At 40.3% G+C, this 56,398-nt stretch overlaps 1 protein-coding gene across 1 annotated transcript; it reads right to left on the bottom strand.

Moving 5' to 3' along the window:
• Nucleotides 1–6,063: 6,063 nt before the first annotated feature.
• TRPC6 (transient receptor potential cation channel, subfamily C, member 6) lies at nucleotides 6,064–34,689 on the bottom strand (the record flags this gene model as incomplete). The annotated part of the gene is made up of 8 exons (XM_010142699.1): nucleotides 33,922–34,689; nucleotides 26,014–26,199; nucleotides 23,742–23,906; nucleotides 17,788–18,001; nucleotides 15,750–15,977; nucleotides 12,221–12,485; nucleotides 9,267–9,462; nucleotides 6,064–6,267 (listed from the first exon to the last, which is right to left on the bottom strand). Coding segments are annotated over exons 1-8 (2,145 nt in total), but the record flags the coding sequence as incomplete, so codon positions are not given.
• Between the last annotated feature and the right edge of the window lie 21,709 nt (nucleotides 34,690–56,398).

The following is a 56,398-nucleotide window of genomic DNA, read 5'->3' on the forward strand; positions in this document are numbered from 1 at the left end:
TTATAATGATAGAAGATATATATAAACATATAAATAGATGTATTAATAATTAATATTTAACATAGTAACCTGAATTTGGATGGAAATTTAATTAAAGATGTATAAAAAGTGCAAGTTACAATTGCTTTTTATTAGGTGAATAAACCTACCAGAAAACATAAATTTATCTAAACTTTTAAACTTAAAATATATATCAGATTTATAACAAAAAATAGCTGCTAGCAAGCTTACGCAACTGCGTAATCACTGTGTCTTTCAGGATTTTGGAACTAATAATACTTCTTGGGTCTCACCTTTACTAGTAAACTGAAACAGAAAAAAAATCCTCCTTTCCTGTTTTCCTAATGCACACTTTTTGGAAAAAATGTGCTGGAATAAGAGGAAGAGCGAGCTTCCCCTGCAGAGGCAGAGGAAAGCTGCTCTAGGGCATGAGCTTGGGCTCCAGCTGGGTGGCTGCTGCCCCAGCCCTGCTGGATCTCTGTGATACCATTCATGATCCTGCTGTTCACCGGTTTATATATAATCTACACATGCATTTAATTTCATTATGTATTTTTTAGTACTTATTACGTATTTTAAATGTAATCTCTCATGCCAGTTACTAGTTTCACATTTATGCTCCATTGATTCACTTCAAAAGTTAATCCAATGCTTAACTGAAAGTTGATTTTGACTGGAAATAGCCAAATTGGTAATAGGAGGTGAAATGGCCTAATTGAGGCTGCAAATCTTAACTCTGACCCTTCATCAATCCGCATATTTTTTTTTTTGACAGAATAATGTACTTTCAAGTAGCTACAGACCGCACCTTGAATGCTGGCGGGTAAATCAGAAGTGTGCAATTTCATTAAACCTGCTTATGTCTAACGGGACAGGACACCTACTGCATGCTGCTGAACGACCACTTGGTGGCAGAGATTGCCAAGATTTCATTATAACTTCATTTTTACACATAATTCTTAAACTCCCTTTAAGCTTCATGCCTATGGCTTTTTCCTCTCCCCAAAATCACTACTAGAATAAACTCAACCTGTCGCTTTAATGACTGAACTAGAATTCATCTTTTTAAGTTAGTATCTATTGACCATTTGCACACGAGTAACCGGAGGGGAAAAAACATAATTTAAACAAAACAATTATATAAAACCCAACAAAAAGAACCCTCCTTCAGAACTGTTGTGTATAAGAAGAAATGCAGCCTATATGGCATAAGACTCTTAGAAAACACCTTCTTTGAACTTGCTACTTATTTCACTGTTCTCTAGAATTACTGAAAATTCGATGCAATCAGAATAGCAATATAATTACTGTGGCTGTTTTGTGGAGCACTTTGTTAACGCCTTAAATCCCAGTTTTCAGAAGCAGCTGACAACTTGGAACGCTAGTCAATTGTATATGCTTGGACCAGAAGGGAGGGTTCCCAGAAAAATTACTCCATTTGTGCTCCCATAACCAGAGGTCACTTGTGAACATCTCAGAAACACTTTTTAACACCAGGAAGATCAAAGATAACATTTGATTATTGTTTGAGTGAGGTTTTAAAGCTATTTCAATAACTTGTTGCTCCTTATTTCTGTTCTGAAGGGGCATGTTTGAAGAAAAAGGCTTAAATACATCATGTTGTTTTTTAGCTTAGGAAGATAATTTCAGTGACTCCTAAACCATAAACTTTCTCATATACAAGGCAGTTTTTCAATTTAGAATAGAAGTCAAAGTAGGTTTCTTTAAAACTCTCCCTTTTCTTCACCTATTTCTCTCCATTTTTGGTCTGAACTCCTTGGCCACTTGATGTTTTAAACACCAGTTGTAGCCTGAAACAGCAGAAATCCACGGGTTTTAACCAACAGCCTGAAAGAAAACATTTTCACGGCCTTTATTGTTACATGTAGATATGCCTCGAGAAATTAGTACCTGGTGTGCTACACTTCGAACACAGCTATGTAAACCACCTGCCGTTCAGCACTGATGGCATCTGGCTTCAGTAATGAAGGCAGAGCCGGCTCTAGGGACAGAATTTCCCCCCTTCCCATCCTAATCCCTGTCTTTACACTCCCTCTGGTGCTGCTGCAGCTTTTGCACCATGAAGATGCAGGCTCTGCAGGAGGAGGACCCCCAGGCTGGGTCTGAAGCAGTAAACTCAAACATGTGTTAGCATTTCTGTGCACTGCAATGCAACGTCTTCCTTCAGGAAACTTCTAGTGCCCAGGTGGGACTTGCACCAGAGCGACTGTCTCTCCACCTAGGCACAGATTGGCAGCTGAAATGGCCTGGGGACAATAGCTTACAGCAACTTACTCTGGGAGGAAAACTACTCTAATGGGGTAAGCCGTTCCTGAGCTGGCCTCAGTGCCCAGATAAGCTCCCTGCCACATTTGGTTTACTAACTCTTGGGTCTGGTCTTGACAAATCTTATCTTTGCACGGGTTATTGTGTTTACAGCAGCTCCTTGTTCAGCAGTCACAGCAGCACCAACCTACTCAGCACAGGATGAGTCCAAAGTCAAAACCCCAAAAGCCTGGGGATGCCTTTGAGATGTCATAAAACAGCCTCAATAACGAATCATCAACAGTAGGTCAAAATGTGACACAAAAACATTTTAGTTACTTTTTAGAAGTGCGAAGAACAGCAGCAACTGATAGATTCAGCTAAAGTCATCTCCATGGTATGTGATAGTTCAGAAGGTGAGTAAAAATGTAATCATCTGGAGGTGTCAGTCACCCTCCTGGAAGCGATCGATGCGACTGAGCAGCTGTAGGTTTTCCAAAATTTTTTGGTTTTGGGGTTTTTTTTAATTGAGTTTGCAGTTTTATAGCTTCTTTGGCTGGGGAGTAAGCACATTTCATTTAGCACTAGTTATAGCACAACCTGCAGTGAGTGGAAAGCATTAATATTTGAAGACTAAAAATTAATTAAGGGTTAGCAAAAAAAATCTGATCCAACAATGGTTGCATCTTCACAGCTCTGTTTCAGAGGGACTGCTGTAAAAGCAGACACTACTGTTACTCTTCCATCTAGGATGGGTAAATATTACATTCTGCACCCTTCTAGCCATCCGAATTGCTAGGTTTGAATATAATTTTGGAAAGGAATGATGAAAATCCAGCCTCTTTCCTTAGGGTGTAAGAGTGGGATTTTTAAGAGTATCTGCTTTATGAGAACATAAATTTAATTTTAAAAAGTCGTTTAAAATAAGCTTCTAGCTTAGTGATGTGCTTTTCAAAGTTGCAAATTAAGTAAATTAGAAAATAAAATCCTTTGGTTTGTTGTTTCTCAGCGCCACTGAATTTGAAGTTTATATACATCTCCTTAAAGTCATGAGTTATAGTGATGACTTTATCACTCATGGAAGTTGTGAAACCCATTTGCATCAAGCAGCTTGATGAAAAGTTTTGCAAATGTCAGAGTCATTATTAACTTGAGCAAATGCAGTAACACCTCTATTGGGTCTTAAATACATTCGGATTAGATTTCCCAAATAACATCAAGTGAGATCTGTGAAATGCTAGAAAAAATACTGGTAGCACAGATGAGACACCCTAAGTTAATAACAATCTTGACTTTGTAGTATCTCTATGTTTTTATAGACTACTATGACCTTAACCAGAGGCAGAGGCTTGTCAGAACCACAGATTTTCCCCTACAGCTCCTTTTTCTCCTTCCAGGATTGCAAACATTTTCTTTTCTCACCAACTGATAACTGTGATGGGAAAAATGCTTGTCATGTTGACGACAGATAGCTGACAGATGCATGTACATTCTTTACTGGGCGCCAGCCTAATGACTAATGACTCTTGACTACAGACAAGAACTCCTAAGCTTGAACAGACTACTGCCTACCAAAGATCCTTCCACAAAAAAATTTTCCATAAATGACACACTTGTTTCTGCCACCACAACAAACCTGTGATCTCTCTGTGTGTGAATGTTAGTTGCCATACGCTCACCTTTCTACTCACTATGTCTGATCAGTTGTCTTGCAAAGCTCTTCTTCCCTTCGATAGTGCTAGTCTTTACACTTCCAATACCACCTAACACCATGTGCTATGCCCCATGGTCTCCTAAAGCAAATAATTTGATTTATACCAAAACACTGACTGACTACAAACTCTTTAAATAAGCCCATGAGATACAGCAGTGAGTCAACTCAAGTGTTTTTTACTGTGCCTGTGTAAACAGAACAGATAACAGAATACTTTACAGAAAAAGCAAGCTGCATTCTCCGTGGAAGCAGAGACAGGCTGCAAAGGGGGAATTCGGAAACTGCCCAGGAATGAGAGGGTGGCAGTAGGAAAGACAAAGCTCACCTTAGCTGACAGTTGCAAGGGCAGTAAGAAAAGCAACAGCAGTAGGAGGCTGAACAAGGAAAATGTGGGCCTGTTGCTCAGTGGGGCAGGCGATTTAGTGACAGCTGACTCAAGTAATGCTGAGGGACTTGATGACTTCTTTGCCTCAGGCTTCACCATCAGTCTCTCAGGCCTCTGTGCTTAGTGAATAGATTTGAAGAGAAGAACAACTAGCTATGAAAGAGCATCCATTTAGGCGTTACTTGAGAGAACTTGACTCATGCAAGTCCACTGGACCAGTGGCTGCATCTACAGGTGCTGAGAGAGCAGACAGTCCTTGAAAATATGCCATCATCTTTGAAAGATGATGGAGACTGAGATAGGTCCCTAAAGGCCTATGACAAACCCATCTTTAAAAAAGGTAAAAAAAATGATCTGGACAACCACAGGCCTTCAACCTCCCTTCAGTAATTGGCAAGATAATGTGTTGAGTCCTCCTGGCACACATTTCTGGGCAAGTGGAAGAGCAGATGGTGACTGGGAAAAGTAAGTGTAGATTTATGAAAAATAAAACCTGTCTGACTATCTGCACAGCCTTCTGAGATAAAATGACTGGATTTGCAGATGAGGGGAGAGCTGGAGATGTCATCTACCTTGACTTTATCAAGGGTTTTAACTGTTTCTTAGAATATTCTTGTACCCACGTTGGGATATTTCTGTCTGGATAGGTGAACAGCTAGATGGGAAAAATCCTGGATGGATGGTTGGGCTTAGAAGGTAGTACAGGGGTCTTGTCCTGGAACTTGCCCTTTTAAACATTTATCAAAGACCAGGCATCAGAGGAGGTCATTGAGCACCCTCTTGTCAAGTTTGCAGGCAAAGCCAAAATTGGGGGGTGGGGGTGCAGCAGAAAGGCTTGAGGACAGGATGCCATCCAGGTGGACAGGGCTGAAGGGAAACCTGTGAATTTCAGCAAGGACAAACAGGAAGTAAATACTTTTTCAACGACACAAGCTGGGGACTGGCTGTCTGGTGAGTAGCTCTGCATAAAGGACCTGGGGCATTTGGGGGACAGTGAGAAAGATGTTAAAAAACTGCAGCAAGTTTAGCAGAGGGTTACCAAGATGTTTAAGGTTGGAGCATTTGCCCTGTGAAGAGTCGCTATGGAATATGGGCTTGTTCAGCCTGAAGCAAAGGTGGCTTCAGGCGCATCTAACAGCAGCCCCCACTGCACGTGGGGACATCGTTGAGGACATGGAGCTGAGCTCTTCACAGTGCTGCAGGACCGAAGATGAGAGGCAATGGATAAATTCAAACGAGGGGCAGAAGAAGCAACTTTTTCCCCATAAGGGACAGTCAGGTGGTGGCACATGCTGCACAGAGAGGTTGTACACTCTCCATCCTTGGAGGTTTTCAAGACCTGAATGGATGAAGTCCTGAGCAACCTGGCCGGACCTCTACAGCTGATATTGCTGTAAGCAGGAGGTTGGACCAGAGACCTCCTGAAGTCCCTCCCAGCCTGAATTATTCTCTGATTCTGTGACAAGAGGCAGGAACAACTGTAAATTTACAATGCTATTTTTTGTCTTAACTGATTACAGCTGTAGACAAATATTTTATATTAAAAAACAAAGAACTTCAGCCTGTATGTAGTGACTAGCTTCAGTATGAAGTAAGTAGATTGGGAAATTAATGAGAAAAACAGCTCAACCACAAAAATGAAGTTGAAATTGGTTTTATCTTTTAAAATCAGCAGTCGGTACACACATTATAAAATTACCTTGTTCATCTCTGCATCCTCCTGAAAGCTTTTATTTTGGCACAGAAATGGTTTAGAAATACACTTTTTGATTCTGAGTAGGAGATAAAGCAAAGATTTGGGGCTTGGCACTAAGTTGAAGGGTACTGGAAGAGTTCTCCCTTCTTCAAAGTAAGAAAACCAAAGTTTAGCCCTTGCAAATTTCCATTCCACATCAGCATCATCCTGTAAAACAGAAACACAGCTGTTAATATGTGGTTAATACCACCTCGACTATTGAAGACGCTGTAGCTAAACTTTATATGTGTTTTGAATGTAATTGGCTGAAGTGAATCTAAAACAGATTAAGAACTTGTTTATAACCTGTGAAAACCAAATTACAATGAATGGAACTGTTCTTGTTAATCAATTTAAAGTAATGCAATTACAGAAGAACAAAGAGGATTGGATTTAAATACTGGTTACTCCAGCGTGAGGGCTAATAGTCTGCAGTGCAGGATCACAAAGACAGACCTCGGTGTAAACACATAATGAAAGCTCTGACTTAAAAGCACACAATACCAGGTCCAAGTTTACAGCTTCATGGCAACACTCAAATTCATCCACCAGGTCTTGACTGAGTAGCCGCTTGCTTGGAACATTATCATGCTCAGTAAATAAAATGGAAATATCTTATTAATATAACAAAAATGTAAATCTCTCCGTGAGACTGCCAGCTCTGAGTTCTTATCTTACTGATCACTTCTGTAGCAATTAGTCTATTACCTTTTTTTGTGAAGAAGACATAGGATCGGAATTTTAAATTAAAATTTTATTCTATTACTTTAAACATTAAGTTAAATAAGATCAGGTGATTCTTACCTAACTCCCTCCACTTGCTGGCATATGAGATTAAATGAGGTACGTTATCATCAGCATGGTTTATGTGTATCATAGAATCACAGAATCACAGAATGCTTTGGGTTGGAAGGGATCTTTAAAGGTCATCTAGTCCAACCGTTCTTGCAGTGAGCAGGGACATCTTCAACTAGCTCAGGTTGCCCAGAGCCCCATCCAACCCAGCCCCGAATGTTTCCAGGGACGGGGCATCTACCACCTATCTGGGCAACGTGTGTCAGTGTTTCACCACCCGCATTGTAAAAAATTTCTTCCCTAGATCTAGTCTAAATCTCCCCTCCTTTAATTTGAAACCATTATTCCTTGTCCCGTCATAATAGGCCTTGCTAAAAAGACTTTCTCCATCCTTCTTATAAGCTCCCCTTAAGTACTGGAAGGACATAGTAAGGTCTTCCCAGAGCCTTCTCTTTCCACACTGGACAACCTCAACTCTCTCAGCCTGTTCTCATAGCACGGGTGCTCCATCTCTTCGATCATTTTTGTGGCCCTCCTCTGGAGCCTCTCCAACAGGTTCATTTGCTGAGGACTCCAGAGCTGGGTGCAGTACTGCTGGTGAGGTCTCATCAGAGAGGATTAAAGTGGCAGGATCATCTCTCTCAATCTGCTGGCCGCAATTCTTACAATACAGCCAAGGATATGGTTGGCTTTGTGGTCTGGGAGCACATATTGCCAGCTCACATCCAGCCTTTCATCCACCACTACCCCAAGTCCTACTCCGCAGGGCTGCTCTCAATCACATCATCCCCCAGCCGGTATTGGTACCAAGGACTGCCCCAACCACGGTGCAGGACCTTTTACTGGGCCTTGTTGAACCTCGTGAGGTTCACACAGGCCCACTTCTCCAGCTTGTCCAGGTCCCGCTGGTTGGCATCACGTTCCTCAGTCGTGCACCACTCAGCTTGGTGTCATCTGCAGACTTGCTGAGGGTGCACCCCATCCCACTGTCTGTGTCATTGATGAAGATATTAGACAGCACTGGTCCCAGTACGGACCCCTGAAGGACACCACCTGTCACCAATCTCCATTTGGACCACTACAATGAGACCATCCAACAATCCCTTATGTAACAAATAGTCCACCCATATCTCTCCAATTTAGAGAGAAGCATGTTGTAGGGGACCATGTCAAAGGCTTTACAGAAGTCCAGATAGAACCCCTGGTGAAGCCATGCTAGCTCTTTCCAATCACCTTCCTGTCCCCCATGTGCCTGAGCATCCTTAGGAGGATATGTTCCATGATCTTGTGAGGCACAGAGGGGAGGCTGACAGGTCAGTAGTTCCCAAGGTCCTCCTTTCTACCTTTTTTAAAAAAGGGAGGAATGTTGCTGTTTTTACACTCACCAGGCACTTCACCTGACTGCCAGGACTCTTCAAATATCATGTCTATTTTGGCTATTATTTATGATACCCAAAACTCTCACTTTATTCCTCCCTATAAAAGAGGGGTTACTGCAGAAAGAACTGACATCATGTTCAGGAACATGATTCAATATCACTGTAGGTGTTTCCAGAAGCTGTTCATACCTAGTCACCACATTTTTTTATAATAGCCTGGGTTTTATTTCTCTGAATAGTAGTTTGTTCTGTGGCCTCCTGAGTCTGAAGAATCTGAACCTCCCTAGAGAATATTCGTTGCTCTTGATAAAGCTGGACAATGCTACAGCCCCGAACCAGAGTTCAGAACCTGGGACCAGAGCTGTGTCAAACCTGAGTCTGCTGCTCTTTGGCCAGTGTCTCACCTAGAAAGGGCTGGCATGGCCTAGCTCCTAGAGATCTGCTTCCATTTTTCTAAACAATGACAACGTCTTAGCCCTTTGTTTTCCATGACACGCAAAAGTTCATGGTGATTTTCAGTAGCTCTGCTGAGTACTTTGTCAAGTAAAGTTTTTCACTGCAGAGGACTAGAGCAACTAGTTTATTTGAATAAAAGAAGAAAAGAGCAAGTCATTGATTTGCTTGCAAGGTCAAAGCATAGGAATGAGAACATCCTTGCAGCAAGAGGGACACTACTCAAATAATAAATGAGGCAAATGAGAGATTCACAAAGTAACATGCTGTGGCTCATCCTCATCAGGAACATAACGCAGTTCAACAGCAGTTGCTTAGTCCAGTCTAGTTCTTACTACTGAAAGCACATGCAGCTGGGTAATTTCCAGGTATTTTATAATAAAAATGTACAGAGAAATTAGCATTTTCTCCTAATATATTCCAAAAGCCTATGTGTCATTTTTCTTAAATAAGATGTCAACAAGAAAATTTTAAAGGAGGTTTAGACAATTATTTGTAGCATTAAGTGCGGTGATATTTCATCATAAATGGAATTCTTACCTCGATTTCCTGGAATGAACTGTTGATCATTGCGATAAGCATGTTCAGTAAGACAATGACCATGGTAACATTATAGACTCCATAAAGGACATAACCAATATTTTCAATAAATTTGTGTTTATAATTGATGACAACTGATTTAACTTCTGAGAGTCCAAATATAGCCCAGAACAATGTCTTGAAACTTTCTTCAACACTAAAAGGAGAAATTGAACACATGCATATGTTACTAAAGTATGTTCTAATAGTATAAATTGCCAGTTACCATCATGATAAAGTGCCCAAATTTTTCCAATATCATAATGTAGAACCATTGTGATATGCAGAACAAGCAGACCATCTAATTTCAGAGGTACAGGCTGTTTCTCAATATAAGGTTCCTGATATTTAGGACTGACAATAGAACCGTATGAACCAGAATTCTATATGCATCATCGTAAGAATATTACAATGATTCACTTGTTGATCTACATGCCACACGCTTGCCGGTAACGTGAATGTAAATAACAAAAATACTTAACCTGCTTCATTAATTCACTTAGCATGAATTATTTCACCATTTATATGACTAACACTGCGAAACTGTAAAGACAGGATGCCTGACTGCAAATCAGCATTTTTCAAAAAATGAGTCTCACAGATCATAATCATCCAGCTGGGCTTTCGCTATTCCACAAACCAGGTTAAGGTAATGGTGTGGGGATACCATTTGGGGTTTTTTTTCAGGTTAGTTTATGTTGGTTAAATATTTCCTCTTAATCAGTTTCTGTATATTTATATGTACATAAACACAAGTCCAAATCTCTGAGGTATCTTCTCCTATCCATCCCCACCTGTTTGAAGACATACTTTATCTTGCTTTGATGAAGAGATCTCAGTCCCTACGTCCAAAAATGCAGTAGCATTGCAAAGCACATTTTGGATTTTATTGCATTGAGAAAAAAAAATTACAAGAAACTTGCAATTTTTAGTTGTGAATTTACTTCTCTGCTTATAATATTTTATCAGTGTTCAATCTGTGAGTTGTAGTTTTAGCTACTTTATCTACTGTGTGAACTAACAGTACTAAAAAGGCAGGAATAACTCTTTTCCTCTTGGCCAAGCCCGCTTCCTGGTTGAGTACACTTCCTAACAGCCATAGCTTGAATATCATGACAGCCAGAAATTAAGTGGGCGAGGGCTGCAGAGCATGGAAAAGAATTAATTTCCACTCAAGTGATTTATCTTAAAATCATAGCTAGAAATGACAAATGTATACCAAGTAACTCCTGGCAGAGTAAATTCAGAATTTCTATTCTTACAGTGAGAGAAGAAAAAACGAACAGCAAAGGAAATGAAGAAAAAAGCGAAAGGAATGTATTTTCTTCTCTTGAGATGGAATAGGTTATTGCACTAGAAGCTATGGAGAGCCAGAGCTTAAAAGAGGGATTCAATTTTTTTTTTTTATTTCAGACTACTAAGAATTTACAGTTGTCTGAATTAAATTATGAATATTTTGTAACATGTATCACATGGTAGTGATGAGCCTGCTTCGACTACACATGACAGCGGCACTGATGGAGGAACCAGCCTTGCTCCCACGTGCTGCAGGGAGCTGCTCCGCTCTGAAGTGCCGGTGCTGGCTGCCCTCACAGGCAGAGTGCTGTCCTGCAGGCCCAGGATCTGACCCAGCCTCTGTCCCAAAATCCCTGAACAGCCCCGGGAACACGGACCGCTGTTACGGAGGGCACTGCCAAGCCATGCTGTGCAAGGGGTCTGAGGTACTTCTGGTGTTTTATAAGCCTCCCCAGCCCAATGCAGCCCAGGAGGCTGTTCACCTGCCTTGCCACAAGAGCACACTGCTGGCTCATGGTCAGCTAGGTGTCCATCAGCACCCTCAAGTCTCTTTTTGCCAAGCTGCTTTCCAGCTGGTCAGCACCAGCCTGTCCTGGTGCCTGGGTTTATTCCTACTCAGGGGCAGGATGTGGCATTTCCCTGTGTTGAACTTCACAAGGTTCCTGCCAGCCCATTTCTCCAGCCTGTCAAGATCCTTCTGAGTGGCATCACAACTAGCTGGCCTATCATTCACAGCCATACAGGCCTCCTGACACCTTTTCTTAATCTTCTGCCCATTGATATGGACCAATCTTGAACACTGACAAGGCAATTCTTCAAAATCAGTCAGCTTCCCTGGACTGCTCTTCGCTTCGGGGTGTTGACTCATGAGATTCTTCTCTGAACACCCCAAAGTCTGCTCTCCTGAAGCCTGAGGTTGTGGTCCTGCTGTTTGCCTTGTTCTCTCTTCTCAGAAACCTTAACTCCACCATCTCATGGTCAGCCAAGGCAGCTCCCAACCCTCAAATACCAAACCAGTCCTTTCTTGTTTGTAAAAGTCAGGTGTCACAAAGCTCCTCTCCACATCAGCCCCTTGATGACCTGGGTCAGGAAGTTACTATCAAAGCTTTCCAGAAACCTCCTGGATTGCTTGTCGCCTGCTGTACTGTCCCTCCAGCAGATACCAGGGTGGTTAAAAATCCCCACGAGGACCAGGACCCGCAAGCGTGAGGATTCTTCCAGCTGTCTGAAAAAGGCCACATCTACTTCACTGTCCTGATCAGGCATTCCATAGCAGACATCCACTACAGTACCACCTCTGCTGGTCTGCTCTCTAATCCTGACCTATAAGCTCTGGCTGCCTCATCATCTACCCCTAGGTAGAGGTACAGGGCAATATCTCACCTTCCCAGCCTGTCTCTCCTCATTTATCATAGTATTCTCATAGCTCATCCTCTGATTTCAAATACATCCTTTAAGGACCAGAAGAAGAGAGAAAAATCCTACTTTAGCCAAGACAAAGAAATTCTTAAGAGATGCAAACCCTATAAAACAATTAGCAAACTTAACACATACAATGCAAGCAACGACTGCCCATAAAAACAGCCCCCAATTGTTACAGTTTAATCATTTGTACTTACGTTGTGAACGCTTCATTTTGTTTTGCCCCCAGATAGTAGGAATAGAGATTAAACATGCCTATCATGAAAGCCACAAACACCATGATAAATATCACCATGAACTTGAAGATGTCTTTCACAGTTCTGCCAAGCGATATCTGCAGTGGTCCGAAGCTCTCGTTAGCCGGTAAGATGTAGGCTATTCTGGAGAAACTTAATACCACCGCAATTGCATACAGGCCTTCGGATATGATCTGAGGATCGGACGGATCCCAGTTTATTCTGGCTAGAAACAGAAGATGAGAATTCTTGTCAGTATTTCAAGATATCTGAACAGATCTATGGGAGGACTTTTTGGAACAGCAGCTGGAGGTGAGGGAAGAAACCTTGGACAACTCAAAGAGCACTTGTCACATTTAACCAATTGAATTGAGCCAGGTGGCACGGAAACCATTTCACAGCTCGACTGACTGTATCGATTAGATCTGCATTGACTATAAAGGTGGGCTATAAGATCACTGAGGTAACTTTTGAGGAGTTGAATCCCAGCCTATTAAAGAATTTAAGTAAAATCCAGCTTACAGTGTCAGGTGATGAAAATCAAATAAATTAAATAAATTAGTGATTTGTTTGATCTACATAAAAAGAACAATGAGGGGATCTGGAATCATTAAATGCTATCCACAATTCCAAACCTGTTTCTCTACTTTTTCTATTTACTCCATCTTTTCACTCATAGTGAAGTGGTAATAGTCCTTTCCTCGCACACACCAAACACCCATTTCCATCACCTCTTCTATCCTCATTTCTATCAATCTCTTCTCTTGAAGCTAATCCACTTGTGTGAATTACTTGAACGTCCTTTTGATCAGCGAGTGAATGTGACACTGCTGTTCGGTAGGAAACACATTCAGCTGCGGAGGAGAACAGTCAGGTTCAAACCTGTACTTCAAGAAATATTTACAGAAAAGTGAGAGAAGAAGAAATCCAAAGCAATACTCTTCAATAATACTTCCTTGCTGGAGATTAAAGCATTCTCTGATGATGTGAGAGTGAGAGAGTTCAAGTCAATTCACTATTGTGCTTCAGGCAAAGAGAAGAGATTAATCTGGAATGGGTTATTACCTACGTCCCAAGAGTGTTGTTATCCGTGTTTACTCTACTGTAAAGCCAGAAAATTAAACATATATATATATAATTTATACAGCAATGAAGGCAATCACTGACATTTAGAAAAACACTAAATTGAGCTGTTAACTAATATGAACCATTTAATAAAATGTCAGTTATTTATACAGCTTTATACTACATCCATATGTAGTGATGTTGAGCATTATTCAGGCCATCCTGTCATACACTGAAAAATTGTATTCTTCAAGGAACTTTCTGCCACGCCAGTATCCATGTGCCGTGACAAAGTAATGAATGACTCTGGTTTTAGGCATAATGAGGCTCAGTTAGCACATACTCATTGACTTGTCAGCTGTCCTGTGTTTCTTGCAGGTATGTGCATATTCTTTTGTTTATTGAGCTTCTCACTGTAAAGCCTCCTACACGCTAAAATTCAAGTAAGAAAATGTCTGTATGGCAAAAGACTGCACATTTTCACCTAAGCAGACATACCTATGTTAGCTTTACCTCGCATTTCACGGATGACTAAAATCAAAGATGGTAGATGTTTCAGCATGGGCTAGTAGCCAAACAACTTGCAGGTTTCCAGATGAGCTGCATCATCACAAATGAGTTGAGGCTGGAAGGGACCTCTGGAAGTCATCTGGTGCAATACCCCTGTTCAAGCAGGGCCACCTAGAGCTGGTTGTGCAGGACCCTGTCTGGACGGCTTTTAAATATCTCCAAGGATGGAGACTCCACAACCTCGTGGGCAACTAGTGCTGGTGCTTTGTCACCCTCACAGTAAAAAAAAGAGTGCTTCCTGATGTTCAGAGGGAAACTCCTGTGCTTCAGTTTGTGCCCTCTGCCTCTGGTCCTGTCACGGGGCATTGCTAAAGAGAGCCTGGCTCCATCCTCTCTGTGCCCTCCCTTCAGGTACTTGTACACATTAATGAAATCACCTGAGCCTTCCCTCCTCCAGGCTGCATGGTCCCAGCTCTCTCAGCCTTTCCTTACAGAAGAGATGCTCCAGTCCATTAATAAATTTTGTGGCCCTTCATAGGCCCTTCTCTCCAATACGTCAATGTCTCTCCTATTGGGGAGCCCAGAACTGGACATGGCAGTCCAGACTTGGCCTCACCAGGGCTGAGCAGAGGGGAAGGATCACCTCCCTTGACCTGCTGGCAATGCTTTTCTTAGCGCAGCCCAAGATCCCATTGGCCTTCTTTGTCACAAGAGCCCATTGCTGGCTCATGTTCCACCTGGTGTCCACCAAGTTATGTTTTCTAGCTTATGATGAAACTTGTGGCATTAAATATTTGCTATTAAATTATCCGTGTTAGCACTACCATACACAGATGTTCTCCAAGCAAACTTCAGGGTACATGCAGACAGTAAAAAACGGTTCAACTCCGCTTAAGTGCGTACCAAAGTCACAAATGACTGATGTCAGTGGAAAGAAACTGCCTTGCTGGATGATATAGTACTATACAGGATAAATAAGTTACAAAACTTGTGCTTCTCACAGCCAGAAACTGTGAACATAAACAACAGTCCCTGTCTGCAAATTCTTCAGGTGGGTGTTACTGAAAACTGAATTAATATTTAACTGGCTGCTTTTATGACTTCTGTGAAATTTGCAAATTTCCAGTAAAAATTGTAAGACTACAATTTAATGGGCTTCAGAATACATATATTAATTACTCTGCTTTTTCTACACCCTGGATAATGAAGAAATGCAGCCTTATCAGAAATAGTATTTGAGGCACGGAATAGAGATACAAAACTGACATAATTCAGTACTTAGAGGAAAATATTTAATAAAGAGAAGAAAGATGTAGTGATGTTGCGAGTGAACACAAGTAAACAGAGTTTAATTTTTTCTTATTTGGGCAAAATAGCTTCTAGTCACTTCTCACATATGCCAAACAAGTTTATTAACATTTTTATCTCTTACTGGTACCGAGAATGGATTGAGAAATATTAAGATAATATAACACAAGCAAAGAATATATAAAAGATATGCTGGTTATGTTGGCAAAGCAGCTTTAAGAAGCTCCTACATCTCGTTGCTTAGCTCCTCCCCTGCATTACAGTACATGATGTTCGCAGTTGTGCCATCACAAGTCTTTGCAGGACAGCACTGTGGAACAGAACGGATGAAATGAACTGGATTAAAATAATCTTGAAAAGGGCGAGTGACAGAGGGGTTACTTCAATCAGGGATCATTTCAGTGTCTGACATCTAGAACAGTTCCCAGAGAGATGTATGAGCATAGCCAAGAGAACTGTGATCAAATAATTAGTAGGGATGAGAAACAGAAAGGATAAGAACTTCTCAAGCAGTACATTGTGGAACTAAAGTACTAGAGATTTATTAATAGAAAATAAATTTACCTTGGCCCAAGAAGTAAAACTTAATCATGTGCAGTTAACTCACCCAGGGTGTAGTATTTTATGTTGGGCTCCAGTGTCGGACTTGTCAGATCTTTCATATTTGCATCAACGAAGTTCTGGGCTCTGGATGCATGCCAAAACGCCATAAACCTTGCTATGAACGATGCTGCAAAAATTGCTAACATACCAAAATCAAGCATATTCCATAACTCAAAAAGGTATTCCTTTGGACCTTGAGACCAAATTTCTTTACATTCAGACCATATCATGCCTGTATGAGACAGAACAGAGAAAACAGTGTGTTCTTTTATCTTCACATTTGTTTTACTTGGTATTTTATTATGTACAGGGCATGCTCTTGCTAGCAGTCAAACTCAAAGCAATTTTGGTCAGTGGGAGTTTGAACACAAAGTAAAATCCTTGAACCTGCCAATTCATATAAATTCCAGGACTTCTTTCTCATGTGAGTAATAATAACAATATTTCACACTGCTTTTTCCTGTGCAGCTAGAACAGCTTTCAGCGAGAAGAATGGGATGTGAGTATTACCATCTGTTACAGACACAGGAAGAGATGGGAAGAGCAGAAAAGCTCTGGCATGAGCAGTGGTAGAACAGCAGATGTCACGTTTCCTCATTTGCAGAGTACCCTGGGTCCAGTCTCTTTTGCCGAGAATGACAAATGAGCATGAAAATAAGAATCAGATCTAATGCTTCTTCAATAGATCAGATGTTTTTGTTTGATTCCTAATTATTCTCCCTTAATAATAAAACACAGGAGTACTGTATTAATTTACGGCATCCTTTTTATTGAGCAAATCCTTTTCCTTTTCAAGATAAAATTTATTTTATCGTGAACTAAATTTCTAGGATTCTGAAGAGAGTTAATAAAAAACTGAATTGGAATAATGTCACTTTTTTTTTTTACTTGTCTGAAGGAACTTTTCATCATTTTCAGATAAGGATAACCACAATATTAATTACAGTAATAAAATTCAATTCTACACCTGTACCCACTGAATCAATTTTTCATAAACTATCTTTCGTATGACACAGGAATAAAAATAGATTAAATCAGCAAACCAGAACTTCAAATTGGGAAATTATTATTTACTCCTTTATTATCAGCTGAAAACACTGATATTTATAGAATATTTGGAAATCTAAGTGCTACATTATTCCTATAATATGCGATATGTTAATTTATCAACAGATCTATGATGAAATAAATAAAGACTGTCAGTGTATTTTAAAGCTATAAGAATCAGTGAGTGTACAAATGGCTCCAATTTCAATCAGCCTAAAAGCAAAATGTTTTAAATTCATAAGCTCTTGAATGGAAACAGATTTCACTTAGCTTGAATTTAACTCTCCCATATTCCTGACTTCACTAACAACCAGAACTCAGATCTTTAAAATATCTGGGCCTCTAAACCCCATGGGAATAAATGGTATTAGGCTTGTAAATAAGAATCAGACAGCTAAAACATTCTTGCAGGTCTGTGCTGAACTCCTGATGCTGAATGGTATTGCATTATTGAATTGAAAGTGTCAGCTCAGAGAACTATTCATAGTATTCATTTCATCCCGTGTTGGGATGAAAAACCCACCACTGAACGTGGTGACGGGGGAGGTGTGTGTGTGGGGTGTGTCTAAATTCTTCACTTTTGTCAATAATACATTCAGCTATGCACTATTAATTTTGCAGACTTCTTTTCAAAGAGAATCTTAGCAGAAAGCGACAATTGGACACAAAATAACTTGGCCCATCACATGGAAATTTTTCCCCTTGGGATTCAACTCAGCCTGACTAAAAAAACACACAAAGAATGGTTTCCTTTGATATTCATAAAACCGAATTAATTCATATTCAGATTTCACCTAAGTCCTTAACCTGTCAGTTTGTGATTAACTAGGCACATGTAAATCCTGCTGACATCCAAAAAGGAAGATGAGGCCAATGCGGGAATGCAGCCACCTTTCGTTGCGATTTTACACGTAACAATAACTGCAATGAATTAAACTAGGACCAGCTTCACTGAAATCACTGCAAGACAAATCTAACCGAAAATTAATCTTTACCTATTACCCAAGAAATGATGAGCATCTCCATCCATGAGAAACAGGATGTTTTCATCCTAAATAGCTGTTTTACATTGCCTGTGGTTTCATTAGGTCGCAGTTTGGTGCCATCAAATCTGTCAGCTGCATTCATGACAAGCAGACCAAGAAAAATGGTGAAAGAGGCGGCATGGGCTACAAACTTCATAAATGGTCCACGCATTATCCTCCCCAGCTGCAACAGAGGTTATGAAACACAAGAATATAGCATTGCCCTCTTCTGAAATAAAATTGTATAAAAAGAACAGTAACACAGAGAAACATATATGTCAATAACAGTCAGGAACAGATATTTGGAAAAAGTTGTATACTGTGATGCCATGCTGACAGCCACCTTTAAAAGTTTCTACTCATTTGCTGTTTTCAGAGGGATAATCTATCATTTTCACCATATATGTACTTTTGACTCAGTGTTTTGAAAAAATTCTGTAATTATTTGGGGGCATCTACATCCAATATAGGTAATCAAGAGAAAAAATTATTATACTTATTGAATTCCTTACATGCTAGTCATCTTTATGAGGCATCAAAGAAAATGAGATTTTTGACACTTACAAGAACCATTAGATTATCATCAAATTATAGCATCAAACAATGTTTATAGTTCTGTAGTGTTTAAATTTCCTTCCTGACTCCTTTAATGGAAACGTCCTCAACTTTGTCACGACTGAGAACAAATTTAAAGTGGCTTAGTGCAACACTTAACAACCCTAGAAGTTCCACACAAACTCACACAAGGCTGAACTTTTAGCAATTAGTGATTTTTGAGAGTGCCTGTATTAATAGTAAAAGTCTTAGCTTGTTTCACTTAGTTGGCAGCTGCAGAAAAATACTTTTTTTGTTTTAGATGAAGACAGTAACTATATCTGACAAAAATTCCTAGGAAATAATTGAAAGTAACTGTCATGGTTCGCAGCTGAAACAGAATAACCCGTGCTCTGGAAAAGGGAGGAGAAAGCAGAAAGGTAAGTTGCTGGTATTCATATTTTTGCTATGCTGTTTCAATACAAAAGTCAGAATTTTGCTGTTCTTAGCTTTTACAGAAACACAGAGTTAGAGCATGCGATGGTAAGGTCTCAATTACAGATAACATTCAGAAAACTAGACAAACGTAAAAAGAAGATACTGTCAAAGGAACACTGTCAAGGTTAGCAGGCACAAAACTTCATCTTCTTTCTCCTCTATATTACTTTGCAAACCCACATCAATCATTATGTTTCGCATTCAATACAATCAATTTATCTTTTATTAAATAAAATATTCCATCAGCCTCATGAGATGAACTTCAACAATGAATTATTTTGTGTGAACTACACAGAGAACAGGTAATCGTCATGAGGAAAGATTTTATTTCAAGCTAGGAAGGAACAGTCATAAACAACATGCAATAAAGCAGAGCTGGAAAATTATAAAGTACCTTGACAGTGTCCTTTTATATGTATTATTCTTGTGTTCACAAACGAAGATGGGTTAGGAGACAGATGCCAGAAAGAGACATAGTGAGAAAAGAAGAAAAAACACTGAAAGAGGTAATGTTAATACATCCCTTCCTTAAAATATATAAAATATAAAAGACTGAGCTCCTAGTGCTCCCCCTGCCACCCCTTCGAAAGAGTCAGAAATGTATTTTTCACATCTATGCATTAAAATCTCCCTGGAAGCATGACTGACTATGGCTGAACTGGTTACTCAAATGCTGGAAGTTATTACGACACTGCCATCTAACACCGGTCCAATCAAGGCTTGAAATGACACTTCTAAAATTCCAAATCTCTTTATGATGAATATATAGGTCAGAAATTACAAATCGGGGAGAAAGGAGCCACATGTAAAGACAAGGCCATAACCTTGCAAGTTTGGGGTTTTCCATAGGTTAGAGTCCCTCCTTAACACATTTCCACTGCGCAGTGGAATAATAAATTCCCTCCCATTGCACAGACCAAAACAAAACCACTAGCATTACAGAAAGAGATTCAGAGCATTCAGAAGATCATGTCAATGGAAGTGGTTTTGTTTTGACTTTTCTCCTGGCTTCTGATCCTCTGTGCTATGGTCTTTGGTTTGCTCTAGAGTTCTGGAGAGTGTTTTACAATAGTAAAACTAACAAAAGAGCTCAGTTCGGGTTTAGGACAAGATACACAATATTAATACTGTGAATACTTGAACACATATTTGACTGAATACAGGGTCACCTGAAATCGCTGGGGACTGGAGTCAGTGATTCACCTTATTCCCCTCCACACACACACCCCTTGTGTCTCTGCAGAATCGGTATTGTAATGTTATGGAGTATACGGCATTGATAAAGAAATTGTAAAACAGAACTCCACGTAGTACATCTATCACAAGATAGAAAACGCCTTATATCAAAAAAGAGGTCATACATATATGTTATTGGGAAGAACAATTTCCTAACTCCTCATATACTGGACATAAAATTCAATTTCTTTTTCTCTACCACAGTGCAAAAGAGGAATGTGTGTAACTCCTAGAACATGCTTCTAGAAAGCAGGCGGGGACTTAACCAAGTTACTCCTTCAGAACTGCCAGCTCCAGGTGGCTGGGAACAGCGACAGAATACTCAAGTTTCAATTTCAGATCCCTCATCACAGAATCACAGAATCATCTGGTTAGAAGAGATCTTTAAGATCACTGAGTCCAACCATTCACCCTGCACTGCCAGGGTCCCTAAACCATGTCCCTCAGCACCACATCCACACGGCTGTTAAACACCTCCAGGGATGGACTCCACCACCTCTCTGGGCAACCTGTTCCAATGCTTGACCACCCTCTCTGTAAAGACATTTTTCCTAACATCCAACCTAAACCTCCCCTGGCACAACTTTAGGCCATTTCCTCTCCTATCACTCACTACGTGGAAGAAGACACTGACCACAATCTCACCTCAACCTCCTTTCAAGTAGTTGTAGAGAGCAGTAAGGTCTCCCCTCAGCCTTCTTTTCTCCAGGCTAAAAAACCCCAGTTCCTTCAGTTGCTCCTCATTAAGACTTGCTCTCCAGACCCTTCACCAGCTTTGTTGCCCTTCTCTGAACATGCTTCAGCATCTCAATGTCCTTCTTGAAGTGAGGGACCCAACACTGGACACAGTACTCAAGGTGTGGCGTCACCAGGGCTGAGTACAGGGGGACAATCACTTCCCTGCTCCTGCTGGCCACACTAGTGCTGATACAAGCCAGGATGCTATTGGCTTTCTTGGCCACTTGGGCACACTGCTGGCTCATACTCAGCTGGCTGTCAACCAGCATCCCCAGGTCCTTCTCTGCTGGGCAGTTTCCAGCCACTCCTCCCCAAGCCTCTAACGCTGCAGGGGGTTGTTGTGGCCCAAGTGCAGGACCCTGCACTTCGCCTTGTTGAACCTCATACAGTTGGCCTCAGCCCATCGATCCAGACTGTCCAGGTTCCTCTGTAGAGCCTCCTGACCTTCAAGGAGATTGACACATCCACCTAACTTGATGTTAACTTGACATCTGCAAATATACTGAGGGTGCACTCAACCCCCTCATCCAGATCATTGATAAAGGTGTTGAAGAGAACAGGACCCAATACTGCGCCCTGAGGAACACAACTGGTGACCGGCCACCAACTGGATTGAACTCCATTCACCAGAACTCTCTGGGCCCGGCCATCCAGCCAGTTTTTTACTCAGTGAAGAGTACACTCATTTAAGCCACGAGCAGCTGGTTTCTCCAGAAGGATGCTGTGGGAAACAGTGTTGAAGGCTTTACTGAAGTCCAGGCAGACAACATCCATACTCTTTCCTCATCCATGAGCTGACTGAATTCCTTATGAACTCATAAAGCTAAAAATCTAAACTCTATTATTACTTGGAGCTGAACAGCAAAGACATTAGAGATTCTTTGAGATAACTGAAAAAAGTTTTTACTCTTTCAAAATATTATGTAATAAAATAGAAGTTTTGGGTTAATTATGCCAGTAGTTACACTGAATTACCAATTAGAAATGCCGAGTGCCTCCATATGGATTGCTGGCTGAAACTCAAATACAAAATGCCTAATTCCTTTCAGTATCTGATACTAGTGAATTCCTGCCACATCTACAGGACTTTGTCCACATATTTCTATGAAACTTCTTCCAGAAATTCACTACCTGTGATCCAAGCTCAAATGAACATTTTCCTAAAGAAGAAACTGGTCAGCTATACAGGTAACTGACCGACATGTTGCAAATGTCATAAAGACATTTTTGCCTTTCTCAGAGCCATGGCATGAGAATATAAAGAAATGTGTCAGAATAACTCCACTGCAAGCTACTACATTTACTGCAAATACCACGAGTATTTTCCCTGTCTTCTGTCACTGTGCCCTGCTGGTTTGTTTTCCAACCTGGAAAACAAATGGGAGGAGATGAGAGTTATAAAATTCCATCAATTCACAGATACAGTTTGTGTTCTGTATTGGAACCATCCTATCTTGAAACTAAACAGTGAACATTTTTGTCTTCAAAAACCGGCAGAATCAAATTTGAAGCACGAGTGAAGCCCAAGGTAAGAAATGGCAACTGGTGAAAAAGGTGGGTTAGATTTTACATTTGCAGAATATAATGAAACAAAAAGCATTCGACACATAAATCACACAATGAGACAATTAAATAGTGACAGAAGTGAAACCTTAAAGCATGTTGTCCCTTGAACCCTGACTTTAAAAAGCTACTCTGAAATAGCTTTTTCAGAATTTACAATGGTAAGATCCAATAAATCCTTGGAAAATGACAAATAGGTAAGTGACTGCTATAGCTGAAAACCAGGTACTCAAGTATGTTGAATCTCAAGGCATGTTTTAAGACAAAAGTATTCATAAAAGACCTAGTCACTATACAGAAAAGTGAAAATTATATAACTGATTTTTATTGTCCAGACTGAAATGAAAAATATGGCAAAACAAAATGGGCCACCTTTCTCCGCTCAGAGAACAACAATAATAATAATAACAATTAAAAAAACAAACCTCAAAGACCTCAGTCTTCTCTTTCACCCTTCTTCTTCCCCTGGAAATCACTGTTATGTGCACAAGATTCGAACTGCTACAACCATGGATCTTACACTGTAACCTGTTAAATAAACCTTATGGGATCCTGTTTGATCCCTCTACCATATTCTCGGGGGAAATTTTCTATCAGTGTCCATTTAAAATGGATAGTGACCAGCTAAAACAGAGATTCAACATGGAGTTCAGAGAGGTCAGAGATCATCACCCATCTTCAGCAGAAAGGCTTTCCATACTATGTATCTTCCAAAACAGATACAGGGGTAGCACCCAAATCCAGACAGTGCATTATAAATGGGTGCAGAGGAGGCTGCGGGACTGCCTGACAAACCTCAGCAAATATAATGAGTACTAGAACTGTCTTGACAAGCCAACACAGTTCACTGACTTCTAGAAAACTGATGATGTTTGTTTTAATTTCTGACATTCATGTTTCAGCAACTTGTATCTATTAATTTTTAATCATCAAAAAACAAAATTACCTTTGAGTAACTGGGATCAGCCCACAGCCTGAACTTAGTTTAGCTCTGAATCAAGGGAAATGAATCCTCTGCATCTGCCTACTAAGGCAACAACTAAATTAAGAATAAGTTGACTCATTGTTTCTAATGTGCAATTTCTAGAAGGCATCTCTTGGTCAACCACTGTAATTTCATTTAATATACATTGCATTTAACAAAATACATTTACCTGCCTTAATTACAACTGTCAGAACATGCAATCTTGCAGCCATGTCATTCTAACTCAGCTTTAAAATAACACATTTCTAAAATATTATTTATTTAAGTATGTCAGTAATTTATACCCGTGCTTCATCTTTGCCAGACAGGAATCTACACACAGATGATAGAGGAGTTAATAGAAGTCCATCACAAGATTTCACAGACTGACCTTACTGCAAGGAGCAATCCAGTAAGCCATCGAAAGGAATGGCAGTCCTACTGCCACAGCAAGAACCACCAGGAACTTCACTGCCATGGTCTGCTGCCGTAAACCTGACAAATTCTCATACCAGATGGAGAGAAGTTGTTGCTGGCAGTTTGGATGTGCTACAAACTGTAACAAAGGAAAGGAGCACAAAAAGAACATTGCAATCAGAATATCTCTTATTAGAACAACAGCTATACGAAGTGCATTAAGAATGTTGGAATACCAATAACTCAGCTTATATTCAAAGGAGCATTAACAAGGGTGTAAGAAAAAGTCTTTTGATGAGCATAATCTCCCAGCCTGCAGGTGTGTTGTTATCAGCAACAGTAAGTCCTTTAATTTAAAAAACTACTATGTTAGTGAGACTGTGTTCCATCATAAACTATTAATTTCCATCTAAGAGTAATTAAACATAAACTTTATCTGGGCAAAATCTACTTGTTTCTGATATTTATAATTTTCATGTTATTACTGCAGAAACTCCAAAACTTTAAGATTTTCTGTTCTGCAGAGGATGGTATATATACAGGCTTTAGTTATGAAAGAAAGAATGTGCCATATTTTCACATGCTAATATGGAAAATACCCTTTTTTTTTCATCTGGCATAAGAAAAGAGCTGTCACTTTTGCAGGAAATCAGCTAAGGACTATTTATAATTTGGTTCTGGAATCTTTTGGACTGCAAAACTGAGAAGTTTGTCCTATAACCGTCTTTTCTGTCAAAACCTCTGGAGAAGCATCTTACAAAGCTAGATAATAATAAACAATGTTTTTTTGTGCACTGTAAATTTTTAAGTTGAGACCTGAAAATAGTATTAAAAATTTACCTGAACCTTTATTATTTTTCTAGCAGAGTTCTCTATGTCTAAAGGTTGACTGGCTGAAGCTGCAAGAAGTGCCTACTCAGGCAAGAGAAAACGTTGAGAGAAAATTCACATTCAAGGAAGAATTAAGCCTCAAATACCACAAAGGACAATGTCAAGGTAATATCTTCTCTTCAAAAGTTGCTTCAGCTCTCTTTAGTGACCGTAGTTTGTCAAGTGTTTTGCAGGTTTGCATTCATAAGCTGGTAGGTGCTCTTCAGTCAAAACAGTTTTGTTCCCTTCCCTTCATGAACGTATAAATAGTTCCCACAGATAAATATTTTGGGTGTCTCCTGGAGATGTGAACTCATTTTTCTAAAAAATCTCCCACTCTTCCCTGATAAATCAGATACATACGTTCAGCCCATACTGGCATTTTAAGAGTCCTGACTCACTTTGAGATTTTTTGTTAACATAAGATATTGTTTATTTTCACAGTGTTGACCTGATCCATTTCATTATGAAGGATACGTTTTATCGAAGATCTTCCTGCTCTGTCAGGAGATAGCGCGACTCTAGGGTAACCTGCTTTCAAAGTGTACTCCTGAGCTGTATCTTCTCGATCTCCAGCCCTAAAAACTTCACCACATAAATCATTTCTCCCTGGTTCACACATACGTCCCCTAGAACTTCACAACCTATATTACCCAAGAGAAGTTTTCTGGGTAATTCAAGGGTCTTGGTGCAGCTACAAGCTCAGCTGGTTTCGCTGAGGACTCTTCGGATGCAGACCAGAGTATTAAAGCGACAGTAGAAATGAAAGTAAGCCTAAGAAGGGACGGTAACTCTGTATTCCACACTGCCTGGCGTCTGCCGATCTTCAGAAGCGAGAACAGCACTGCTACTGCTAGATCGCCTCTGATTCTCTCTACAGACAAACACACACATTCTGTGAGACACGCAGGTTCACTAAGTTTCGACAACTTTCTGAGCAAGACACAAAAGCTTGTCAAAAATCTGTATTAATATTTGTTACCATGCAGCGCACACGACTACCGTGCTATCCTATGGTTTTTTAGTACATCTTACACTTTTCCAGGCTGCAGAAGTACCGCAAATTTCTTACATTTTTTTTTTTTAATAGATTTAAACTAAAACCAAGGAAATATCTACAAATTTTGCATATAGCTATATGGTTTTTAGAGCCGTTTGCTCACACCCACAGTGACCAGCATCCACCCTGCATACCTGCTTCTTGTTCATATTGCCAGCTATCTGGGGCAAGGATTCTTTTGTTGGTAAAACACACTGTGCAGAAGGGCTCAAATGTTGATTTAAGTGTCATAGGCTACCAAAACTTAAACATTTAACAATAGCACAATTTAAAAGCGCTCTCATACCATGCCTGTTTGATCAACATAATTGCTTACTTTTTTAACTTCATACTTAATGGCAAGTTTTAAGCGGCTAAGGCTGGGGCGACCATGTTCTCCATTGTTATGGCTCATCTCTACATCACCATTCAAAATTGCTTCCACTTCTTCTGTATTCCTGCACAAATCAAGGAGTCCAACTACAAAATCCTTGCATTGCATAGACAATTTCTTGTAATCATTCTAGAAAAGAAAAGAAGAAAGAAGGTAACATGCTGTTTAGATCTAACATCAGAGAAGTAGTTCTACATCCCAGCTACGCATCTCTGAGCATCAGTAGTTTGTTTGCATCATGTTACATCTTTTTCTGGTAGGTTAAAAGCACTTTGTTACTGCAGAATCTACTCCCCCGAATGTTCAAAGAGTAGGAGTCGTCTCACCTTGCTTACCTTGGACACCTACGCTATTAGTTTTTACACCTGAGTTACTTTCTAGACTTGCTTTCAAGCCAATTCGAAGTAAAAAAACACCTTCAAAAATACTGCGTGACTTTAAATAGTAAATCATTAAATACTTTAATGACTATTTCTATCCGAGATGAACAGCACAGGGGAAACATTTCTATTCACCTATTGTCACAGAACCCTAGAGAACCAGCTCGGACGTAGAAAGATCTCAATTGGACGAGTACACATCTAAACAACTTCCCAACCTTCTTGAGAATTACAGACATATATGGAATTTCCTTAGGCCTTGAATTATTCCTGTAAATCTCATCCTCCTCATTTTCCAGCATTTCATTTACCTTGCAGATACAACATTTGATGGTTGTTTTCCAGCAACAGTGCCTGCAGTGCTGCAGAGAGCGTGGTGGTACCACATCTCTAACTTCAACTCTGTTCCCTCTAGCTCAAATACCTGCTAACATTTTGGCCGTTTGAGCCAAAATGTTGCTCTAAAACTGCAGGTTCAGTTGCTTATTGCTTTAACTTTTACAAAATGTTCTTCTCAGTCACTGTTTTGCACAAGGCTGACATCAAACCAGAAAAAGCTATTTTGATCACTGCAATCCAGTTTGTTAACCGCTCCTTGCAGCTGTGTTTGGGTCATAAGAGATGAACACAGCCAGACAGCGAGGGACCTGGTTGGGTATAAATACAGATGTATATCTAAAGCTAAAGAATGTGTACAGATATATTGCCCCTGGCCTAGATCTTACAAGAGATTTACTAACACGTGTCAACAACTTCTGATATTTTTGTGATCTCTGCTAATTTTAATGTCTTAAAAAGATGAAATTACTGTAGAATGTTTCCCAAACAAAAGAATGAAAACAACTCCAACCACCCCACACCACCAGGACTGCTCAAGTAGTCTCTACATCACATTCACAGCAACTTCCTATGAATGCTTTTGCTACAGAGACACATTTCACTCTCTTCTGGTCTGTTCTTCATAGCTTCCTCCCTTCTCCCGTGCTTAGTCTCTGTTTAGTCCCTTGTTTGTAATTACTTCCCTCATACTAACTGCCACGTAATGCAGACCCTGGCAGATAAACCATCCTTGTGAGTACATAGACTATCCTATTTTACTCACCGAGGGTGTACTTCACGCCTGTTTGCGCTTGATTACCCACACCACCGCAATACCAGTTTATGACTTCGATATATTAAAGGATTGCACGCAAGTTTTACATTTCACTCTACTCAAATGGATGTGAACACTCATAGACAAATAGTTATACACAGTATTGTATGTCTACATAAAAGTGATGGTGATTTATTTCTTTAATTAATGTGAGACACCTCAGATCTGTCATAAAAGAGGAACTCCAACGTCATTTCTCTACAAAAACAACAGAAGCTAAATATTAAAACCAAGCATTTCATGACGTTGTACATTTTATTATTGTACTATTTATTTTCCCTCTCTTCAGAAGAGTAACAAGAGAAGATTAACCAAAATTCTGACTTCTTGTCATTACAGAAAAACATTTTTTGGAGTAACATATTACCTTCTGTTTGGCTTTCATTTTTGCAGCAACAGCTACGATAAGAGTCAGTATTCAATCATTTTAATACATAAATGTCCTCTTCAAAAGGAAAAGTAGTCATTTGAGATTCACAGGCAAAGGAAAAACATAGACTCGACCTGTGCACCCTTGAAAGGTTAGGTACCATGAACTGTTCCAAACTGGTATCTGACCCTCAAACATCAAATGAAAAAAGGAGTATTTTTCAATAAATTTAGTAACAAAATAATTTGGCCTTCATAAATAACTGTTACAAAATATTGTAATATAGTTTTAAAGTACTAGTATGTGCTTGTTTTCTGGTAGGAGATACCTATATGCATGCACACTCATATACACTCTTAATCAGTATTTTCTAGCCCTCGTGACTGAGACATGACATGGATTTTCAAAACAACATGTAAGGAGACAGTTACTCCACGGGGATTCCAATGCCTTTGGGTAGTCTCAAAATGAAAATTATGTATGCTAATTTATTCTAATAGAGAATACAATTTTTTCTGAGTGTAGTCCCATTTAACATAATGAATATTGAATGGACACTTGTAAAAATAGCCAGATACACCCATTCACACTTTGCAAAATCATCCCTTCAGAATGTAGGATTGTACACAATATCGCAGTATGTATTAGCACACAGTAAATTAATGATAAACTCCACCAGTTTATTTTCTCATTTGTAAATGCAATAAACCAGCTTCCTCTCCCGTGAAATACTTCCACAGCTGTGACCAGTGGTGGTAGTTGAGCTGAAATGTCCTTGGCGGTCAGGTTACAGGAACTGAGCAGTGCCCAGCACCACCACCTCCACTCCAGCTGCAGCACAGGACAGCTGTAACACAGCAGAGTCAGCTGAAGGCAATGCACATCTCTACTCCAGTTCATCGCTCGCTGTCTTGAGATGCATTCCCTTTGAAGAATTTATCTTTTCAAGGAAGGTTATGGAGGACAGATGGGATGATAATGTCTTAAACTGCGACAGGAAGACTTGTCAGGGCCTGAACACGGCGGGGGTGGCTCTAGGCAGGCAACTTTGTAAGAAATCAAGAGTATGAATGTGCCGAGACTACTGCATGGACCGCCTGTTGCCCCTTGTCTCCTTGGTCCACTTAAATGCGTAGTGACAGCAAAAATGATTAATACACTCTTCTTGGTATCTCAGTGTCTCTGCCACACATGCACAGAAAGTTCCCTCTCCACTGAAGTGTCACATGTCTCCTACCATTAATGTGAGCCAAGGGAATATAGTAATTTGTTTGGCTTAACTGATTTTTGAAAACGGCCAAAGGCACACAGATAATTTAATGACTTCTCCTTTACTGCAAATTGTAAACTTAATAAATTAAAAAAGCAGTCCTGGGAGACTTAAGAAGGAAGTCAGCAATTAAATTATAGTTGGAGGATCTAAAAAGAATCAGCTCTTAATTCTGCAATAGAGCATGTGCATGTGACAACACTGATTCAGGGCTCCTCAGCAGTTCAGGAAAAAAAAAGTTGCCAAATATTGCCACACTAAGTACAAGGGGGCAGCATTGGTTGTTCCCACTCTGTGAAAGGAAGGTGATGATTTGGGGTGAGCACTATGGTGGATGAAGAACCAGATGTTGGTGGCCAAGGAATGCGGGAGGGGTGGGGGCTACAGTGGCTGCTGCTGAGAAGGGTCACCTGCCCTTTGCGGCATGAGCAGCCACAGACTGTCTTGGTGGCCTGGGTAAGAGAGCAAGCAGGCCACACACGGTCACTCTGAAAACCTCAGCTGACGATGATTTGCCTTATCTTTGACCATGTAAGCAGGAGAGCATGGCCAGGAGAGCAGGAGAGCATCACCACAGCCGTTTTTCCCAGAAGAAAGTGACCTTCTGTGACCAGTCACAGGATCCTGCTGTCCCCCAGATTGTCCCGCAGACTGTGCCTGGGATGACAACGTTCTCAGGACACACTCAGGCTGACGCTGAACCCCACCGATGAGATGGAGCAGTGCTCCAGACCGTGTCCTGGCCCTGCCTAGAAAGGCTGAGACCAGAAACACAGGTACTGCTATACAAGGATTCAGGATTTCAGATTGCCTTGTGAATGTAAGTGGGTCCTAAATGTTGGATTTAGGCATCTTAGTAGATAGATAAACCCATTACTGCCCTTACAAAGGTGGCCCTTTCCCCTTCAGTGACTCAGTTCTTCTTTCCTAAAGTTGATGTTACCTTTTCTTTAAGAGAGCTGACATCCCCTGTAATGAAGACTGGAATCTGATTTCTGTAATGGGGGTTGTGTAAATGAAGACAAATAGAAAATCAAACTTAGAGATGTTGAATTGAATTTTGCTTCCCATCAGAAAAGCAAACTCAGATGACCTTATTAGGGGTATTAACTTAGAGCAAAGAGTAACATACCAATGTTTAATTTAAAAATACATTTTCCACTCCATCCCATTAAACAATAAAACAGTCTGTTGCCATTATAGCTGCAGTGGACTTTGTACTAAATGCAAATCTTCTCCCTTTTGAACAGCACTGGGCCACAGCTGTCCTCTCAAAACTCCAGGCCACATCTCTGCAAGACAATATCTGTCAGATATCATCTGCATCCTTATGGACATGGAAGACATATTAGCTCTAGGAATTTAGATGGCAAAAAATATGAGCACAATCCCCCAAAACAAAATATTCTATATAATCGAACCTTGTAAAGCTGCATACTTAGCCATGACACTAAAAGCTAAATTAAATGGTGTTCAGAAAGTCCTGAAGATCTCAGAATTACGCAGGAAGCCTGAATTAGCTGTCTGCTTGGTACAGATATATTCCTGCACTGTGCTTGACACATCTGTCCAGTGAGTTTTCCTTCAGAAGTCATCTACTTTTTTCCAGTTTTACTCCTAACAACGGATGATCTTTCAAAACACTTGTAAAACACTTGTAAAAACAATACCTGCAACCCAGCGCCACAGGGCAGATGATACTGCCACAGAGGTTTGAGGCCAAGAAAGGAGTTTATTTCAGCGAATAGTGGTTTCCACTGATTATGGCATTTCCTATTTTGCATTAATCAGTTTCATGGCCAGTGTTATCTCTAACATTAACTGATGGTGTACAACAGGAGAGAGGGTAATTTATAAGATACTCATGGAACAAAGAGTATCACAGCTGAGCATTAACGCTTTCTACTGCCTCTGAGGAAGACCTCAGAATTATCTGTGCCACTTGTTGCTGTAGGCACCCTCTGGGAAGCTCCCCTGCAACCACACCCCACCAGCACTATAAAACTGACTTTTAAAACTGTATTACCAGGAAGTTCAATTTTCTTCTAGGTGAGGTTTGAAATATTTTAAATGGCCCAGGGAAACCCTAGGTGGAGCTAAAGATTGCAACGTCCAGCAAATCTGTGCACTAAAAATACACTTGTTTTGATCACAGTAACACATGTAACACATTTTTACGAAAACCACACTTCTATGCAGGGACTACACTACCTGGGTAACTGTAGCAGATTCCTGAAATAAAGTAAGGGCAACAATTTTTACATAAGTTGATGCAAGCAGAGATACGAGCTTGCAGGAGCACAAACAAGCCCAGACTTGGTAAAAACAACAGCATCCATCTCCTGCAACCCGTACAGACAACCTTTGTACTGCCTGCACTGAACCTAAGCCTCGGTCAAGCCCCCAGCACGTGAGTGTTATCAATAGCGTAAATGTTAACTCTCGTCAATGCACATATAAATGTACTCCATGGTCTTAAACACTTACCCAGAAGCACCACCACATTTCAGTACCTACAAAAACATTGCCAACAGACCTCATGTTGCCAGCCACCTGCTCCTGATGAAACCTTAAATCACAGGAGAGTTAAATTTCTGTGTTGCCTTGTGCTCCTGCTCCTCATTGTTCCTACTCACCTTCACTCTGCTCTACAGCATATTTACTTCCCCTTGGCTGATTAACGCCCAGCAATATGGAGCTGCTCTATCTCTTGTTTAACCTCCTGTTTCTGCTGAAGGACAGTACCTCAAAATCTTTCTGGCAATTCTTTACACAGCACTACATGAGAAGTGGAGCTCTAATTTTAGACAAGGCAACTGAGACAAAAGACGAACTGAAAAACCAAGTCACTCAGGGATGAGCCAGGTCACACTGAGGAAGGACCTCTTCACGGCACGTCAGGGCAGGCTGCAGAAGTTTGCTCTCTGAACCCCAGTCTACTTTTCCTCACCCAGGTGCCCCGTTTCCTGCCCTGGTGTCACCAGGGACAAATACTGTGCTCGCAGTTCACCTCACCAGTTGTGTACTGCAGCATACATTTGAAGGGCACTTCTTGCTACCTGTTCCACATGATGGTTGTATTTATTTTTATAATAATCCAGGCTTGTGCCACTCCAATGGTGGTAAACAGAGCTATACTGTCCCTGCGATTCAGACACGCTATTTATCTCGGCATAGCTGTGAACTTAACAGGCCGCATTTATGGTGCATGAAAAATGTTTTTCTGTTCTGTTCTAAATTTACTCCCCTGTAAGTTAATCATGTCCTTTTGTTCACATCTTCAGCAGCTGCTAAAGAGAAAGAAACAGAGTATGTGGTTAAATTCTCTTCTCTGAACTGTACATGAAAGAGTGGATGAAATCTCAGCCCACTGAGGTCCTAAGGATTTCTGCCAGGGACTTCATGGAGCAGACGTTCATTCTCTGCATTAAGCTGAAATGCTCTTCACAGCATTTCATCTTATTGATACAGAATAAAAAATTCTCCTCTGCTTCTATTCCAGCTGTTTAGCTGCTGTTTTTAAGATCCCCTTGCACATCCCTCCTCCTTATTTTCCCTCTCCAAGAAATATTTCAGCTTCTAACCACCGAATTGTTCCACAAAGATACAATAAGTCAGGAGTAATTAATCCAGAACTGCAGCATCTCAGCTCAGGTTGGCTGAGCAGAGAAGGGTTCATGGCTGTGCGAACTGTACCACTGCTAAAAAGATTAACATTAAATATTGATCATGGCAACTTCAAAATCTTCCTAACACAATGTTTGAAATGATTCCACTACTGTTTTGTTTGATCTCCTGCTGCTGAGGTCCACATACGTTGCTCGGTCACAGTAGTGTCATATATCAACATCTGCGTTCAACAGAGTCCCATAAAGTAAACCCAGTCCAAGGGATTTTAGCTAATCTAAGTCATAATTAACACTGCCAATGTTTGCACAAGGCCTGACTTTGCATTTACTGAGACCAAAAAGCTTACACTTTTACTGTCTTAACACAAATATACTGTGGTAAAAGTGTTTGTAGGTTGGACACCGATGTATCTACATAACCAAAGAAAAAAGAAACAAACCCATCCCCAAACCACTCATACTTCCAGGATCTCAGGGGCCCTGAATCTCTGGGTCTCAACTCCTATTTTTTTTTTCCAAATTATGCACTTGTGAAACATTAAGAATACTATGTAGTACTGAAAAACTCTTTAACTTCACAGAGTTCACTCATATCTTAATACAAATAAGTAAAAAAAGAAGTGAGTAGAAATACCAGAGAAAGGCATCACATTAGAAAGGAACAGGACATTATTTAGAGGCCTTTTTGTGAATAAATGCAAAACACTGCGAGGAGTGAGAAAACTTTCAGTCCATAAGAAAATAATGAGAATGAATGATGTAATTGCTTCACCCATGGGTTTGAAGGGCCTCCTTTACTATCCTGCCTGACAGGAAGTGGAAGATGAGTTCTCTGGCATGTGCTATATAAGCAGCATGAATTGCAGTCAGCACAGAGCAGTATGACATTCCCAAAGATTCAAATCTTCCATTTATTAAACAATTACATATTTTCCCAATTATCCTGCTGTTTTATGAAGATCATGATGATCTCTTACTGCTCAAGGACAAAGACCTTTGACTGAACTTTGTAATTCTGTGTCTGTCAGAATTGGTATCCCTCTACTTACCTTAAACTCTTTTTCAATGTTGGCAAGCACAGCTAGCTCATTGCTGAGCTCTAAGGCAGTCATTACAGGGTCTTCGCTGGACAAAGACAGATAAGCAGGGCTGGCCAGACCTTTGTAGGCATTGATTCTGGATCTAGAATGGCTGAAAGAGTCATGCTTTTGTTTCTGATTGCATTCACTGCACTTGCAGAAATAGTCATGCGGTCTGTCGATCCGAGCTCCTTTTCTCAGCAAGGTGTGGACGATCTCATACTCATGGCAGTGAGCAGCCAGAATGATCGGTGTAACATCATGCGAAAACCGTGTGCCATCTTCATCGTATGCATAGAAGTCATCGTGCTGGAGCTCCGACTGGCTAGGACTCAGGGCAAGCCTCTTGCCTTCAGCAAATGCAGGATGGTTAAGTATGGCTTCCACTATCCGAACATAACCTTTGCTAATAGCCAAAAGCAAGGCATCCCCAACCCGAGAGAGGTTCTCCTTCTTCAGCAGAAGTTCTGTGATCTCCAGGTGCTCATTGGCAACAGCCAGCTGCAAAGCGTTCTGCCCCATATAGTCCACACAGTTCACATTGAGCGAGGGACATTCTTCCAGCATTTTGCGAATCACTGGAATATTTCCATACTCTGCTGCATCCAAAAAGCGCTCCTCCTCAAGAGAAAGACTTGTTGAACGGTCATTAAACATATACGCTGGCCCTCGACTGGCCTTGCTCCTCCCCTTCTCCCGGAGAATGGTCTGTCGTCGCAGCGCTAGTCTATTCTCATTGCCTCGTCTGTGTGGAAATAGAGACATTATTAGTTCTGTTTTATGCAAGGGCATGTCCATTTTAAATAGTAATTACTAAAAATACTTTAATCATTTATCTGCTGCAGGGAGACCACAAACCCTGACTTTGATGTACTTCGTAACCACTGCTTCTACCCAGCCCTGGAATTTGTAGCCAGCTACATTTTATTTCGACAAGAAGAAAAAGCCCTGGTCAATCAGTATTTAAGACTACATTTTTTTTTCCGTATTTTGTCCTCCATGGGTTTTGCATAATTTTTAGTGAAGCTGAATTGTGCTTGATGTTACATAGGTAGAATAACAGTTGTAAAGGTAAAGTTCTGGCTGCAAGAACATTTCTAGGAGAAAACACCCAGCCAAGTTTGAGAATTGCTTCGAGTGAAACCACATTTTCTCTGGATGAATGTACTTTCTGACACCTTTGCTACATCTAGCAGATATTCTGAAGGACTTCACTGGAACAGCTAGGCATCAAACCAAAGAACATCAGATCTCCAGGTCATTGTTTAAGTACAAAAATAACCTGGAGAATAGTGCTGATGTGATAAATGCGTTAGCCCACAGACAGCTGGTATCAGCAGCACGCGGCAGTGAGAACAGCCTACATCTGCTCAGCTGGTAGGAGTCCCCGTGACACCACAGGAGCCTAGGTGCCCTCAGGTGGCCCTTCTGAAAGCCACCATCCCCTCAGGATACCATTCACCCAAAGCTCTTTGTTTGGTCTCTGTTGGTGCTAAGTCACAGCTCAGAGTGAAGATGAGCCACAGTGTGAAAGGAGTTAGCAGTCACAGGACAAGGGACAAGGGACGTGGGATGAAGGATTGCACTGGACCTCAGGGCACACAAACATGGGAACACTCTAAATTCCCTTCTGCCTCAGAAAAGCAGGCAGGCTGACTTCACTTGCTGTTATTATTCTTACCCTCATCACTACCTCAGCAACTGCCTAACTCACATTCTCCTCTTTGCTCTGCTAATGTTTTTCTGACATCTATAATTGAATGCTCAGTCATAAATTGAATCTGTACAAGATAAAAGCATATTGACTCCACCGTATGCTACCTGTCACTCCCCATCTCCACCATCATTTTCATTATTACAGTCATAACATTGATACTCTATTTATTCCTCCTCTCACAGTAGCTTGCCAACAAACTCTGCCAATTCTTGCTTCATGATAGCTCTGAAATGTCCATTCTTCTACTACTGAAACCTTCATCCATTCCTAACCTCTTATATTAATTGTCAATTACTTAGTAATTATGTAATTATTAAAACAAAAAGTGAACTATATTGAAGCTCAGTTTGCTGCGGAATGCTACAAAATATGCTACATTCTCTTTACTATGAAAAAATCTAATTCATTATGTTATTCTGCTCAATAAGATCCCAATCCTCAACAGAAATTCAACTGCAAATAATTTTATCTCCTACAATTACTCTGCTAAACTACATAATATTCATTACAACTTCATCTTTTTTTTCTTTCTGAATAGTAGCTTAATGATTCTTTACACACATGTGCTCAAATATACTTCACTATTTTCAGCACTTCCCACAAAATAATAACCACGAGCAACATTTTATTCATTAAATACTTATTAATGAATATGAATTTCAGCATTTAAACCACAGTTAAAAATCAGTCCTTTGTGACTCAAAACATCTTTACAAAAATTAATACTAAAAGCGACTATTTCTTCTAGATTGTTTATATTTGATTTAGTATAAATTTCCTTTTTGCCTCTTCCTTACTCAGTTTCAGAGATACAGTCCTCTGCAACACTGGAAATGCTTCAAATTGCTGAAGTCTCAAATCTAAAAGCACTTTTTTTTTTTTTTTGGCAAGATAATCACAGGTTTGGAATGTGGAACCTATCAAAACTGATAGTTGTAACAGTGCTCAATGTGCAGACAGTACCGATACCATGCTATGATGGCGAGTTCACAGCCTTAGTTCGGACTATGTCAGTCATCTCCTGACAAGGAATAAAGTTAGATCCCATCCTCTCAGACTCCTCAAGATCTCCACACATGCTGTCTCAGTTACTGTGGGTTCCAAACATTAGCATATGCTCATGGCTTACAGGTGAATATGCTATATGGCTGGTTGAAATTTTTCCATGCATATTTCCAGATACTTTAAAATAATAACAATAATAAAACTCATTTATATTTGTGGAAAAGACAGTCTTTGGAGAGGTTTCATAGAAAAGATGAAAACCGGAAGAAGGAAAATGCTCCTGTGACAATACTGGTACCAAAACCTGAAATTCACGAAATAGAAGGCAGACTTTTGATATATCTACAAGTGTTTTACTGGAAATGAGGGTGCTAAATGAAATGGTAGAAAGGAGAGAACACAGCAGAGAAAGCAGATGCCAGAGTCCCCAGTTGTGAAAGCTGTACCTTAAAGGATTGTATTGTAGTTCTGAAAAGTTTGTTCAAACATGGACTATGAGAGTGTATCAGCAAGGTGAAAATCAACTGGAAGACTGTAAAGAGAAGGAAGGGGAAGGTTGGGAAGAGAAAGAAAAGAACAAAGAGGAAATTTTAATTCTGGGTTTTAAGATTTATGCACTGAATAACTCTTACAAGATGACCATAGCAAGACCATAGGGAAACAAGTTCCCTAACTTTGACAACAGAGTTAGTTCTCAAAAACCAAAGGACTTAAATACAAGGGTTTTAGTCAGGCTATATGTTTCTTGAGTTTTATAGCTTCCCAGAAAAAAAAAGGCTCTGTGAAATAATCATAAAATTCTGAGAAAAAGTTGATTCTGATCAGCTGATCAGAACTGATTTTCATTCACCATTGCTTTCACATACCCAAATTGTGCAACGCTTGGAAAAAAATACATTTTTAATAGTGAAATGAACTAGAGCTAAAGTAATAAGAAAAAATTATGTAGTGTAGTTACGCTTCTCGTACATTCATGCTTCTACTATATTTATTTAAACATGGTTTGGGTTTAGAGCTTAACTGATAAAAATTAAAGTTTCTCTAATGTAAAAGAACAAATTAATAAAAAAGGAAACAAAAACTTTGTACTGCTTTTAAGGTTTTCTACAAATATCATGTCACAGAAAGTCACAGAATTGTGAGTTGCTACTCTTTCTTAGGAAATATTTAGAAAACCAAGTATATCTGGGTTGGACAGTTGTCAATAAGATATATAGATGTTTTATCAATTATTCTTTTCTTCTCCTGCACAGTTAATGAATGATCATTTTGTTTCCTTCATGCATACTGCTTTGCATGTTTTTTAATTCTATAGCTGGGTGTATAAATGCAAGAAGCTAGTAAAATCATCTCAAGAGGCAGTCCTAAACAAGTATCATACAATCACATAATCACAGAATAAGATCCAACCTTTCTTGGGACAACCATGGTCTAAGCAAGGTGGCCCAGCACCTCGTCCAGCTGAATCTAAAAAGTGTCCAAGGTTGGGGGATCTACCACTGCCCTGGGGAGATTATTCCTGCGACTTACTGTTCTCATTGTGAAAAACGTTCCTATTGTGTTCAGTTGGAATCTCCTCAGGAGTAACTTGTACTCGTTAGCCCTCGTCTTTTCCATGGGACTCCTTGCAAAAAGCAAGTCTCCATCTTCTTTGTAGCCTCCCTTTAAATAACGGAACATGGTGATAGGGGCTCCCCTAAGCCTTTTTTTCTCAAGGCTGAACAAACCCAATTCTCTTTGCCTTTCCTCATACGCCTGGCAGGCTTCCCAGTCTTTGATCATCTTGGTGGCCCGTCTCTGGACTCTCTCCAGCCTGTCCACATTAAGAAGAACAAAGCATGATCTGGTCAAACCCAGCATTTGCAGATGAAATATAGATAAGAAAAGTGACATTTAAAGTGATTACTTTAAAAGGAATACTTTTGAGGCAGATTTTTCAGTTTAGAAAAATAATAGCAAGCTTACAAGATTCAACACGTATACACAGGAAAACTAGGACACATATAAAATAAAGATCATATAGCTTTTTTCTGAGCTACACTTCCACAGTTCATAGGAATTGTATTTATTACTAATAATTATTTTCCAAAATGAATTTACACATACTTACACATAATTATTGCCCTGTTGGCATTTAAATATTTCACATTGTTTGAAAGAAGAGGAAATGTTTCTCTACTAACAACCTGGAAAAACTATTTATTACAAAAATATCAAATAATTAAACTAATTATTACATGTAGTAGTTACAAGTAGATATAACTATACTTGCATCATTTACATTGCTTTGATATTACATAGCCCGCTTCTCATTTGACTTTTATTTGTCTTGTGTTTCATTTTCCCACTTCATTCACAGTAGAAGCTATAATGCTGTTTTGGATTCCACAGCGCTAGCAAGTTTGGGTGGCAAAAGGTGAAAAATCTACTTCTACCTGAGAAGTCACCGTGTGGTTTAGCTCTTGACTTCAATAAACCATTAGACCAGGTTTTTCAGAGGTTTTTCAGTTGCTCAGTTTCTCTTCAATTTTTTTTAATGTCAAATGAAAGCACTATCACAATAACAAAATGCAAGTATTATTTTCAAACAAACAGCACTTCTCGGTGTTTGCTATGGTGTCAGAGAACTTCAGCTGAAATCCAACAGCAGCACATGTTCTATAGTACGTTCATCACGTCACGTAAGGTCAAGTTCCCAGTCCAATTAACGAAATTAAAGTAAAAAATGCTATTGTATCCTGATGAGTTCTTAAGCGGTATTAAGCCCCTTCCACAGTTCTTTAAGTTCAATAAAAGCCATTAAAGGTGCTAATATTTTCTCAGTGCTAGTTTTGCAGCTGACTCAACTGGCAGCAGATGCAGGCAATGAGTGAAGTAACCAGTGTCTATCACGTACTGATCTTTAATCCAGTTCTTACATCTAGCAAAGGAAAGGCTTTGACAGATTTGAACTAACACCAGCATATGTCAGCATAGCAGCTGCCACAAGTATCCTTATCTTCTACGAACTCTCATCATGGCTACCACAATTTCCCCCTCTATGCCTTCTTCAGATTTTAAGATGTGATGACCATCTTCCAAGAAAAGTCACTGCAATCTCTCTTACCTTTTAAATCCCCAAGCACCCACGCTCCTTCCTCCTTATCTCACTCCAATTCATTCTAAGGACCCAAACCACCGTGTTTTAAGAAATATCTGTTGTTTTGTTCCAACCGGTATCATGGGTCTACCTCCCTCAATCCTTACTCCATCAGTTTCTCTCCCATTCTTTCCATACGTGCTATGACAGTAAACGTGGCAGCTCCTCCTGGTAAAATGTACTGTCCAAAAAGCCATGCTGTGTCTCCTACAAGGCATGGGAAGTGTTCACAAAGACTAAGTTTAGTTTAATGAGCTTCACCTCTCCAATTTCTACAGGCAGTAAAGGCAAACAGACATCTAGAGGCCAGGATTCAGAGCAGGAACTCCATCTCTTGGTGGATTACGTGCTGCTCATAGGATGGTTAGTATCATTAACATAATATTAGCTATGTTATGTTTATGTTAGCCTAAGGGAAATAGTTTAAATTGTCTTCACCTCCCCATCTGCTCAACTCATACTGCTGCTTATCCTGATTCTCACTTCTGGCAGAAACACTGAGACAACACCTATGTATGCAAAGATGGAGTTAGGAAAGCTAAAACTCAGGAGAGTTAAAAGTAGCAAAGGATGTGAAGACCAGCAAAAAACGTCTTCTGAAACATCACTAGAAGCAAAAGGAAGACTAAGGAAATCCATGTGGATCCAGGGACCAGGGACACAGGTGAGACTGAGGAGCTCAATGCTTTCTTTTCCTGTTCTCACCAGTACAGTCTGTCCCCAGACCTCAAAGGTCCCCAGCACAGTGAAGCATTACCTACATTCAAGAAAGACTGACTGGGGCCAACTGGACACACAGCCTGACACCTTGCATCCACGGGTGCAGAGGGGGCTGGTAGATGTCATTGCAGAGCTGCTCTCTACCACCTTTTAAAGTGCACGGTGACCGAGGGAATTTTTACTCACAGGAAACAAGTTTTCCAACTTTCTTAGCTCCTCACTGGCTTCTCAGTTGTGAACAAACTAATCACTGAATTGCAGTAGCACAATAATCTGAAATGCAGATACCATCCTATTGAGCAGCATGCTGGCAAATTCCACATCTAGCTTGAACTGTTTCAACTGCTCTTCGTGATCTGTCCAGCAATCATTTACTGCTAAACAACATTTGAGTAATTTATACGGAAGTAATTGGAAGGGAAAACAAACTCAGCCCATAAAAAATAAAATTTTTAAAAACTCCTTCAGAAAAAAATACAGATGGATTCAGCGTAGATTCAGATCTTATTTAAAATGAATCATTGGATTAAAATACGTATTTTTATGTGCCTTACAAAACTAATTTAGTGTAAAATTATTTTGCTAGCATTTGATCCTTATATAAGGAAACAAACCTTTCAACAGGATCACAGCCATTATTTTTTCCTGAGATATTAACAACTTCAGTTAACTAGTAAAAAACCTGCTGGTTAACTGCTCATTAAACACTTTCTCTTTCACTTATTAAATAATATAAACCAATTATATTTCTATTCATTATTATTCTATTCAGTATGATTTAGCAAAACAAAGAGTAATCTCTGCTCATGAAGAATACTTAGAATTAGCTTGTTTGTCCAGCAGCAATTCCTCTTTCCTTGGCTGTATTTAGAAGAAAAGCATCGCTTAAACGGGAGATCAAGTGCATACACTCCCTAGAGTATAGCTCGTCTTCCAGAGTAGAACTGATCACAGAATGAAAAAGAAGATTTCCGCATTGTTTGCTGACTGTAGAGCATGTCTGATGCAGAGCTCTAGAATCTCAGTGTAATCCACCTTCCCTACATCGATATATTTTGTATGTACGAAATTTCCTGGATTGCCCATTTGCAATTATAGTTTTATTAAAGTTAAGGGTCTGTAATTAAAACTGGTTCTTGCAGCACAAGACTACAAATATATTTAATTGTAACGGAGAAAGCAAATTATTCTAACTGTATTATTTCTGCTTGATTAGATACACTCAGTAAATATGAATTCAGGAGTTTATTAAGAAGAGTATAACATACTTGATTGCCTCTAAGAGCAGGGAAAGGAATATGATAATCCTGAAGATTATGTTCAATCTTTTTATGTTCTGATATTCTTATATTTATTTCACCATTACTGACGTCTTTTCAGTCCTTTTGTTATCAAAAAGATGCCCGTGTTAGCACCTAACGTCACACATTCTGGCCACTAAGTCTTAAAGCCACTTGAAACATCAGCCTTCCCAGATTACTGAGTAACTGAGATTATTAATGCACTTTGGGGCACAGGTGGTCTAAATGACTGTAGTACTTATTAACTACTTATTACTTCAGAGCCAGCATGTCCAAGGCTGGAAAAGCATCATCATTTTGGATACCGTATTACAGGAAAGAGTTCTACAAAACAAGAAATTAAATGAGAGCGAGCAGCAGGGGTCACAGAGTCTCTACTGTATTTTCCACTTTAAGCATAAGATTGATTTTTTGAATTACATAGGGTGGTATTCCACTCATCTCACTTTTACCATAGGAACAGGAGGATTCTAGTATCAATCAGTCATCTGAATGTACTCTGTAGATAAAGGAGAGGCAATTCTGTCTACCTCTAGTATTTTTATTTAGGATAGCATAAAATTTCATGTGGAGCACCTAAGTTTTTCCATTGTTTAAAAAAGAATACTAGCTGATAAGGTGATAATATTAAGGGCTCCTTTAACATATATAATTTAGTAGGAACGTAGACCACAGAAGGATGATGGAGTCAAGTCCTTTGCAATTACAGATACCATCTCAAAGAATTCCCATTAAAATATCAGACTCTGTCTTCAAGAAAATTGCTGTCTTGCTGGGATTTTGTTTTCCCTCGCTAATTCCACTGAAAGACTAATCCAGAATTTTATCATTCTGGCAGTTAGAAACATTCACCTAATTTTCAGCCTAAATTTAACAATGATCAGTTTATATCTATTTGGTTTTGTTTAGGAACCAGAATTGTATTTCAAATGAAGTAACGCTTTTCCCTGAACTATGGTTATCCTCAACACACAAACACACAGCAATTATAGCCCCTTTCAACCTTCATTTTGCTGAGCGCATCTCACTCGCTACATCCATGCAGAAAATACGTGGAAATTATTACGTTCTGCGGCATATACCTGTCACAGAACAAAAACCTTCTTGAATACATCTTACTAAACTGTCCAGCAATCCATGTGTCAGTGTTTACAGTAAAATGATTAGCAACCAGTTTGTGTTTAAAATGTGCATCTCTCTGGTGCGTTTACATCCACGAGGTCATGCAGGCATTACCGACTCCTTGGAGAGCCAGAGGTAAGTCTTCTGCCTTTGGTGACTTTCCTTATTCAGGTGTCAGACAGTGAGTGTCTGATTTAGGAATTGAAAGAGCTGTGCTGAAAGGTCCAATTTCAACCACCTTAAGAACACAGACTTTCGTTACAAAGAGTTGCGGAGCTCGGTAAGTTTGGGCATTACAAACAATAGTGAGCATCTGCAGCATTATAATCCAAAGCAAAAAGTTTTTTAGGAGAGTCTGCAACAGCTGCTAGAGATTGAACAAGCTTATGTAATGATGGCATAGCCTCCTCCTCTCCCTTGCTCGTGTAGAAGAGTTTATTATATTATAAACTCACTGTGTAAGAATACTCTGTTAACATATTTAAACGTGAGGTTTGGCTTACCTTCAAAACCTTTTTACATCTAGGAAACTATACAACTTCTTTGGAAATTAGAACATATAAACTCACAAAATTCAATTATACTTCTGACTTCATGACCATGCTTTATTAAGAGACACCACACTGAAGTCTCTTACTTGTGTATATTAATGCGAAAACAGACATAATGCCTGTAGTTCTCATGAAGAGAAAATAAATGGATACTCATGTATACTGCCAGCAATGCAGATCTACAGGCTGGAAGCATGGCAAGAAAAAAAGGGGGTTGAGACTGCTGGCAGCATCCAAAAGAAAAATATTAAAGTCATCACAGAGACAAATACTCTTAGAGCAAAGTAAATAGAGAAATTAGAGTTACGTTGCTGCACTGGCTTAATCGCAAGCTCCTCATTCTCCTCAAGTTCAAGAATTTTGAAAATTGGTCAACTACTAACCGTGACAATAGCATCCACTGCTTGTTGAAACTCAAGTACTAACTGAAGCCATGTTGAAAGCATTAGTAATCAAATCACCTCTGTGAATGAGCTTCCAGAAAACTCAAAAGGACATAGAACTTTTTTTAGAGTAAAAAAAAAAGCAAATGTACACTAAACCCATCATTTGCAAATTTAATTCTTATATGCTGTTGGGAGACTGTCAATAATTAGCAATTAGCTAGGAGATTAGCTAAGATGTAATACCAAGTAAGACCATTATCACCAAACACCCAAGAAGAAATTACCTCAGAACAATCCAATTTCCTTCTGTGACAGATTAAGAAGCCGTGTGAACCAGGGGGGACCTCTATATACGTTACAGCTTTTTAGGAAGGGCTTTGCTGCTCTCACACATGATACACTAACAAGCAAATGACAGAAAGAGGCTGCATGAAATTACGAAGAGGGAGGGAGCACAGTTGGTTGGAAAACTACAGTTATCAATGCAAGGTTATGAAGACAATTTGCTCAGAAAATCTGGCTTAGATCTGGTATTATTTAATATATTCACTAAATGGGATGGATGATGGAATAAAAACTTCATGGTTTACATTTGCACAGGAACTTAGCCTGCGAGTAATTGAAAACAGGAGGAAAGCAAGGCCAGCATTTTGACGGGTGGTGACACAGGCCCTGCACTTTGAGAGCAATACAGACCAACTGCAATTAGTCTAAAGAATGACTACAATGATGATCAAAGGTCTGGAAGACATGAAATAAAGTACAAGTAGGTTTTGTTTAATTCAGACAAGACTGAAAGAAGATAAGGGTGTTCAAAGCAATGGTGTAAAAGGAAGGGAATAACTGGTTTCTATTCAGGTTTGGGATTGGTAGGCAACTTATTGCTCTGAAGATCTTAAACCCTGATGGTGAGAAAGTATTTCAGAGGAAAGGTGATTATTTGGACTTTCTTCTACTCTTATCATATACATATATATTTAAAAATATAACAATATATGTAGCATATAACATAATATATAATTTGCAATACATATTTTATAAAATTATATATTGATATAGACAGTAAAGTGTATAAAATTAAATAATATATACTTAGTCCAACCAGAGATAGGATGTGAGCTTAGACAGACATGGTCCAAACCTTTATGTGATGCCATGCTACAGAACAGAAAGTGGTAGGCTGTAGAAAGGAAAATCAGATTAAAATTCTAATATCTGAAAAAACTTGGGTGAATGGCTAGGCGATGGCTGACTTTGCTTGGTGGAAAGGAACCGGTTAAGCTGTCCACATCTCTCCTAGCCCTACTGTCTACGATTTGATACCGAATATTATTAACAGGGACGTATCTGTCTCACGAGGGATGACAAAGCCCTGTTTGTCCGTGCTAGATAGACCGTGCTACTCAGTATTCACGCTTCTTCAGCAGTTCTCCATTATCAGTCAGACACTGAAGCCGATGACAGTCCCACATCCTTTACTCCTACAAAGCCCATGCATGCAGCTCTCAGAAGACATGCCTCTCTCAGGAAACCAACAAAACTACAGACCACAACAGCTCCCTCTGCAACCTGATTGTCGAAGTTAGAGCCTGTACAAACTGCAGGTGTGCAAAGTACTGAGTGCTGATAAACGCCCATGTCACAGCCTGGACACAGGGTCAGAGCGCTGGTTATTACTGTCTCCAGGTTGGAGTTCAACACGGTGTGGACGAGTGAGCTTGCGGGGCTACACCCACACAGCATTAGAGAGACCTTTATCTTTTGCAGGTAGCAAGAAAGCTTCTTTTGCCGTGTTTTCCAACTGGAATGATCTTGATCATTCCTTGATCTGTTTAATGATAGTGGGAAAGGCCTCTTAATAACATGCACTTTGTTATAAGGATCCACGGTTCCCCCACAACCCTTAGAAGCTAAATTATAAGTGGGCTAGAGCTGAAGCGTTCTGTAAATAACAAGGCAAAATCAGCTATGAACATTTACAACAAAACTTCCAAATAATCCATGGCAGTGATTGCACTAGGAGTGAGAAAAGCCCTTAATGAAGATACCTTAAGTGCTTCACTTTGCAGCGCTTGACATGTACAAATAAGAGTGTTTCTACTCATGTGGGGTTTTTTTTAATCAGGAGATGCACATCTAACACCAAGTATGAAATATGCCATCTTTTAAGACTGTTACTTGAAATTATGGTTGAAAATTACAAGCCTTCTGGGACTGTCCTGGAGACACTTCTGAGCCCTGGACTGTCACAGCTTTTCATTCACATACTGCTGAAAGTGCTTTCTCCGAGCTGATCGATTATGTTGTGCAAATGCTTTTGTACAGAAGCAGTTAAAAACAATTTAATTTTACAGACTATTTCCTCGTCCACAGTTTGGTGAAAAGTTCACATCTGTTGATGTGAACCTGCAAGGGTAGTGGTCTGACAAACATTTTCTTCAAGAAATAGCAAATTATTTTTCTTTCTCTTCCCCTGTCAAGTAGCGCAGTGGCTATTTAACAGCTGATGCAGAAAAAGCACACAACACAGGGCAAACAACCATTTCCCAGTCTCCTCATTTCATCTGTCATTCCCCCTAATTTTTACTCTGCTCTTCCACTCCAGCAATAAAACCAGTGGCTTATTATTGATGAAGCAACTGCCTACCACTGAAACGGGAATGGAAAGTAAATAGGAGTGTTTAGTCAAGTGATTACCTAGGAAAACAGTGTCTGGACAAAAATGGTCCAAGGAGGAAAGGTAACCTGGAAAACCGTAATTGAGTCTGTTTTGAAGTCAAATTTGAGGTCATTACTGAAAAAAAAAACCTGAATGGCTGTTTTTCAGAATGGTGACTAGTGATACCTGGAAAAATTTGTATCTAAGTTCTTTTATATCTAATACATACATCCTCAAAGTTTTCCTCAACTGTAAAAAAATGCTGAATGCATTCACCCTTTAAATTGCCCAGTTTTCACAAATTATTTGATCAATGTGCTACTCTGAGGTTGTTTAAAGCAAGTAACTGTGGGGTTTTTCCCGACTGCTCCTTGCAGAAGGTGGTAAAGAACACTGGTGTGCACCCACCAGAGGAGACTCCTTACTAAGCTTGGCACTTGGTAACAGCAGTATCCCCCTGTATACCCAGCTTCTCAATAAAAAATTTATAGCTCCACGTTCCTTACGTGTTTTCCAGGAAGAATCTTTTGGTGCCTACTACATAATTTGGTTATATCCTCTACCCCTCTGGAGAAACACCATCCAAAGTTTATTGTTTTCAGCAACAGTAAAGCAAAGATCAAAAAGTCTTAATAATTCAAATTAAAGCTAGCACTTTAGCTACAAGATTGGGGGAGGGGGGAAGAAAAAATAAAAGTTAGAAGCAAATGAAATACAAAGTATGACTTAAATAAATGTAACAGCTGGCTACTTTGCTAATTTGTGTTTCTTCTATAAGCTACCTGAAGTATATCACAGCCTTCATATCCCACTTCCAGCATATTCCAAGGGACATGCTGAATTCTTTATCTTTTCTTCCAGTCTTATGCAGAGCCATTTTGAGATGAAGTAAATAATTCTGCGGTTCTAGAGGTATCTACATGCCTTTAGAGCTGGGTCTTAAACAATTTGTATAGGTCTATCTCAGCTTGCATGTTTTCCAAAATTGAATGTCCTGCACCTTGTCCACCCCTCAGTTACCAGGCAGTGCCAACTTTGTCACTGCAGCTGATGCTTCATTCTGAGGTTCCTTCTGTTAGTGCTGGAAACTATTTCTCCTTTTGGAAATCCAGTCTCCAGTGCCAAAAAAAGCCGTGTCTTTTACAGAGCTATTAATACTGTACGGGATATGTGCTATGCAACCAGTCTGCTGTGCTCACAACCTCTGCTGAGTTGTACTCAGCTTTCAGTACTCACCTCATCATGAGGTGACTATGAGTAGCTGCTGCTATCACGAAGACTACTGTAGACAGTAACTGCTAGGTGAATGGCTGCCTCAAGCAAGCTTCTCCTTTCCATTAATTATAATTGTGTTAATAAGCTTCTGCAGTTAGCAATCTAAAAATTCAAGGTCTGGCTTTATCCGAGATGGCGATTTAAGATCCATTGGTTCACCTAGGTATGAGCCCACTGAAAAGGTCTATCTAGTTCATATTAGATCCACCACATGAAATTTCCATAACTCTCCCAATGCCACTTCTTTCTATTACTACTCTTTCATTATTACTACCATAAGACTATTCTTGATGACTTAGAGAAACAGGTCATGTTTTCTAAATGAAGCTAAAATGTTGCCTGGTTAGAACGACCACAATCAATATAGTGGCTGGAACACAAACACAGCTGGCTGTCTATGACAACCCATGCCCTTATAAACAGAACGTTACTCCATCAGTAATGAGGTCACAGACATCAACAAGATAGCCCTTGTTATTTTCTCAGAGTTCCTTAGGAACAAAGTCACAAGAAGTTCACATAAAAGTAAAACTCACTTCTCACATAGATCTCTGCAATGTTATGCTACTGTGTAGTATGTGCTTTCGTGCTGTGTCCCACTGGTTATAAATAAAGGCACTTAAAATAGAGCATGGCTACTTGTACCAATGCTAAAATTGGACACAAACAAAGTCAATTTCTATTATATACAAGCAACTTGATCTCGGTACTCCCCTGTTGGAAATTCTAAGATTCTTAAAGAGAAACTGTTTATCAAAATATATATAAGTAACAGACATAAGGTTCAGTGTTTCATCTCTCCACATCAAATTTGGTGACATGAAATGTTGATCCCACAGAGATGGAAGAACAAATACAATTTTTTTTTAGCTTCAAGAGGATTAAAGTTGGTTTCTATTCAACTGAACGGGTTAATTCCTGTACTGGCATAATTTACATGGTGCAGCAGTTTCACTAACTGCTTAGTAAATTAGGCCATTCTTGCAGAAACACTCCCAACCCTTTGCTCTGCTTTGGCTACTCATTCCTACTCTCACACCAAGCCATTTGTTATTCTGACATAAGTACTGGGGCATCTCCAGGTTAAGCTCAATCAAGAAGCTTTTCTAAATGAAAATTAACATTTCTTGGAGAAAAAAAAATTGAATAAATGCTTACTTTAAGTCCAGCTTTTCAATGCAGTTCATCATACAGATTCAAACACTTGTGCTGGCCCACGGTACAAGGTAGCATGAGGACAGGAATCAGTGGCAGGGAGTGAGGAGACAGGGAGTCTTGATTCTTGTGACAGTGGTTGTTAAAGGCACCCCAAAGCATATGGAAATCTATAGACTAAGGCTACTTAACAATCATCTACAGTAATATCGGTCTGTGCTGGTATTAGGCTACTACAAAGTCTACTACTGACTACCAAGTTGCTTAGTATGACTTCACTGTTTCCTTGTGCTCTTCCTCTGTCCACTGCACCACCCTGTTTTGATTCATATTTATATGGTGAGCTCTATTATTTGCAACCATAGGCTGTGATTCAAAAAATGGGATTTTATCAATCAACATATTGTCATCATCATCATCATCATGGCTTGGCTTCGCAGAGGAAGATTTGGGAAGGGCTTTCCCCACGCTTATTGCAAGCGCGCTGATGGCTGAAAAGGCCAATGCAGGATAGGCAAGTCCGGTTGCAAAGAGCACAGCGGAAGGTCTCCTTGGGTGGTATAGGCGAGGCACGGTTCTTTCTGTGTTGTCTTTTCTCCTCAAGACTGATTCTACGTGTGCTCTCAAAGGAGACAGCAGCGTTATGCATGGGGTGTCTCCAAATCTCCTGACTGGAGGCCAGGGTGGACCACTGATGGTGGTCAATATGGCCTAGGCTGAGGTGTTGTTTCAGGGAGTCCTTATATCTCCTCTTTGGAGCTCTTCTCTGGCGGCAGCCGGTGGCGAGCTCACCGTAGAACACAATCTTAGGGAGGTGGTGATCCTCCAACCTATCAAGTGAATAGACAGGTGATCTACCTATGATGATGATCAAATGACTAGATACATGATCTAGAAGGTGAAAGCGTGACAGACAATGTAATTTCATTGGGATTTTCTCTGTCAAGCTCTCAAGTTGTGGTTGCCCATGGCACAGCTGCATGAAAAGAACCTGGGCATATTATTCATACTTACATCAGTAATAGTAGTCCTTCAGCTGATCTGCATTAAATGCCACAAGCAACTACATCTCTAGTTTTAGTGAATACTAAACAGGAAACAGGTTGAAAACAATGGATCCAGAAGGGCCACATTATTTTCAAAGCAGTTAATGGATAGTGATCCACTGTCTACAGTTCATAAACAGGATGCTTGCAGTCGGTCCCCTGATACGATTGCCTGCCCCAGCACTGCTGATGCACAGCACTCTTGCTCAAATCTGAGTCATTGTAGGGCAACTACTGAGCTTCTGCTACTGAGAATCCAAGAGAACGGTTGGGAGCCTGGAAAGAGCAAAGCCCCATTTGCAGACATACATACACACACACACACCTTCCGTCTAGAGAGCACATGCCAATGAAGTGACAGAGCGACATATTTAAAACTATCTGGCAACGCAACATTGTGCTTCCATAGTGTGTCTTTTCCATCTGTCACATCTTCTTTGATTTTGACCACACATAGGCATGTTTTTAAATAGCACTTGGAGGGAGAACTGATGACTTAAACTGACTGTTCTCCCTTTTTTTTCCCAAGAACAACTACAAGCAGAGCCTGTAACTCTTCCCTACAAAGGAAACTGAAGAAAACAGAGCAGCAAGTACATTAGCAGATAACTGCTCCAAACAAGCAAAAGGAGATGCTGCTTTATCCTGCGCAGTTTGTATATGGAACCTGCCAAACAATGCTATGGGTGTTAAAAGTTAACAATAGGTTCAAGGGGCAACTAGACAAATTCACCAAACAGAAATCCACTGCTGGTATTAAATACCGCATTTCTGAAGTCTCTGAGCAGTAAACTCGAGGAAGCTAGGGAAATACGGCTTCTTGTCTTCAATAGTCTCACAGTCTTTCTTAGACTTTGCTTTTGGCTCCTGTTGGAGACAGGATACCTTGAAGTTTACACTCTCTTGACATATTTATATTTCAAATCATAGAATCATAGAATTGTTTTGGTTGGAAGAGCCATTTAAGATTATTGAGTCCAACTGTTAATCTAACACAGTCAAGTCACCACTAAACCATGTCCCTCAGCATCACATCTACACGTCTTTTAAATACCTCCAGGGACAGTGACTATCCACTTCCCTGGTCAGCCTGTTCCAATGCTTGACAACCATTTCAGGGAAGAAATTTTTCCTAATATCCAATCTAAACCTCCCCTGACACAACTTGAGGCTGTTTCCTCTTGACCTATCATTTGTTACTTGGGAGATGAGACCAGTGCTCACCTTGCTACAATCTCCTTTCAGGTAGTTGTAGAGAGCTGTAAGCTCTCCCTTCAGCCTCCTTTTCTCCAGGCTAAACAACCCCAGTTCCCTCAGGTGCTCCTCACAAGACTTGTGCTCTAGACTCTTCACCAGCTTTGTTGCTCTTCTTTGGATGTGCTCCAGCACCTCAGTGTTTTTCTTGTAGTGAGGGGCCCCACACAGTGTTCAAGGTGTTGCCTCACCAGTGCCAGGTAGAGGGGACAATCATTTCCCTGCTCCTGCTGGCCATATTATTGCTGATACAACCCAGGATGTCACTGGTCTTCTTGGCCACCTGGGCACACTGCTGACTCACATTCAGCTGGGTGTCGACCTCCAGCCCCAGGTCCTTTTCCAGCAGTGGCTTTCCCGCCACTCTTCCCCAAGCCTGTAGCACTGCCGAGCATTGTTGTGACTCAAATCATGTACATACCTAATCATATATATAATTGTATATAGCTGCCTGACTCAAAAGATGTTCTTGAACCACAAGTAGAACTGAAGAGAAGTACTAGTTTGGTTTTGGAATCCTTTACACTGGGCAGGACAATTCAGTAATGGTACTCCCATATCTGTAGCTGTTTGCATAGCCCATAGTATATTCCAACAGCTTCTGTTATAATCTGTTGTGTTCCCCAGGGCAGTAAAGAGCCCTGTATTTTGTTTGTGTGGCAAGGTTTTGGTAGCAGGGGAGCTACAAGGGTGGCTTCTGTGAGAAACTGCTAGAAGCTGTCCCCATGTCCAACACAGCAAATGTCGTTCAGTTCCAAGACAGACCCGCTGCTGCCTAAGGCCAAGCCCCTAGGCAGTGGTGGTAGAGCCTCTGTGATAACACAGTTAGGATGGGGAAAAAAACTGCTGTGCAACTGCAGCCAAGACAACGAGTGAGAACATGTGAGAGAAACAATTCTGTAAACACCAAGGTCAGTGAAGAAGTGTGCCAAAGGAGCTGGAGCAGAGATTCCTCTGCAGCCCATGGTGAAGACCATGGTGAGGCAGGCTGTGCCCCTGCAGAGGTTAACAGCAGAGCAGAAATCCAGCTGCAGCCCATGCAGGTCTCCACGCTGCAGCAGATGGATGCCCAAAGGAGGCTGTGATGCTGCGGGAAGCCCATGTTGGAGCAGTCTGCTCCTGAATGACTGCGCCCTGTGAGAGGCACCCCATGCAGGAGCAGTTCATGAAGAATTGTAGCCCCTGGGAAAGACTCACATTGGAACAGCAGTGGACTGTCTTCTAGGGGAGGGATCCCATGCTGGAGCGGGGAAAAGTGCGAGGAGTCCTTCTGTTCAGGAGGAAGGAGCAGCAGAGACAACATGGGATAAACTAACCCCAACCCCCATTTCCTGTCCCCCTGTGCTGCTGACAGGAAGGAGGCAGAGAATTGGGGAGTGAAGTTGAGGCCAGGAAGGCATTTTTAAGATTTAGTTTTTATTTCTTCTTATCTTACTCTGATTTGATTGGTAATAAATCATTCTTCCTCAAGTGGAATCTGTTTTGCCCATGACAGTAGTTGCTGAATGATCTTCCTGTCCTTATCTTGACCCATGAACCTTTCATTCTATTTTCTCTCCAGCTGAGGATGGGAGTGATAGGGTGGCTTTGGTGGGCACCTGCCATCCAGCCAGGGTCAACACACCACCACCACTTTGGAGTGGCATGTTCTCAAGGGTTTTGAGGTTTTTCAGCTTATCCTGAGAGGTGAACAGCTTGCCTATGGGTGCCACGTAAACAAGAAAAGCACAAGAAGCTCGTGGATGGGGGGGCTTTGGTGGGCCCCTGCCATCCAGCCAGGGTCAACACACCACCACCACTTTGGAGTGGCATGTTCTCAAGGGTTTTGAGGTTTTTCAGCTTATCCTGAGAGGTGAACAGCTTGCCTATGGGTGCCACGTAAACAAGAAAAGCACAAGAAGCTCTTCAAAGGGCTGTTTCTTTTCTCATTTCCTGACAAGGACTTAGAATAGCTTCAGATTTAGGCCAATAATTGTAATATTTGAAGTCTCTCATAGATTTGTACATGCTGTAACAACGTAGCTTAATAAAAATGCATTTCTGTGTGAGCATTACATTGAGTCTGGATAAAGATTAGTCTGGATAAAGATTAGTCTGGATAAACTAGGCAACAGGAAAGTACGTCTATATATTAGAGGCAAAACTGCATTAACATTGCTTCTGTGAGTACAGTCACAACCAATCACAGAGACGTGGAATTTGATTTACTATAGTGGTAATTTACAGGTAATGGATTTGTGTTTATAAAATCACTTCACACCTAAGAGAAAAACTAAAGGTACTAGAACAAGTTAGCATAAGGGTTGGCAACTGCGCTGAGTTACAATTTTTCCTTAGATTTTGAAGAACTCAAGTGTTCAGGCAGATCATCTTGATTTCGGTTCCTTTCTAATAAATATCAATGTCTGAAATTAAACAACAGCTTTAAAATACACTAAAATCTAAGTACAACATATCACAAAAACAGGGAGATCAGCCATTAATTCTTTGGGTCTGTAGCAGTTCATTCTTCACCAGCAAGTTCCAGAGCTGAAATGTCAAAGTTCAGCAGTTTAAGTTCTCGATGCTGCCGCAACAGCCTATAATCTCTGCAGCAACACTGATGTCCTGTACCATCATCTATCATCCTCTACATCCAACCCTCCCTGCCTTTGCAAAACCTTATCCAGCTCTCAGCTGGAGAAGAACACTGATGTAAGCCTCATGATTCTGATGATAAACTTCTACTTACAAGAGTAATTAACTGTAAAAAATACAGCTGAGAGATCTCCCCCTGTGTTCTCTACCCCTAGTTTGAAATTCAAGTCCTTTAAAGTACCTGAAAGCACAGCTCAGACAGAACCTTTTTCTGAACAGACCACATCTTGACCTTTGGAGAAAAAAACCCCACAAGGCACAACTACAGGGGGTTTCAGTGAGGTACATTTCGTCCCACTTAATAGAGCTTTTACTGCTTGTTAGGCTTAATGCTTCTGGGACCAGGCGAGCTTGAAATAAAGGCAGTAAACCTCAGATACCTAATTTGGAATAACTGGGTAGTTCATACTTCATGGAGCTACAATTTCAGGCTGTCTGCAGTCAGGGAAGTGACACCATCAGTAACCACTAGCTCCTACCACAGAGTCAGAAAATGGTAGTGGTTGGAAGGGACCTCTGGAGATTATCTAGTCCAACCCCTTTGCTAAGGCAGGCTCACCCAGAGCAGGGTGCACACAACCTGCCTCCAGGAGGGTTTTGACTATCTCCAGAGAAGGAGACTCCAAAACCTCTCTGGGCAGCCTGTTCAGGTGCTCTGTCACCACCAAAGAAAAGTTTTTCAGTTCAGATGGAACTTTCTGTGTTCCAGTTTGTGTCTGTTGTCTCTTGTCCTCTCACTGGGCACCACTGAAAAGAGTCTGGCCCCATCCTCTTGACACCTGCCCTGTAGATACAGGTATGCATTGATGAGATCCGCAAAGCAAAGAGTAAGGGCTGAAGAAGTAGGACTCTCAAGTACAGTTACACATCTATGAGCTCCAGAAAAATCCCAGCTGTGGAACCACAGGAGCTGTGTCTCCAGATGACCATAGCTGTAGGTAGGTGTAGTACGTAAAAGGCTGCCTGAATCTGTGAAATGATGGGTAAACCTAACTTAGCAGCCTCCAGTAACAGGATCTCACAGAGTATTCTGTTTTGCTTGCTAGAACAGGTAGATCTGTGGGAGAATGCACAGAGGGACAAGAAAAAGTCCGGCTTGAACACTGTTGGCAAAAAAAAAAAAAAAAGGGAAAGGAGAAAAAAAACTTGAGCAGTGCTGGAGAAGGATATATTTATTTAAGTCATGCTGCTGATGTGAAGAGATGTCCTATTATGGTCCTGAGGCATTAGCCTTTCGATAACAGCAGAGTTGCTCGTTGAAAGACTAATTTCACTTCAGCTTGTAAAGCTGCCACATTTGGGAAGACATTTTAAAAGCAGAGAAACTTTGTCCTTTTGCAAGTATTGCTCCTCTTAGTTTATTTTAATTGTACCATTCTACCTTTTACCGCAGTCCTTGTTCATTCTGCTGGGTTTGGTTTTGTTTTGTTGGGGTTTTTTTCGTTGTTCATAAACTGAACTCTGCTTACTGACATATGTGATAATTAACCTCATTTGTGAAATGCTTCTCCCCAAGCACATTCTTAACTCCTTCATTTATTTTTAAATCCACACTCATCAGAAACAATATTGTTCACCTACATCATCCATATTCAAAACCTCCCAGCAGATATTAATAAATTGCCTGGAAATAATAATATACAATAAAACTAAAATACTAGAATAAAAATTGAAAAAAAAAAAATAATGCCCCATTATTCCCAATCCTTTGAGTTCTCTGTTTTCTTGTGTAAAATAAAAGCTATTTAGGGCAGCAATGGGCTGCACTTTACATGGTTTAGGTCTAGAAGATAGCTGTTAATAATCATCGACCAAACCAGGACACGAAGAAAGGGCACCCTGCTTTGAAATGCCCCAGCAAATACACAGGGGGAAAGCTGCACAATATCTCTTTGCATGGAGATATACCAGATTCTGGCAGACAGGTAACCATCTAACCAGATTATTAGGGCTCAAAACCTCATGACTTGTAGTAAGAAATAACTGTAGAGGTTTTATCCCTAAAATCCAACACTCCCAATCAGATTATATTTTCAGGAAAAAAAAATGCAACAATGTACCATTTCCATTTCTGATTCTTTGAAATATGGAGGGTGTGTTTACTTTCCTGAGCACATGGAATGATTTTTTCAGGATGCAGGACAGTGTTTGTCAATCTCTCTCTGTGCTATTACCACTTCAACTTTCACCTCTGAGACAGGGAGAAGCCAGGCAGTGTAACGAAATACCCCTTCTGACAGGGATAAACCGCTGGATTACTCCACCCTTAGCTCCTTTCCGTTATGAAAGATCCATCTATGGTTGTCCCTGTCCCTTGGTTCCTGGGAATAAGCCACTATCCTGTTTCATCTTTCACTCAACACAATTTTACCACAGCTCATAACCTCCAGTGAGGAATCTTGTCACGTGATTTTAGAAACATAAATCTGCTATCTCCAAGGAATACCACTTACCTGATGCAACATTTTTATATATATTTA

The sequence above is a fragment of the Buceros rhinoceros genome, unplaced genomic scaffold (genome assembly GCF_000710305.1).
Source record: "Buceros rhinoceros silvestris isolate BGI_N320 unplaced genomic scaffold, ASM71030v1 scaffold5419, whole genome shotgun sequence".
NCBI lineage: Eukaryota > Metazoa > Chordata > Aves > Bucerotiformes > Bucerotidae > Buceros > Buceros rhinoceros.